At 56.1% G+C, this 70,478-nt stretch overlaps 1 protein-coding gene and 1 long non-coding RNA gene across 2 annotated transcripts; both read left to right on the forward strand.

The window, feature by feature from the left end:
* Positions 1-18,849: 18,849 nt before the first annotated feature.
* LOC148387715 (uncharacterized) lies at positions 18,850-20,891 on the forward strand. Its single transcript, XM_088397049.1, has 4 exons — positions 18,850-18,919; positions 19,177-19,326; positions 19,800-19,957; positions 20,039-20,891. The coding sequence occupies exons 2-4, from the start codon at positions 19,255-19,257 to the stop codon at positions 20,838-20,840; spliced, it is 1,032 nt and encodes a 343-aa protein (XP_088253175.1). The 5' UTR covers positions 18,850-18,919; positions 19,177-19,254; the 3' UTR covers positions 20,841-20,891.
* Positions 20,892-21,436: 545 nt separating this feature from the next.
* On the forward strand, positions 21,437-29,358 carry LOC148387716 (uncharacterized). Its single transcript, XR_015862742.1, has 3 exons — positions 21,437-21,980; positions 22,777-22,898; positions 24,854-29,358. It is a non-coding gene; the product is annotated as an uncharacterized LOC148387716 (long non-coding RNA).
* The last annotated feature ends 41,120 nt before the right edge of the window (positions 29,359-70,478 follow it).

The raw sequence follows: 70,478 nt of genomic DNA on the forward strand, positions 1-70,478 counted from the left end.
GGCTTTAAAGCCTACTTTGGTAGCCTAGCTCCAGTATGAAGCCCCTGAGCCTGGCTTTAAAGCCTACTTTGAAAGCCTAGCTCTACTCCGAAGTCCCTGAGCCTGGCTTTAAAGCCAACTTTGAAAGCCTAGCTCCAGTATGAAGCCCCTGAGCCTGGCTTTAAAGCCTACTTTGAAAGCCTAGCTCCAGTATGAAGCCCCTGAGCCTGGCTTTAAAGCCTACTTTGAAAGCCTAGCTCTACCCCGAAGCCCCTGAGCCTGTCTTTAAAGCCTACTTTTAAAGCCTAGCTCCGGTATGAAGCCCCTTAGCCTGGCTTTAAAGCCTACTTTGAAAGCCTAGCTCTACTCCGAAGCCCCTGAGCCTGGCTTTAAAGCCTACTTTGGAAGCCTAGCTCCAGTATGAAGCCCCTGAGCCTGGCTTTAAAGCCTACTTTGAAAGCCTAGCTCTACCCCGAAGCCCCTGAGCCTGGCTTTAAAGCCTACTTTTAAAGCCTAGCTCCGGTATGAAGCCCCTGAGCCTGGCTTTAAAGCCTACTTTGAAAGCCTAGCTCTACTCCGAAGCCCCTGAGCCTGGCTTTAAAGCCTACTTTGGAAGCCTAGCTCCAGTATGAAGCCCCTGAGCCTGGCTTTAAAGCCTACTTTGAAAGCCTAGCTCTACCCCGAAGCCCCTGAGCCTGGCTTTAAAGCCTACTTTGAAAGCGTAGCTCCACTATGAAACCCTACTCTGAAGCCTCTGAGCCTGGCTTTAAAGCCTTCTTTGGAAGCCTAGCTCCAGTATGATCCCCTGATCCTGGCTTTAAAGCCTACTTTGAAAGCCTAGCTCCAGTATGAAGCCCCTGAGCCTGGCTTTAAAGCCTACTTTGAAAGCCTAGCTCCAGTATGAAGCCCCTGAGCCTGGCTTTAAAGCCTACTTTGAAAGCGTAGCTCTACTCCGAAGCCCCTGAGCCTGGCTTTAAAGCCTACTTTAAAAGCCTAGCTCCAGTATGAAGCCCCTGAGCCTGACTTTAAAGCCTACTTTGAAAGCCTAGCTCCAGTATGAAGCCCCTGAGCCTGGCTTTAAAGCCTACTTTGAAAGCCTAGCTCTACTCCGAAGCCCCTGAGCCTGGCTTTAAAGCCTACTTTGAAAGCCTAGCTCCAGTATGAAGCCCTTGAGCCTGGCTTTAAGGCCTACTTTGAAAGCCTAGCTCTACTCCGAAGCCCCTGAGCCTGGCTTCAAAGCCTACTTTGAAAGCCTACCTACAGTATGAAGCCCCTGAGCCTAGTTTAAAAGCCTACTTTGAAAGCCGAGCTCTACTCCGAAGCCCCTGAGCCTGGCTTTAAAGCCTACTTTGAAAGCCTAGCTCTACCCCGAAGCCCCTGAGCCTGGCTTTAAAGCCTGCTTTGAAAGCCTTGCTCTACTCCGAAGCCCCTGAGCCTGGCTTTAAAGCCTACTTTGAAAGCCTTGCACTACTCCGAAGCCCCTGAGCCTGGGTTTAAAGCCTACTTTGAAAGCCTAGCTCCAGTATGAAGCCCCTGAGCCTGGCTTTAAAGCCTACTTTGAAAGCCTAGCTCCAGTATGAAACCCTACTCTGAAGCCCCTGAGCCTGGCTTTAAAGCCTACTTTGGAAGCCTAGCTCCAGTATGAAGCCCCTGAGCCTGGCTTTAAAGCCTACTTTGAAAGCCTACCTCCAGTATGAAGCCCCTGATCCTGGTTTTAAAGCCTACTTTGAAATCCTAGCTCCAGTATGAAACCCTACTCTGAAGCCCCTGAGCCTGGCTTTAAAGCCTACTTTGGAAGCCTAGCTCCAGTATGAAGCCCCTGAGCCTGGCTTTAAAGCCTACTTTGAAAGCCTAGCTCTACCCCGAAGCCCCTGAGCCTGGCTTTAAAGCCTACTTTGAAAGCCTCGCTCCAGTATGAAGCCCCTGAGCCTGGCTTTAAAGTCTACTTTGAAAGCCTAGCTCCAGTATGAAGCCCCTGAGCCTGGCTTTAAAGCCTACTTTGAAAGCCTAGCTCTACTCCGAAGTCCCTGAGCCTGGCTTTAAAGCCTACTTTGAAAGCCTAGCTCCAGTATGAAGCCCCTGAGCCTGGCTTTAAAGCCTACTTTGAAAGCCTAGCTCCAGTATCAAGCCCCTGAGCCTGGCTTTAAAGCCTACTTTGAAAGCCTAGCTCTACTCCGAAGCCCCTGAGCCTGGCTTTAAAGCCTACTTTGAAAGCCTAGGTCCAGTATGAAGCCCCTGAACCTGGCTTTAAAGCCTACTTTGAAAGCCTAGCTCTACTCCGAAGCCCCTGAGCCTGGCTTTAAAGCCTTCTTTGAAAGCCTAGCTCCAGTATGAAGCCCCTGAGCCTGGCTTTAAAGCCTTCTTTGAAAGCCTAGCTCCAGTATCAAGCCCCTGAGCCTGGCTTTAAAGCCTACTTTGAAAGCCTAGCTCTACTCCGAAGCCCCTGAGCCTGGCTTTAAAGCCTACTTTGAAAGCCTATGTCCAGTATGAAGCCCCTGAACCTGGCTTTAAAGCCTACTTTGAAAGCCTAGCTCTACTCCGAAGCCCCTGAGCCTGGCTTTCAAAGTAGGCTTTAAAGCCAGGCTCAGGGGCTTGATACTGGAGCTAGGCTTTCAAAGTAGGCTTTAAAGCCAGGCTCAGGGGCTTGATACTGGAGCTAGGCTTTCAAAGTAGGCTTTAAAGCCAGGCTCAGGGGCTTCGGAGTAGAGCTAGGCTTTCAAAGTAGGCTTTAAAGCCAGGTTCAGGGGCTTCATACTGGCCTACTTTGAAAGCCTAGCTCCAGTATGAAGCCCCTGAGCCTGGCTTTAAATCCTACTTTAAAGCCTAGCTCCAGTATGAAGCCCCTGAGCATGGTTTTAAAGCCTACTTTGAAAGCCTAGCTCCAGTTTGAAACCCTACTCTGAAGCCCCTGAGCCTGGCTTTAAAGCCTACTTTGGAAGCCTAGCTCCAGTATGAAGCCCCTGAGCCTGGCTTTAAAGCCTACTTTGAAAGCCTAGCTCTACTCCGAAGCCCCTGAACCTGGCTTTAAAGCCTACTTTGAAAGCCTAGCTCCAGTATGAAGCCCCTGAGCCTGGCTTTAAATCCTACTTTGAAAGCCTAGCTCCAGTATGAAGCCCCTGAGCCTGGCTTTAAAGCCTACTTTGAAAGCCTAGCTCCAGTATGAAACCCTTCTCTGAAGCCCCTGAGCCTGGCTTTAAAGCCTACTTTGGAAGCCTAGCTCCAGTATGAAGCCCCTGAGCCTGGCTTTAAAGCCTACTTTGAAAGCCTAGCTCCAGTATGAAGCCCCTGAGCCTGGCTTTAAAGCCTACTTTGAAAGCCTAGCTCTACTCCGAAGCCCCTGAGCCTGGCTTTAAAGCCTACTTTGAAAGCCTAGCTCCAGTATGAAGCCCCTGAGCCTGGCTTTAAAGCCTACTTTGGAAGCCTAGCTCCAGTATGAAGCCCCTGAGCCTGGCTTTAAAGCCTACTTTGAAAGCCTAGCTCTACCCCGAAGCCCCTGAGCCTGGCTTTAAAGCCTACTTTGAAAGCCTAGCTCCAGTATGAAGCCCCTGAGCCTGGCTTTAAAGCCTACTTTGAAAGCCTAGCTCTACTCTGAAGCCCCGGAGCCTGGCTTTAAAGCCTACTTTGAAAGCCTAGCTCCAGTATGAAACCCTACTCTGAAGCCCCTTAGCCTGGCTTTAAAGCCTACTTTGGAAGCCTAGCTCCAGTATGAAGCCCCTGAGCCTGGCTTTAAAGCCTACTTTGAAAGCCTAGCTCCAGTATGAAGCCCCAGAGCCTGGTTTTAAAGCCTACTTTGAAAGCCTAGCTCCAGTATGAAGCCCCTGAGCCTGGCTTTAAAGCCTACTTTGAAAGCCCAGCTCCAGTATGAAGCCCCTGAGCCTGGCTTTAAAGCCTACTTTGAAAGCCTAGCTCCAGTATGAAGCCCCTGAGCCTGGCTTTAAAGCCTACTTTGAAAGCCTAGCTCCAGTATGAAGCCCCTGAGCCTGGCTTTAAAGCCTACTTTGAAAGCCTAGCTCCAGTATGAAGCCCCTGAGCCTGCTCTAAAGCCTACTTTGAAAGCCTAGCTCCAGTATGAAACCCTACTCTGAAACCCCTGAGCCTTGCTTTAAAGCCTACTTCGGACGCCTAGCTCCAGTATGAAGCCCCTGAGCCTGGCTTTAAAGCCTACTTTGAAAGCCTAGCTCTACTCCGAAGCCCCTGAGACTGGCTTTAAAGCCTACTTTGAAAGCCTAGCTCTACTCCGAAGCCCCTTAGCCTGGCTTTAAAGCCTACTTTGAAAGCCTAGCTCCAGTATGAAGCCCCTGAGCCTGGCTTTAAAGCCTACTTTGAAAGCCTAGCTCCAGTATGAAGCCCCTGGGCCTGGCTTTAAAGCCTACTTTGAAAGCCTAGCTCTACTCCGAAATCCCTGAGCCTGGCTTTAAAGCCTACTTTGAAAGCCTAGCTCCAGTATCAAGCCCCTGAGCCTGGCTTTAAAGCCTACTTTGAAAGCCTAGCTCTACTCTGAAGCCCCTGAGCCTGGCTTTAAAGCCTACTTTGAAAGCCTAGCTCCAGTATGAAGCCCCTGAACCTGGCTTTAAAGCCTACTTTGAAAGCCTAGCTCTACTCCGAAGCGCCTGAGCCTGGCTTTAAAGCCTACTTTGAAAGCCTAGCTCCAGTATGAAGCCCCTGAGCCTGGCTTTAAATCCTACTTTAAAGCCTAGCTCCAGTATGAAGCCCCTGAGCCTGGCTTTAAAGCCTACTTTGAAAGCCTAGCTTTACTCCGAAGCCCCTGAGCCTGGCTTTAAAGCCTACTTTGAAAGCCTAGCTCCAGTATGAAGCCCCTGAGCCTGGCTTTAAAGCCTACTTTGAAAGCCTAGCTTTACTCCGAAGCCCCTGAGCCTGGCTTTAAAGCCTACTTTGAAAGCCTAGCTCCAGTATGAAGCCCCTGAGCCTGGCTTTAAAGCCTACTTTGAAAGCCTAGCTCAAGTATGAAGCTCCTGAACCTGGCTTTAAAGCCTACTTTGAAAGCCTAGCTCCAGTATGAAACCCTACTCTGAAGCCCCTGAGCCTGGCTTTAAAGCCTACTTTGGAAGCCTAGCTCCAGTATGAAGCCCCTGAGCCTGGCTTTAAAGCCTACTTTGAAAGCCTATCTCTACTCCGAAGCCCCTGAACCTGGCTTTAAAGCCTACTTTGAAAGCCTAGCTCCAGTATGAAGCCCCTGAGCCTGGTTTTAATCCTACTTTGAAAGCCTAGCTCCAGTATGAAGCCCCTGAGCCTGGCTTTAAAGCCTACTTTGAAAGCCTAGCTCCAGTATGAAACCCTACTCTGAAGCCCCTGAGCCTGGCTTTAAAGCCTACTTTGGAAGCCTAGCTCCAGTATGAAGCCCCTGAGCCTGGCTTTAAAGCCTACTTTGAAAGCCTAGCTCCAGTATGAAGCCCCTGAGCCTGGCTTTAAAGCCTACTTTGAAAGCCTAGCTCCAGTATGAAGCCCCTGAGCCTGGCTTTAAAGCCTACTTTGAAAGCCTAGCTCTACTCCGAAGCCCCTGAGCCTGGCTTTAAAGCCTACTTTGAAAGCCTAGCTCCAGTATGAAGCCCCTGAGCCTGGCTTTAAAGCCTACTTTGAAAGCCTAGCTCCAGTATCAAACCCTACTCTGAAGCCCCTGAGCCTGGCTTTAAAGCCTACTTTGGAAGCTTAGCTCCAGTATGAAGCCCCTGAGCCTGGCTTTAAAGCCTACTTTGAAAGCCTAGCTCTACCCCGAAGCCCCTGAGCCTGGCTTTAAAGCCTACTTTTAAAGCCTAGCTCCAGTATGAAGCCCCTGAGCCTGGCTTTAAAGCCTACTTTGAAAGCCTAGCTCTACTCCGAAGCCCCTGAGCCTGGCTTTAAAGCCAACTTTGAAAGACTAGCTCCAGTATGAAGCCCCTGAGCCTGGCTTTAAAGCCTACTTTGAAAGCCTAGCTCCAGTATGAAGCCCCTGAGCCTGGCTTTAAAGCCTACTTTGAAAGCTTAGCTCCAGTATGAAGCCCCTGAGCCTGGCTTTAAAGCCTACTTTGAAAGCCTAGCTCCAGTATGAAGCCCCTGAGCCTGGCTTTAAAGCCTACTTTGAAAGCCTAGCTCCAGTATGAAGCCCCTGAGCCTGGCTTTAAAGCCTACTTTGAAAGCCTAGCTCCAGTATGAAGCCCCTGAGCCTGGCTTTAAAGCCTACTTTGAAAGCCTAGCTCCAGTATGAAACCCTACTCTGAAGCCCCTGAGCCTGGCTTTAAAGCCTACTTTGGAAGCCTAGCTCCAGTATGAAGCCCCTGAGCCTGGCTTTAAAGCCTACTTTGAAAGCCTAGCTGTACTCCGAAGCCCCTGAACCTGGCTTTAAAGCCTACTTTGAAAGCCTAGCTCCAGTATGAAGCCCCTGAGCCTGGCTTTAAATCCTACTTTGAAAGCCTAGCTCTACTCCGAAGCCCCTGAGCCTGGCTTTAAAGCCTACTTTGAAAGCCTAGCTCCAGTATGAAGCCCCTGAGCCTGGCTTTAAAACCTACTTTGAAAGCCTAGCTCCAGTATGAAGCCCCTGAGCCTGGCTTTAAAGCCTACTTTGAAAGCCTAGCTCTACTCCGAAACCCCTGAGCCTGGCTTTAAAGCCTACTTTGAAAGCCTAGCTCCAGTATGAAGCCCCCGAGCCTGGCTTTAAAGCCTACTTTGAAAGCCTAGCTCCAGTATGAAACCCTACTCTGAAGCCCCTGAGCCTGGCTTTAAAGCCTTCTTTGGAAGCCTAGCTCCAGTATGAAGCCCCTGAGCCTAGCTTTAAAGTCTACTTTGAAAGCCTAGCTCTACTCCGAAGCCCCTGACCCTGGCTTTAAAGCCTACTTTGAAAGCCTAGCTACAGTATGAAGCCCCTGAGCCTGGCTTCAAAGCCTACTTTGAAAGCCTAGCTCTACCCCGAAGCCCCTGAGCCTGGCTTTAAAGCCTACTTTGAAAGCCTAGCTCTACTCCGAAGCCCCTGAGCCTGGCTTTAAAGCCTACTTTGAAAGCCTAGCTCCAGTATGAAGCCCCTGAGCTTGGCTTTAAAGCCTACTTTGAAAGCCTAGCTCCAGTATGAAGCCCCTGAGCCTGGCTTTAAAGCCTACTTTGAAAGCCTAGCTCTACTCCGAAGCCCCTGAGCCTGGCTTTAAAGCCTACTTTGAAAGCCGACCTCCAGTATGAAGCCCCTGAGCCTGGCTTTAAAGCCTACTTTGAAAGCCTAGCTCCAGTATGAAACCCTACTCTGAAGCCCCTGAGCCTGGCTTTAAAGCCTACTTTGGAAGCCTAGCTCCAGTATGAAGCCCCTGAGCCTGGCTTTAAAGCCTACTTTGAAAGCCTAGCTCTACCCCGAAGCCCCTGAGCCTGGCTTTAAAGCCTATTTTGAAAGCCTAGCTCCAGTATGAAGCCCCTGAGCCTGGCTTTAAAGCCTACTTTGAAAGCCTAGCTCTACTCTGAAGCCCCTGAGCCTGGCTTTAAAGCCTACTTTGAAAGCCTAGCTCCAGTATGAAGCCCCTTAGCCTGGCTTTAAAGCCTACTTTGAAAGCCTAGCTCCAGTATGAAGCCCCTGAGCCTGGCTTTAAAGCCTACTTTGAAAGCCTGGCTCTACTCCGAAGCCCCTGAGCCTGGCTTTAAAGCCTACTTTGAAAGCCTAGCTCCAGTATGAAGCCCCTGAGCCTGGCTTTAAAGCCTGCTTTGAAAGCCTAGCTCCAGTATGAAGCCCCTGAGCCTGGCTTTAAAGCCTTCTTTGAAAGCCTAGCTCCAGTATGAAGCCCCTGAGCCTGGCTTTAAAGCCTACTTTGAAAGCCTAGCTCCAGTATGAAGCCCCTGAGCCTGGCTTTAAAGCCTACTTTGAAAGCCTAGCTCTACTCCGAAGCCCCTGAGCCTGGCTTTAAAGCCTACTTTGAAAGCCTAGCTCCAGTATGAAGCCCCTGAGCCTGGCTTTAAAGCCTACTTTTAAAGCCTAGCTCAAGTATGAAGCCCCTGAGCCTGGCTTTAAAGCCTACTTTGAAAGCCTAGCTCTACTCCGAAGCCCCTGAGCCTGGCTTTAAAGCCTACTTTGAAAGCCTAGCTCCAGTATGAAGCCCCTGAGCCTGACTTTAAAGCCTACTTTGAAAGCCTACCTTCAGTATGAAACCCCTGAGCCTGGCTTAAAGCCTACTTTGAAAGCCTAGCTCCAGTATGAAGCCCCTGAGCCTGACTTTAAAGCCTACTTTGAAAGCCTAGCTCCAGTATGAAGCCCCTGAGCCTGGCTTTAAAGCCTACTTTGAAAGCCTAGCTCTACTCCGAAGCCCCTGAGCCTGGCTTTAAAGCCTACTTTGAAAGCCTACCTCCAGTATGAAGCCCCTGAGCCTGGCTTTAAAGCCTACTTTGAAAGCCTAGCTCCAGTATGAAACCCTACTCTGAAGCCCCTGAGCCTGGCTTTAAAGCCTTCTTTGGAAGCCTAGCTCCAGTATGAAGCCCCTGAGCCTGGCTTTAAAGCCTACTTTGAAAGCCTAGCTCTACTCCGAAGCCCCTGAGCCTGGCTTTAAAGCCTACTTTGAAAGCCTAGCTCCAGTATGAAGCCCCTGAGCCTGGCTTCAAAGCCTACTTTGAAAGCCTAGCTCTACTCCGAAGCCCCTGAGCCTGGCTTTAAAGCCTACTTCTAAAGCCTCGCTCCAGTATGAAGCCCCTGAGCCTGGCTTTTAAGCCTTTTTTGAAAGCCTAGCTCCAGTATGAAGCCCCTGAGCCTGGCTTTAAAGCATACTTTGAAAGCCTAGCTCTACTCCGAAGCCCCTGAGCCTGGCTTTAAAGCCTACTTTGAAAGCCTAGCTCTACCCCGAAGCCCCTGAGCCTGGCTTTAAAGCCTACTTTGAAAGCCTTGCTCTACTCCGAAGCCCCTGAGCCTGGCTTTAAAGCCTACTTTGAAAGCCTTGCTCTACTCCGAAGCCCCTGAGCCTGGCTTTAAAGCCTACTTTGAAAGCCTAGCTCTACCCCGAAGCCCCTGAGCCTGGCTTTAAAGCCTACTTTGAAAGCCTAGCTCCAGTATGAAGCCCCTGAGCCTGGCTTTAAAGCCTACTTTGAAAGCCTACCTCCAGTATGAAGCCCCTGATCCTGGTTTTAAAGCCTACTTTGAAAGCCTAGCTCCAGTATGAAGCCCCTGAGCCTGACTTTAAAGCCTACTTTGAAAGCCTAGCTCCAGTATGAAGCCCCTGAGCCTGGCTTTAAAGCCTACTTTGAAAGCCTAGCTCTACTCCGAAGCCCCTGAGCCTGGCTTTAAAGCCTACTTTGAAAGCCTAGCTCCAGTATGAAGCCCCTGAGCCTGGCTTTAAAGCCTACTTTGAAAGCCTAGCTCCAGTATGAAGCCCCTGAGCCTGGCTTTAAAGCCTACTTTGAAAGCCTAGCTCTACTCCGAAGACCCTGAGCCTGGCTTTAAAGCCTACTTTGAAAGCCTAGCTCCAGTATGAAGCCCCTGAGCCTGGCTTTAAAGCCTACTTTGAAAGCCTAGCTCCAGTATGAAGCCCCTGAGCCTGGCTTTAAAGCCTACTTTGAAAGCCTAACTCCAGTATGAAGCCCCTGAGCCTGGCTTTAAAGCCTACTTTGAAAGCCTAGCTCCAGTATGAAGCCCCTGAGCCTGGCTTTAAAGCCTAATTTGAAAGCCTAGCTCAAGTATGAAACCCTACTCTGAAGCCCCTGAGCCTGGCTTTAAAGCCTACTTCGGAAGCCTAGCTCCAGTATGAAGCCCCTGAGCCTGGCTTTAAAGCCTACTTTGAAAGCCTAGCTCTACCCCGAAGCCCCTGAGCCTGGCTTTAAAGCCTACTTTGAAAGCCTAGCTCTACTCCGAAGCCCCTGAGCCTGGCTTTAAAGCCTACTTTGAAAGCCTAGCTCCAGTATGAAGCCCCTGAGCCTGGCTTTAAGGCCTACTTTGAAAGCCTAGCTCCAGTATGAAGCCCCTGAGCCTGGCTTTAAAGCCTACTTTGAAAGCGTAGCTCCAGTATGAAACCCTACTCTGAAGACTCTGAGCCTGGCTTTAAAGCCTACTTTGGAAGCCTAGCTCCAGTATGAAGCCCCTGAGCCTGGCTTTAAAGCCTACTTTGAAAGCCTAGCTCAAGTATGAAGCCCCTGAGCCTGGCTTTAAAGCCTACTTTGAAAGCCTAGCTCCAGTATGAAACCCTACTCTGAAGCCCCTGAGCCTGGCTTTAAAGCCTACTTTGGAAGCCTAGCTCCAGTATGAAGCCCCTGAGCCTGGCTTTAAAGCCTACTTTGAAAGCCTAGCTCTACTCTGAAGCCCCTGAACCTGGCTTTAAAGCCTACTTTGAAAGCCTAGCTCCAGTATGAAGCCCCTGAGCCTGGCTTTAAATCCTACTTTGAAAGCCTAGCTCCAGTATGAAGCCCCTGAGCCTGGCTTTAAAGCCTACTTTGAAAGCCTAGCTCCAGTATGAAACCCTACTCTGAAGCCCCTGAGCCTGGCTTTAAAGCCTACTTTGGAAGCCTAGCTCCAGTATGAAGCCCCTGAGCCTGGCTTTAAAGCCTACTTTGAAAGCCTAGCTCCAGTATGAAGCCCCTGAGCCTGGCTTTAAAGCCTACTTTGAAAGCCTAGCTCCAGTATGAAGCCCCTGAGCCTGGCTTTAAAGCCTACTTTGAAAGCCTAGCTCTACTCCGAAGCCCCTGAGCCTGGCTTTAAAGCCTACTTTGAAAGCCTAGCTCCAGTATGAAGCCCCTGAGCCTGGCTTTAAAGCCTACTTTGAAAGCCTAGCTCCAGTATGAAACCCTACTCTGAAGCCCCTGAGCCTGGCTTTAAAGCCTACTTTGGAAGCTTAGCTCCAGTATGAAGCCCCTGAGCCTGGCTTTAAAGCCTACTTTGAAAGCCTAGCTCTACCCCGAAGCCCCTGAGCCTGGCTTTAAAGCCTACTTTTAAAGCCTAGCTCCAGTATGAAGCCCCTGAGCCTGGCTTTAAAGCCTACTTTGAAAGCCTAGCTCTACTCCGAAGCCCCTGAGCCTGGCTTTAAAGCCAACTTTGAAAGACTAGCTCCAGTATGAAGCCCCTGAGCCTGGCTTTAAAGCCTACTTTGAAAGCCTAGCTCCAGTATGAAGCCCCTGAGCCTGGCTTTAAAGCCTACTTTGAAAGCCTAGCTCTACCCCGAAGCCCCTGAGCCTGGCTTTAAAGCCTACTTTGAAAGCCTCGCTCCAGTATGAAGCCCCTGAGCCTGGCTTTAAAGTCTACTTTGAAAGCCTAGCTCCAGTATGAAGCCCCTGAGCCTGGCTTTAAAGCCTACTTTGAAAGCCTAGCTCTACTCCGAAGTCCCTGAGCCTGGTTTTAAAGCCTACTTTGAAAGCCTAGCTCCAGTATGAAGCCCCTGAGCCTGGCTTTAAAGCCTACTTTGAAAGCCTAGCTCCAGTATCAAGCCCCTGAGCCTGGCTTTAAAGCCTACTTTGAAAGCCTAGCTCTACTCCGAAGCCCCTGAGCCTGGCTTTAAAGCCTACTTTGAAAGCCTAGCTCCAGTATGAAGCCCCTGAGCCTGGCTTTAAAACCTACTTTGAAAGCCTAGCTCCAGTATGAAGCCCCTGAGCCTGGCTTTAAAGCATACTTTGAAAGCCTAGCTCTACTCCGAAACCCCTGAGCCTGGCTTTAAAGCCTACTTTGAAAGCCTAGCTCCAGTATGAAGCCCCCGAGCCTGGCTTTAAAGCCTACTTTGAAAGCCTAGCTCCAGTATGAAACCCTACTCTGAAGCCCCTGAGCCTGGCTTTAAAGCCTTCTTTGGAAGCCTAGCTCCAGTATGAAGCCCCTGAGCCTAGCTTTAAAGTCTACTTTGAAAGCCTAGCTCTACTCCGAAGCCCCTGACCCTGGCTTTAAAGCCTACTTTGAAAGCCTAGCTACAGTATGAAGCCCCTGAGCCTGGCTTCAAAGCCTACTTTGAAAGCCTAGCTCTACCCCGAAGCCCCTGAGCCTGGCTTTAAAGCCTACTTTGAAAGCCTAGCTCTACTCCGAAGCCCCTGAGCCTGGCTTTAAAGCCTACTTTGAAAGCCTAGCTCCAGTATGAAACCCCTGAGCCTGGCTTTAAAGCCTACTTTGAAAGCCTAGCTCCAGTATGAAGCCCCTGAGCCTGGCTTTAAAGCCTACTTTGAAAGCCTAGCTCTACTCCGAAGCCCCTGAGCCTGGCTTTAAAGCCTACTTTGAAAGCCTAGCTCCAGTATGAAGCCCCTGAGCCTGGCTTTAAAGCCTACTTTGAAAGCCTAGCTCCAGTATGAAGCCCCTGAGCCTGGCTTTAAAGCCTACTTTGAAAGCCTAACTCCAGTATGAAGCCCCTGAGCCTGGCTTTAAAGCCTACTTTGAAAGCCTAGCTCCAGTATGAAGCCCCTGAGCCTGGCTTTAAAGCCTACTTTGAAAGCCTAGCTCAAGTATGAAACCCTACTCTGAAGTCCCTGAGCCTGGCTTTAAAGCCTACTTCGGAAGCCTAGCTCCAGTATGAAGCCCCTGAGCCTGGCTTTAAAGCCTACTTTGAAAGCCTAGCTCTACCCCGAAGCCCCTGAGCCTGGCTTTAAAGCCTACTTTGAAAGCCTAGCTCTACTCCGAAGCCCCTGAGCCTGGCTTTAAAGCCTACTTTGAAAGCCTAGCTCCAGTATGAAGCCCCTGAGCCTGGCTTTAAGGCCTACTTTGAAAGCCTAGCTCCAGTATGAAGCCCCTGAGCCTGGCTTTAAAGCCTACTTTGAAAGCGTAGCTCCAGTATGAAACCCTACTCTGAAGCCTCTGAGCCTGGCTTTAAAGCCTACTTTGGAAGCCTAGCTCCAGTATGAAGCCCCTGAGCCTGGCTTTAAAGCCTACTTTGAAAGCCTAGCTCAAGTATGAAGCCCCTGAGCCTGGCTTTAAAGCCTACTTTGAAAGCCTAGCTCCAGTATGAAACCCTACTCTGAAGCCCCTGAGCCTGGCTTTAAAGCCTACTTTGGAAGCCTAGCTCCAGTATGAAGCCCCTGAGCCTGGCTTTAAAGCCTACTTTGAAAGCCTAGCTCTACTCTGAAGCCCCTGAACCTGGCTTTAAAGCCTACTTTGAAAGCCTAGCTCCAGTATGAAGCCCCTGAGCCTGGCTTTAAATCCTACTTTGAAAGCCTAGCTCCAGTATGAAGCCCCTGAGCCTGGCTTTAAAGCCTACTTTGAAAGCCTAGCTCCAGTATGAAACCCTACTCTGAAGCCCCTGAGCCTGGCTTTAAAGCCTACTTTGGAAGCCTAGCTCCAGTATGAAGCCCCTGAGCCTGGCTTTAAAGCCTACTTTGAAAGCCTAGCTCCAGTATGAAGCCCCTGAGCCTGGCTTTAAAGCCTACTTTGAAAGCCTAGCTCCAGTATGAAGCCCCTGAGCCTGGCTTTAAAGCCTACTTTGAAAGCCTAGCTCTACTCCGAAGCCCCTGAGCCTGGCTTTAAAGCCTACTTTGAAAGCCTAGCTCCAGTATGAAGCCCCTGAGGCTGGCTTTAAAGCCTACTTTGAAAGCCTAGCTCCAGTATGAAACCCTACTCTGAAGCCCCTGAGCCTGGCTTTAAAGCCTACTTTGGAAGTTTAGCTCCAGTATGAAGCCCCTGAGCCTGGCTTTAAAGCCTACTTTGAAAGCCTAGCTCTACCCCGAAGCCCCTGAGCCTGGCTTTAAAGCCTACTTTTAAAGCCTAGCTCCAGTATGAAGCCCCTGAGCCTGGCTTTAAAGCCTACTTTGAAAGCCTAGCTCTACTCCAAAGCCCCTGAGCATGGCTTTAAAGCCAACTTTGAAAGACTAGCTCCAGTATGAAGCCCCTGAGCCTGGCTTTAAAGCCTACTTTGAAAGCCTAGCTCCAGTATGAAGCCCCTGAGCCTGGCTTTAAAGCCTACTTTGAAAGCTTAGCTCCAGTATGAAGCCCCTGAGCCTGGCTTTAAAGCCTACTTTGAAAGCCTAGCTCCAGTATGAAGCCCCTGAGCCTGGCTTTAAAGCCTACTTTGAAAGCCTAGCTCCAGTATGAAGCCCCTGAGCCTGGCTTTAAAGCCTACTTTGAAAGCCTAGCTCCAGTATGAAGCCCCTGAGCCTGGCTTTAAAGCCTACTTTGAAAGCCTAGCTCCAGTATGAAACCCTACTCTGAAGCCCCTGAGCCTGGCTTTAAAGCCTACTTTGGAAGCCTAGCTCCAGTATGAAGCCCCTGAGCCTGGCTTTAAAGCCTACTTTGAAAGCCTAGCTCTACTCCGAAGCCCCTGAACCTGGCTTTAAAGCCTACTTTGAAAGCCTAGCTCCAGTATGAAGCCCTTGAGCCTGGCTTTAAATCCTACTTTGAAAGCCTAGCTCTACTCCGAAGCCCCTGAGCCTGGTTTTAAAGCCTACTTTGAAAGCCTAGCTCCAGTATGAAGCCCCTGAGCCTGGCTTTAAAACCTACTTTGAAAGCCTAGCTCCAGTATGAAGCCCCTGAGCCTGGCTTTAAAGCCTACTTTGAAAGCCTAGCTCTACTCCGAAACCCCTGAGCCTGGCTTTAAAGCCTACTTTGAAAGCCTAGCTCCAGTATGAAGCCCCCGAGCCTGGCTTTAAAGCCTACTTTGAAAGCCTAGCTCCAGTATGAAACCCTACTCTGAAGCCCCTGAGCCTGGCTTTAAAGCCTTCTTTGGAAGCCTAGCTCCAGTATGAAGCCCCTGAGCCTAGCTTTAAAGTCTACTTTGAAAGCCTAGCTCTACTCCGAAGCCCCTGACCCTGGCTTTAAAGCCTACTTTGAAAGCCTAGCTACAGTATGAAGCCCCTGAGCCTGGCTTCAAAGCCTACTTTGAAAGCCTAGCTCTACCCCGAAGCCCCTGAGCCTGGCTTTAAAGCCTACTTTGAAAGCCTAGCTCTACTCCGAAGCCCCTGAGCCTGGCTTTAAAGCCTACTTTGAAAGCCTAGCTCCAGTATGAAGCCCCTGAGCCTGGCTTTAAAGCATACTTTGAAAGCCTAGCTCCAGTATGAAGCCCCTGAGCCTGGCTTTAAAGCCTACTTTGAAAGCCTAGCTCTACTCCGAAGCCCCTGAGCCTGGCTTTAAAGCCTACTTTGAAAGCCTAGCTCTACCCCGAAGCCCCTGAGCCTGGCTTTAAAGCCTACTTTGAAAGCCTTGCTCTACTCCGAAGCCCCTGAGCCTGGCTTTAAAGCCTACTTTGAAAGCCTTGCTCTACTCCGAAGCCCCTGAGCCTGGGTTTAAAGCCTACTTTGAAAGCCTAGCTCCAGTATGAAGCCCCTGAGCCTGGCTTTAAAGCCTACTTTGAAAGTCTAGCTCCAGTATGAAGCCCCTGAGCCTGGCTTTAAAGCCTACTTTGAAAGCCTAGCTCCAGTATGAAGCCCCTGAGCCTGGCTTTAAAGCCTACTTTGAAAGCCTAGCTCCAGTATGAAGCCCCTGAGCCTGGCTTTAAAGCCTACTTTGAAAGCCTAGCTCCAGTATGAAACCCTACTCTGAAGCCCCTGAGCCTGGCTTTAAAGCCTACTTTGGAAGCCTAGCTCCAGTATGAAGCCCCTGAGCCTGGCTTTAAAGCCTACTTTGAAAGCCTAGCTCTACCCCGAAGCCCCTGAGCCTGGCTTTAAAGCCTATTTTGAAAGCCTAGCTCCAGTATGAAGCCCCTGAGCCTGGCTTTAAAGCCTACTTTGAAAGCCTAGCTCTACTCTGAAGCCCCTGAGCCTGGCTTTAAAGCCTACTTTGAAAGCCTAGCTCCAGTATGAAGCCCCTTAGACTGGCTTTAAAGCCTACTTTGAAAGCCTAGCTCCAGTATGAAGCCCCTGAGCCTGGCTTTAAAGCCTACTTTGAAAGCCTGGCTCTACTCCGAAGCCCCTGAGCCTGGCTTTAAAGCCTACTTTGAAAGCCTAGCTCCAGTATGAAGCCCCTGAGCCTGGCTTTAAAGCCTGCTTTGAAAGCCTAGCTCCAGTATGAAGCCCCTGAGCCTGGCTTTAAAGCCTTCTTTGAAAGCCTAGCTCCAGTATGAAGCCCCTGAGCCTGGCTTTAAAGCCTACTTTGAAAGCCTAGCTCCAGTATGAAGCCCCTGAGCCTGGCTTTAAAGCCTACTTTGAAAGCCTAGCTCTACTCCGAAGCCCCTGAGCCTGGCTTTAAAGCCTACTTTGAAAGCCTAGCTCCAGTATGAAGCCCCTGAGCCTGGCTTTAAAGCCTACTTTGAAAGCCTAGCTCAAGTATGAAGCCCCTGAGCCTGGCTTTAAAGCCTACTTTGAATGCCTAGCTCTACTCCGAAGCCCCTGAGCCTGGCTTTAAAGCCTACTTTGAAAGCGTAGCTCCAGTATGAAGCCCCTGAGCCTGACTTTAAAGCCTACTTTGAAAGCCTACCTTCAGTATGAAACCCCTGAGCCTGGCTTAAAGCCTACTTTGAAAGCCTAGCTCCAGTATGAAGCCCCTGAGCCTGACTTTAAAGCCTACTTTGAAAGCCTAGCTCCAGTATGAAGCCCCTGAGCCTGGCTTTAAAGCCTACTTTGAAAGCCTAGCTCTACTCCGAAGCCCCTGAGCCTGGCTTTAAAGCCTACTTTGAAAGCCTAGCTCCAGTATGAAGCCCCTGAGCCTGGCTTTAAAGCCTACTTTGAAAGCCTAGCTCCAGTATGAAACCCTACTCTGAAGCCCCTGAGCCTGGCTTTAAAGCTTTCTTTGGAAGCCTAGCTCCAGTATGAAGCCCCTGAGCCTGGCTTTAAAGCCTACTTTGAAAGCCTAGCTCTACCCCGAAGCCCCTGAGCCTGGCTTTAAAGCCTACTTTGAAAGCCTTGCTCTACTCCGAAGCCCCTGAGCCTGGCGTTAAAGCCTACTTTGAAAGCCTTGCTCTACTCCGAAGCCCCTGAGCCTGGCTTTAAAGCCTACTTTGAAAGCCTTGCTCTACTCCGAAGCCCCTGAGCCTGGGTTTAAAGCCTACTTTGAAAGCCTAGCTCCAGTATGAAGCCCCTGAGCCTGGCTTTAAAGCCTACTTTGAAAGCCTAGCTCCAGTATGAAACCCTACTCTGAAGCCCCTGAGCCTGGCTTTAAAGCCTACTTTGGAAGCCTAGCTCCAGTATGAAGCCCCTGAGCCTGGCTTTAAAGCCTGCTTTGAAAGCCTAGCTCCGGTAGGAAGCCCCTGAGCCGGGCTTTAAAGCCTACTTTGAAAGCCTAGCTCCAGTATGAAGCCCCTGAGCCTGGCTTTAAAGCATACTTTGAAAGCCTAGCTCCAGTATGAAACCCTACTCTGAAGCCCCTGAGCCTGGCTTTAAAGCCTTCTTTGGAAGCCTAGCTCCAATATGAAAACCCTGAGCCTGGCTTAAAGCCTACTTTGAAAGCCTAGCTCTACCCCGAAGCCCCTGAGCCTGACTTTAAAGCCTACTTTGAAAGCCTCGCTCCAGTATGAAGCCCCTGAACCTGGCTTTAAAGCCTACTTTGAAAGCCTAGCTCTACTCCGAAGCCCCTGAGCCTGGCTTTAAAGCCTACTTTGAAAGCCTAGCTACAGTCTGAAGCCCCTGAGCCTGGTTTCAAAGCCTACTTTGAAAGCCTAACTCTACCCCGAAGCCCCTGAGCCTGGCTTTAAAGCCTACTTTGAAAGCCTAGCTCTACTCCGAAGCCCCTGAGCCTGGCTTTAAAGCCTACTTTGAAAGCCTAGCTCCAGTATGAAGCCCCTGAGCCTGGCTTTAAGGCCTACTTTGAAAGCCTAGCTCCAGTATGAAGCCCCTGAGCCTGGCTTTAAAGCCTACTTTGAAAGCCTAGCTCTACTCCGAAGCCCCTGAGCCTGGCTTTAAAGCCTACTTTGAAAGCCTAGCTCCAGTATGAAGCCCCTGAGCCTGGCTTTAAAGCCTACTTTGAAAGCCTAGCTCAAGTATGAAGCCCCTGAGCCTGGCTTTAAAGCCTACTTTGAAAGCCTAGCTCTACTCTGAAGCCCCTGAGCCTGGCTTTAAAGCCTACTTTGAAAGCCTAGCTCCAGTATGAAGCCCCTGAGCCTGACTTTAAAGCCTACTTTGAAAGCCTAGCTTCAGTATGAAACCCCTGAGCTTGGCTTAAAGCCTACTTTGAAAGCCTAGCTCCAGTATGAAGCCCCTGAGCCTGACTTTAAAGCCTACTTTGAAAGCCTAGCTACAGTATGAAGCCCCTGAGCCTGGTTTTAAAGCCTACTTTGAAAGCCTAGCTCTACTCCGAAGCCCCTGAGCCTGGCTTTAAAGCCTACTTTGAAAGCCTAGCTCCAGTATGAAGCCCCTGAGCCTGGCTTTAAAGCCTACTTTGAAAGCCTAGCTCTACTCCGAAGCCCCTGAGCCTGGCTTTAAAGCCTACTTTGAAAGCCTAGCTCCAGTATGAAGCCCCTGAGCCTGACTTTAAAGCCTACTTTGAAAGCCTAGCTTCAGTATGAAACCCCTGAGCCTGGCTTAAAGCCTACTTTGAAAGCCTAGCTCCAGTATGAAGCCCCTGAGCCTGACTTTAAAGCCTACTTTAAAAGCCTAGCTCCAGTATGAAGCCCCTGAGCCTGGCTTTAAAGCCTACTTTGAAAGCCTAGCTCTACTCCGAAGCCCCTGAGCCTGGCTTTAAAGCCTACTTTGAAAGCCTAGCTCCAGTATGAAGCCCCTGAGCCTGGCTTTAAAGCCTACTTTGAAAGCCTAGCTCAAGTATGAAGCCCCTGAGCCTGGCCCCTATCCGTGACGTCACGTTTTCCTCTTTTTTTCCTCTCGGGGCCAAGCCAGCTCTACTCAGGGGGAACTGGCCGGTTGCGCTTAAGTGCGCACCAAAGCCTCTTTTCATCTCCTCTCGCTCCCTCCCTCCCTCCCTTTTTGTAAGGGGTTAAACATTTCATAACCCGGATTGCTCCAATGCGGGAGGGCCGTATGAGACATGCGCCAGCCCGTGCGTGCCGCTAGTTACCTGATTCAAACTTAAGTTAGTCTAGGTTGGGGGGGTGCTAGTGGAATTTTTCCCCTTGCCAAAACCAACACAATATGTCTGCCTTTCAGGATTGCTGGGGCACTGGATCGGACGAGGGCCTGCACAGAGAGGGACTGGACAGGACTGCGAGACCAGAGGGTAATAATAAAAAACTTTATTTGTAGAGCACCTTTCATACAAGAAATGCAGCTCAAAGCACTTTACAACAAAGAAAGAAATTATAAGCATTGAATTCTTCATATAGGAACAGACATAAAAAGAAAACAAAAACATTCATGTGTGCATACGCTATTAATAAAGGGAGCTTAAAATAGGAGCAAGTTTTAATAGACAGGTAATGAGTACGTCCACAGAAGTGAACCGCATGCAACAGAGTGCCGTTTTTCTTTTTGCAGTGGCACGAGGCGGAGGATGAGTCCAAACGTCGAATACCGGCCGGGGGGGAGCCAACAATCGGCCGACCTTCGCACGTGATGAGCGGCCGACACGAGACGGACGGGTGCGGATGCGGCGAGGGCAAAGCGCCCAGCCAGTATTTAAGGAGAGTATGACTTGGGATTTTCTTTTGTCCTTTCTTTCTTTCCCCTTCCTCCCTCCAATTTTTCACTGGGTGTGCACACTGGCTATCTGCATGATGCCTCTTTCTTTCTCTCTCAGCGTGGCGTCATTTTGCAATATTGTTGTTTTACTGTTTGTTTCTTCTGCATCTTCCTCCTGTCCTCTTGTTGCACATCTTCCTTGTAACTTTGCAGCATGTGGGTGCTAACGACGCTTTGCTTGAGGCAGTCGTCTCACTGCTGGCCTGCCTGCGTAATCTCTTCTACCTGCTGAAGGTTTTCATTCTTCTTGTTGTTCTCAACTTTGAATATCTTTTATCGGCTGGTGTCATTGGCTATCCCCATTTTTTATGTTTTGACCCCACCACCCTCACAAGTCTAACATGTATTTTTACTTTTACTCCTTTTGCTCAGCCCCTTACTTGTTAGTCCAGTCACCCCCTATTTTTCATCTACATCAGGAACTAAAAGCGAGCCAGCAAATGCAGCAGGCAGCACTCGAGAACCTACGAAGCATCAAAGAGGACAAAAAGCAAGAGCTGATTCGAAAGAAGCAGGAGCACGAGGAGAGGAGGAAACTAGAAGAAGAGAGGAGGCGGCAGGAGGAGGAAGCTCAAAGGTCTTTTACACGTTTTCACAAGTGAAACGCCATCGAACCTGCTTTACGATTTTCACGTTCGTGTTTTCATCTGTTTTGCAGGCTTATCAAGCTAGAAAAGGAGCGTCAGTGGAAGGAGAAGTTGAGGAGGGATGAAGAGGAGCGCCAAAGAAGACTTCAGGAGGAACGTGAGGCCAGACAAAGGGAGGAGGAGGAGGAGAAAGAAAGGCAGGCTCTCATCCAGGCAGCAAAGTTGGAGGCCGAACGAGAGCTCAGGGCAAAGCAGGAGGAAGAGCGCAAGCGCAGAGAAGAAGAGGAGAGGAAGAAAAGGGAGGAGGAGGAACGCCGGAGGCAAATAGAGAGACAGAGACAGGAGGAAGAGAGGAGAAAACTGGAGGAAGAGAGGAGGCAGTTGGAGGCTCAGAGGAAGAAGCTGGAGGAGGATAAAAGGATGGAGGAAAGGAAAAGGAAAGAAGAGGAGGAGCGACTGAAGCGGGAGGAGGAGAGAAGGAGGCTGGAGGAAGAACGCCTAAGGAAGCAAGAGCAGGAGGCAGAGGAGAGGAGACGGCTTGAAGAAGCACGCAGAAAGGAGATGGAGCGGGTGGAGGAGGAAAGGCGGAGACAGAGGGCAGCCCAGGCAGCCGTCCGAGACTCTGAGAGGAGGAGGTTGGAGGAGGAGGAGCGAAGGAGAAAAGAGCAGCAGGAAGAGGAGAGGCGAAAGAGGGAGGAAGAGAAACGGAAGCTTCATTACCAACAGGAAGACGATCGGAGGAGGCGTGAGGAGGAACGAAAAAGAGCAGAGGAGGATAGAAAGAGGAAGGTGCAAGAAGAGGAGAAGAAGAGAAAGGAGCATCAGTCAGCATCAGTTTTTCCATCTAGTATTTTATTTGACCACTTTATTTAATTTCATGTTTGTTTTATTCATATGGTTCATTTAAATCAGTAATTAACTGAATACTAGGTTGGGCCTTTCGTAATGCGCAGGTTAGTGATGTGCATTCCAGTTCTTTTAGGTGAACGCATCTTTAGAATCAGTTCACTCATAAGATTCGTTCAAACGAATCGTTCAACGAATCCCCCCCACACACAAACACACAAAATGATAAGCCCTTTTTTTTTTTTTTTAATAATATCCAGTGGAAATAACCCATACACATTAAACAATACAACTACCCCAAAATTATTATATATGATAATAATTGGCTGGGTTAATTAACACATTTCTTTCTATAATACAACACTTACACACTGATTCGTTGGAATCGATCAGCTGATTGGCTGATTTTCTTCTTCGTTTTGTTTTACGGCTGGGTAGCACCAGCTTCAATGGGCATTACTGACATTTACTGGTTGAAGTTATATATGAAAGGAAAAGAGTCGTTCCTTTTCCTTCCGAATCGTTCACTCACCGGCCAACACTAGCGCAAGTGTAATGACATGCCGGCTGTCTCCATTCTAAATTGCGGTGAAAAGTATGAGGTAAGAACGATGTATTGTAAATTAACTACTACCAACAATCGTAATAATATGGAGAGTTTAATAATAAACAACTTTATTAAATGATGTGATGAACTATTGTACTAATATCGGTAGTATTGTAGTAATTGTTCTCGTTCGCGCGCAGCTTAGCGCTAACACAGCATTCGGAGCACCACGACGGAGTTTTAGCTCGTAGCTTGGCCTACCATACTTCACTTTTTTTTCCCCTCTAAACTGCTCTACAAATGTATGGAAATGATTTGTACTGTTAGAATGATTGATAGACTTGCCCCTAAATATGGACAAACCTAAAGGTATGTCTCGTTAAAAACGTGTTTATCTCGTTAATTTGAAAATATGATGTGCCGTGTTGCTTCGTTTTCAATTGGTTGATGTTAATAAAGTATTTTTGGTGTCTTTGACTGCCCAAAAGTGTTAATAACCAGCTGGAATATTCTAGAATATTAATATTGCCATATTGTGGCCGAGTTTAACTGTGAACTGCGCAGGTGTGTGTAATCAATTGGCGGCTGTCTCCTTTTTAAATTGCGTTGAAACGCATGAGGTAAGAACGATATTAACTACTACCAACAATTGTAATAATATGGAGAGTTGAATAATAAACAACTTTATTAAATGATACGATAAACTATTGTACTAATATTGGTAGTATTGTAGCAATTGTTCTCGTTCGCGCGTCGGCGCGAACACAGCATTCGGGGCAACACGACGGAGTTTTAGCTTGTAGCTTGGCCTACCATACTTCACATTTTTTTCCCTCTAAACTGCTCTACAAATGTATGGAAATGGTGTGTAATAGAATGATTTATAGGGTTGCCCTTAAATATGGGCAAAGCTAAAAGTATGTCTCGTGAAAAATGTGTTTATCTCGTCTATTTGAAAATATTATGTGCCGTGTTGCTTCGTTTTCAATTGATGTTCATACAGTATTCTAGTGTCTTTGACTGCCCAACAGTGTTGATAACCTGCTGGAATATTAATATTGCCATATTGTGGCCGAGTTTGAGGGTTTAAGCGTTTTAGAGAAGTAATGTTAATCTAATTTCATATTACTGTATTGGCCCAAATATAATTTTTTTGTTTCTTTAATTGCATTGCAGAAAATAAAGAACTTTATCACAATATTCTAATTTCCCGTGACAGTCCTGTATATTATGTATACTAATAACTGATTGAAGTTTAGTGGCTCAACTCTTTGTATTATACTGAAGCATGAAATCATTATGTACAACCCTTTCTGTAATTCTTTACATTCTTTTCAATTATGCTATTACTGTAGGTTTTTATGAAGTAAAAAACAAACAAAATAAACTATTTTTGTTTTGTATTGTTTTTTTTAGGGGCCTGCGCGAGTTGCATTTGCCTGCATTTCAATGGTGTAGTGGATGCTCCATGTGTGTTCATTTGGAGTTCCAAAATTACGTCAGCCATTATGATCTGAATACTTGAGAACAGCAAACAAGTAAGTCATTATCACTCATTTACAAAAGTCACACTTTACGACAAGTATTTTAGCATCTCCCAGATGTTTTAGTTTTGTCTGAGCTTAATGTTAACATACAATGCTAACAATTATAGATCAATGTTGCAGTCTTTATAACTCCAATATAACACCAATATTTGATCACAAACTTTGCAGCAACACTTATAGGCAGAAAATATAACAATACTCACGCGCATATATTATGTATACTAAAAATTGATTGATGTTTAGTGGCTCAAATATGCTGGTGACTGCGAACCACCCAATACAGATTTGACACAGTATGTGAAGAAAATGTGATGAATGCTAAGCTTGGTTAGCTTGATGCTAACGCATTATTGAAAGCACCATCGACAGACTAACACAACCAGCATCAGTCTTTTGTTTGCGGCTATGTCATGTGCCTGCATCTGGTTGAAACTGCCCACCCCTGCCCTGCCCTGCGCCTGCGTTGAGATCAGTGTTTCTCAATCATTTTCTGAGATGCCCCCCCCAGGGAGAAGAAAACATTTTACGCCACCCCCAAGCTTGTACCCTTATTAACATTAAACTTGAATGTTTCTTTAATGATTAAAGAAAACAAAAAATAAATAAAAAAGAAAGATCAACTTACAATAAAGAATAACATTGTTTTTTAGTTTGTAACAGAACAGATTCAATGTGCATCACTTTGCCTGAAATTAAGATAAATTATGATTATTTAAATGCTAAACATTCTTGACCAACTGCCATTTTATGCTAAAAAAAATACAATAAAATAATAATTAACATACATAATATTAAATAACAGCAATAAATAATATTCAATTCAAAGTAATTAGCACCATTAACTCTGGAGCACAATATATAAAACATTTTAACCTACAAAACAAAAATAAATAAAACAATTTGTGCTGTTTTTTTTAATGAAAATAAGGCAGCATGACGGAGACCATATATCCACGGCTGCAGGTAGTATCAGCTTTTCTACAAAAGTGTTGATAACCAGCTGGATTATTATTATTGACATATTGTGGCCGAGTTTAAGCGTTTTAGAGAAGTAATGTTAATCTAATTTCACATGTTGTATACTTTTGCTTAATTTTTTAATTATTTTTGTTTGTTTATTTTCACATACAAAAACATTTAAAATGTACATAGATTAAATACATGTGAAAAAGAATGTCTAAAAAACCCTCCAGGGGCTTGCAAAGTAGCAATCTCCAGAAATATGAATACACTTAAGGTAAAATTTCAATGGATAGAGAAATATGCATCCTAATACATGTCATACAGATGAAAAAAGAAACATTAATAACAGGGATAAGGCATACAACAATAGGGAAAAAGCACACCAAAACTATAACTAAAGAGAATAATGAATGGATCCAGCCAGGTTCATTTAGCATACCATATGGAAAGTATTTAGTCTCTAAGATAAGTGATTTCAGAGCCTTCTTAAATTGGTGAGAAAAGTCCCATAAAAATAGTGGAAGCGAATTGTAAATCTTTGACCCTCTGTAGCCTAGTATGTTAAATTGAGTTTGGGCTGTACGGGCTATTGGTGGTCTGAGGTCATTTGAGCTGCATGTGGGGTAATTATGGACCTGAGAATTCTGTCTAAATAAGTTATGAAAAAATAGGGGAAGGGTTCTCCCCAATGAGCCATGAAGCAAGAGACCAATTTGAAGATGATTGACTTGAAAAACAGTGAGGATACTTAGCTGAGTAAAAAGAGGCTGAGATGAACGTTTCGGATGTACACAACATATTACTCTTAGAGCTCGTTTCTGCAGACCATATATAGGCTCAAGTCTGTTACAAGCATGAAATCATTATGTGCAAGCGGTTTTTATTTAATTCTTTACATTCTTTTCAATTATGCTATGACTGTAGGTTTTTATAACGTAAAAAATAAATTAAATGAACTATTTTCCTTTTGTAATTTTTTTTAGGGGGCTGCACGAGTTGCATTTGCCTGCCTTTCAATGGTCTACTGTAAATTCCATATGTTCATTTGGAGTTCCAAAAATTACGTCAGCCATTATGATCTGAATACTTGAGAAGAACAGCAACAAGTAAGTCATTATTTCTCATTTACAAAAGTCACACTGTACGACAAGTATTTTAGCAACTCCCGGATGTTTTAGCTTTGTCTGAGCTTAATGCTAACATACAATGCTAACAATTCTAGATTAATGTTGCAGTCATATAACTCCAATATAACTGATATTTGAACACAAACTTTACAGCAACACTTGTAGGCAGAAAATATAACTAAACTCAGAGGCATATATTATGTATACTAAAAAGTGATTGAAGCTTAGCGGCTCAAATATTTTGGTGATTGCGAACCACCCAATACAGATTTGACACAGTTTGTGAAGAAAATGTGATGAATGCTAAGCTTGGTTAGCTTGATGCTAACGCATTATGGAAAACACCATCGACAGACTAACACAACCATGCTAACAATTCTAGATTAATGTTACAGTCATTATAACTCCAATATATCACTGATATTTGAACACAAACTTGGCAGCAACACTTGTAGGCAGAAAATATAACAATACTCACAGCATACAATATATTATGTATACCAAAAACTGATTCAAGCTTAGTGGCTCAAATATTTTGGTGGCTGCGAACCACCCAATACAGATTTGACACAGTATGTGAAGAAAATGTGATGAATGCTAAGGTTGGTTAGCTTGATGCTTACGCATCAATGGTGGAAAACACCATCGACAGATTAACGCAACTAGCATAAGTCTTTTGTGTGCGGCTATGTCATGTGCCCGCATCTGGTTGAAACTGCCCACCCTTGCCCTACCCTGCCCTACCCTGCCCACCCCTGCCCTGCCCTGCCCTGCCATGCCCTGCGCCTGCGCTTAGTTCAGTGCTGCTCAATCAATTCCCTGATGCCCCCAGGGACAAAAAAACATTTTGAGCCCCCCACGCTTGTACCCTTATTAACATTAAACTTTAATGATTCTTCAATGATTAAAGCAAACAAAATTAAATATAAAGGAAAGATCAACTTACAGTAAAGAATAACTTTATTATAACATTGTTTTTGTGTCTAACAAAACAGATTGAATGTGCATCACTTTGCCTGAAATTAAAAAATAAATTATGAATTTTTAAACTCTAAACATTCTTGACCAACTGCTGAATGCTGAAGAAAATACAATAAAATAATGAGCAAACATAATATAAACATAACATTGCCCTGCCCTGGCCTACCCTGCCCACCCCTGCCCTGCGCCTGTGCTTAGTTCAGTGCTGCTCAATCAATTCCCTGATGCCCCCCAGGGAGAAAAAAACATTTTGAGCCCCCCACGCTTGTACCCTTATTAACATTAAACTTTAATGATTCTTCAATGATTAAAGCAAACAAAATTAAATAAAAAGGAAAGATCAACTTACAGTAAAGAATAACTTTATTATAACATTGTTTTTGTGTCTAACAAAACAGATTGAATGTGCATCACTTTGCCTGAAATTAAAAAATAAATTATGAATTTTTAAACTCTAAACATTCTTGACCAACTGCTGAATGCTGAAGAAAATACAATAAAATAATGAGCAAACATAATATTAAATGAAATAACAGCAATAATTAATATTCAATTCAAAGTAAGGAGCACAATATTTAAAACATTTTATCCTACAAAACAAAAGTAAATAAAATGATTTCCTTATGAATGTAAATGAGGCAGCATGATGGAGACCATATCCACGACTGCAGGTAGGTCTTCTGCAATGGTGTTTTTTTTGTTTGCCTGAAATTAAAAAATAAATTATGAATTTTTAAACTCTAAACATTCTTGACCAACTGCTGAATGCTGAAGAAAATACAATAAAATAATGAGCAAACATAATATTAAATGAAATAACAGCAATAATTAATATTAAATTCAAAGTAAGGGGCACAATATTTAAAACATCATATCCTACAAAACAAAAGTAAATAAAATGATTTCTTTTTTAATGTAAATGAGGCAGCATGACGGAGACCATATCCACGACTGCAGGTAGGTCTTATGCAATGGTGTTTTTTTTGTTGTTGTTGCACTGAGCAATTTGGTACGCTGCCTTGGAATTTCCTGGATGAAGCCAGGACTGCTTCGAATGCGTCAGAACTGCCTTGGATGAGCCTTGAAATTGCCTTGAATGCGCCTCGGATGTGCTTGGACACTGGGATCGCCTTGGTCACGCCTGGACAACGCCGGAGAACCACCTTGTATGCGCCTGGACGACGCCGGGACCCCCTTGGATGCACCTGGATGGAGCTGGGATCGCACTGGATGCGCTTGGACGACACCGAGTCCGGCTTGTATGCGCCTGGACGACGCCGGGATTGCCTTGGATGCGCCTGGACAATGCCAGGACTGCCTTGGATGCGCCTTGAATGCGCCTGGGCGAGGCCGGGACCGCCTTGGATATGCTTTGGATGCGCCAGGACAACGCGGAGACCGCCTTGAATGCGCCTGGACGCCGCTGGGACTGCCTTGGATGTGCCTGGACGACACCGGGAAAGCCTTGGATGCGCCTGGATGACGCCGGGACAGATTTGAATGCGCCTGGTTGACGCCAAGCTCAGCTTGGATGCGCCTGGACGACGGCGGGATCACTTTGGATGCTTCTGGATGACGCCGGGATCACCTTAGATGCGCCTCGACAATGCTTGGACCACATTGGATGTAAAACACCAAGACCACCTTGGATGCGCCTTGGATACCCTTGGACGACACCAGGACCACCTAGGATGCCCCTAGACGACTTGAAATGTGGCTTGAAATGTGCCTCGGATGCACCTTGGATGCACCTAATCGACGCCAGGACAACCTTGGATGTGCCCAGACGATGCCAGGACTGCCCTGGATGTGCCTGGAAGACGCTGGGACCACCTTGTACCCGCCTAGACGATGCCGGGATCACTTTGGATGCACCTGGACCATGCCAAGACTGCCTTGGATGCAGCTGGACGAAGCCGAGACTGTCTTGGATGGAGCTGGACGAAGCCAGGACTGCCTTGCATGCGCCTGGACGACGCTGGGACGGCCTTGGTTGCGCCTGGACGAAACCGGGACCGCCTTGTATGCGCCTGGACAACGCCGGGGCAGCCTTGTGTGGGCCTGGACAAAACCAGGAGCGCGTCTGATGCTCCTGGATGACTCCGGTACAGCCTTAGGTGTGCCTGGACGACGTCAGAACTGCCTGGGATGTACCTGGACGACGCTTGGACCGCCTTGAATGCACCTTGGACATGCCTGGAAGAGGAAGGGACCATCTTGCATGCGCCTGGACGATGCAGGAACCGCCTGGGATGCGCCTTGTATGCGCCTGGATGGAGCCGGGATCACCTTGGATGCGCCTGGATGATGCTTGGACCGCCTTGGATGCGCCTGGATGACACTGGGACCGCCTTGGATGCGTCATGGATGCGCCTGGATTAAAGCGAGATCACCTTGGATGCGTATGGACGACGCCGGGACCGCCTTGGTTGCGTTTGGACGACACCTGGACCGCCTTGCTTGCGCCTGGACGTCGCCGGGACCGCCTTTGGTGCGCCTGGACGATGCCAAGGCGCCTAGATAATTCTGAGACCCCCTTGGATGCGCCTGGACGACACTGGGACCGTCTTGGATGTGCCTGGACGACGCTGGGATTGCCTTGGATGCCCTTTGTGACCTCTGGACTGCCCTTGATGCGCCTGGAACACACCGGGACCGCGTTGGATGCGCCTGGACGACGCCGGGACCGCCTTGGTTGCGCCTGTACGACGCAGGGACGGCCTTGGATGCGTCTGGACGATGCCGGGACGGCCTTGGATGCGCCATGATTGCGCCTTGGATGCGCCTTGGATGCGCCTGGACGACACCAGGACCTCCTTAGGTGTGCCTGGATGATGCCTGGACCACCTTGGATAAGACTTGGATGCGCTTGGGCAACTTCGGGACTGCCTTGGATGCACCTGGACGACGCCGGGACTGTCTTGGATGCGGCTCGGATAAGCCTTGGATGCGCCTGGTCGACGCCGAAACTACCTTGGATACGCCATCTATGTGCCTTGGATTCGCCTGGACGAAGCCGCGACTGCCTTGGATAGGCCTGAAAGACGCCGGTATCACCTTGGATGCGCCTGGACAAAGCCGGGACTGCCTTGGATGCGTCTGGATCACGCCGTTACCTGCTTGTATGCACCTGGACGAAGCCCGGACTGCCTTATATGTGCCTTGGATGCGCCTGGATGATGGAGGGACTGACTTGGCTGCGGCTCGGCTGCGGCTCGGCTGCGGCTCGGCTGCGGCTGGGCTGCGGCTCGGCTGCGGCTGGGCTGCGGCTCGGCTGCGGCTCGGCTGCGGCTCGGCTGCGGCTCGGCTGCGGCTCGGCTGCGGCTGGGCTGGGCTGCGGCTGGGCTGCGGCTCGGCTGCGGCACGGCTGCGGCTTGGCTGCGGCTCGGCTGCGGGTAACGCCTTGGACATGCTTCGGATAAATCTGGAAGACACCGGGACCGCCTTGGATGCGCCTGGACGACGCCGGGACTTCTTTGGATGTGCCTTGGTTGCGCCTAAACGACGCCAGGACCGCCTAGGATTCACCTGAAAAACGCCGGGACTGCCTGAATGCGTCTTGTATGCGCCTGGACAACACCGGGACTGCCTTGGATGCTGCTTGGATTCGCCTCGGATGCACCTGTGATGCGCCTCTGATGCGCCTGTACGACACCAGGACCGCCTTGGATGTGTCTGGACGTTGCTGGGACCGTCTTGGATGTGCTTTTGATGTGCCTGTCAAGGATGCACCTTGGATGCCCCTGGACGACGCCGGGACTTCTTTGGATGTGCCTTGGTTGCGCCTAAACGACGCCAGGACCGCCTAGGATTCACCTGAAAAACGCCGGGACTGCCTTGAATGCGTCTTGTATGCGCCTGGACAACGCCGGGACTGCCTTGGATGCTGCTTGGATGCGCCTCGGATGCGCCTCTGATGCGCCTCTGATGCGCCTGTACGACACCAGGACCGCCTTGGATGTGTCTGGACGTTGCTGGGACCGTCTTGGATGTGCTTTTGATGTGCCTGTCAAGGATGCACCTTGGATGCCCCTGGACGACGCCAGGACTTCTTTGGATGTGCCTTGGTTGCGCCTGGACGACACCAGGACCGCCTAGGATGTGCCTCGGATGCGTCATGGATGCGCCTGGATTATGGCAAGACTGCCTTGGATGCTCCTGGACGACGCAGGGACTGCCTTTGTTGCGCCTAGACGACACCGGGACCACCTCGGATGCACTTTGGATGCGCCTGATCGGCGCTGGGACAGTCTTGGATGTGCCTGGACGATGCTGGGATTGCCTTGGATGCGTCTAGTGACCTCTGGAACGCCTTGGATGTGCCTGGACAACGCCTGGACCGCCTTGTATGCGCCTGGACGATCCTGGGACCGCCTTTGTGGCGCCTGGACGACATTGGGACCACCTTGGATGCGCGTAGACGATGCTGGGACTGCCTTTGATGCGCGTTTGATGCGCCTGTGCGACACCAGGACCGCCTTGAATGTGCCTGAACGACGCCGACATCGTCTTGGATGTGGCTTGGATGCGCCCGGACGACCCCAGGACTCCCTTGGATGAGGCTGGACGACTACGGGACTGTTAAGGATGCACCTTGGATGCCCCTGGACGAAGCCAGGACTCCCTTAGATGTGCCTTGGATGCGCCTGGATGATGCAGGGACTGCCTTGGCTGCGGCTCGGCTCGGCTGCGGCTCGGCTGCGGCTCGGCTGCGGCTCGGCTGCGGCTCGGCTGCGGCTGGGCTGCGGCTGGGCTGCGGCACGGCTGCGGCTTGGCTGCGGCTCGGCTGCGGGTAACGCCTTGGACATGCTTCGGATGAATCTGGAAGACACCGGGACTGCCTTGGATGCGCCTGGACGACGGCGGGACTTCTTTGGATGTGCCTTGGTTGCGCCTAAACGACGCCAGGACCGCCTAGGATTCACCTGAAAAACTCCGGGACTGCCTTGAACGCGTCTTGTATGCGCCTGGACAACGCCGGGACTGCCTTGGATGCTGCTTGGATGCGCCTCGGATGCACCTCTGATGCGCCTGTACGACACCAGGACCGCCTTGGATGTGTCTGGACGTTGCTGGGACCGTCTTGGATGTGCTTTTGATGTGCCTGTCAAGGATGCACCTTGGATGCCCCTGGACGACGCCGGGACTTCTTTGGATGTGCCTTGGTTGCGCCTGGACGACGCCAGGACCGCCTAGGATGTGCCTCGGATGCGTCATGGATGCGCCTGGATTATGGCAAGACTGCCTTGGATGCTCCTGGACGACGCAGGGACTGCCTTTGTTGCGCCTAGACGACACCGGGACCACCTCGGATGCACTTTGGATGCGCCTGATCGGCGCTGGGACAGTCTTGGATGTGCCTGGACGATGCTGGGATTGCCTTGGATGCGTCTAGTGACCTCTGGAACGCCTTGGATGTGCCTGGACAACGCCTGGACCGCCTTGTATGCGCCTGGACGATCCTGGGACCACCTTTGTGGCGCCTGGACGACATTGGGACCACCTTGGATGCGCGTAGACGATGCTGGGACTGCCTTTGATGCGCGTTTGATGCGCCAGTGCGACACCAGGACCGCCTTGAATGTGCCTGAACGACGCCGACATCGTCTTGGATGTGGCTTGGATGCGCCCGGACGACCCCAGGACTCCCTTGGATGAGGCTGGACGACTACGGGACTGTTAAGGATGCACCTTGGATGCCCCTGGACGAAGCCGGGACTCCCTTAGATGTGCCTTGGATGCGCCTGGATGATGCATGGACTGCCTTGGCTGCGGCTCGGCTGCGGCTCGGCTGCGGCTCGGCTGCGGCTCGGCTGCGCCTGGACGACGCCGGGACTTCTTTGGATGTGTCTTGGTTGCGCCTAAACGACGCCAGGACCGCCTAGGATTCACCTGAAAAACGCCGGGACTGCCTTGAATGCGTCTTGTATGCGCCTGGACAACGCCGGGACTGCCTTGGATGCTGCTTGGATGCGCCTCGGATGCACCTCTGATGCGCCTCTGATGCGCCTGTACGACACCAGGACCGCCTTGGATGTGTCTGGACGTTGCTGGGACCGTCTTGGATGTGCTTTTGATGTGCCTGTCAAGGATGCACCTTGGATGCCCCTGGACGACGCCGGGACTTCTTTGGATGTGCCTTGGTTGCGCCTGGACGACGCCAGGACCGCCTAGGATGTGCCTCGGATGCGTCATGGATGCGCCTGGATTATGGCAAGACTGCCTTGGATGCTCCTGGACGACGCAGGGACTGCCTTTGTTGCGCCTAGACGACACCGGGACCACCTCGGATGCACTTTGGATGCGCCTGATCGGCGCTGGGACAGTCTTGGATGTGCCTGGACGATGCTGGGATTGCCTTGGATGCGTCTAGTGACCTCTGGAACGCCTTGGATGTGCCTGGACAACGCCTGGACCGCCTTGTATGCGCCTGGACGATCCTGGGACCACCTTTGTGGCGCCTGGACGACATTGGGACCACCTTGGATGCGCGTAGACGATGCTGGGACTGCCTTTGATGCGCGTTTGATGCGCCAGTGCGACACCAGGACCGCCTTGAATGTGCCTGAACGACGCCGACATCGTCTTGGATGTGGCTTGGATGCTTCCGGACGACCCCAGGACTCCCTTGGATGAGGCTGGACGACTACGGGACTGTTAAGGATGCACCTTGGATGCCCCTGGACGAAGCCGGGACTCCCTTAGATGTGCCTTGGATGCGCCTGGATGATGCATGGACTGCCTTGGCTGCGGCTCGGCTGCGGCTCGGCTGCGGCTCGGCTGCGGCTCGGCTGCGGCTCGGCTGCGCCTGGACGACGCCGGGACTTCTTTGGATGTGTCTTGGTTGCGCCTAAACGACGCCAGGACCGCCTAGGATTCACCTGAAAAACGCCGGGACTGCCTTGAATGCGTCTTGTATGCGCCTGGACAACGCCGGGACTGCCTTGGATGCTGCTTGGATGCGCCTCGGATGCACCTCTGATGCGCCTCTGATGCGCCTGTACGACACCAGGACCGCCTTGGATGTGTCTGGACGTTGCTGGGACCGTCTTGGATGTGCTTTTGATGTGCCTGTCAAGGATGCACCTTGGATGCCCCTGGACGACGCCGGGACTTCTTTGGATGTGCCTTGGTTGCGCCTGGACGACGCCAGGACCGCCTAGGATGTGCCTTGGATGCGCCTTGGATGCGCCTGGACGACACCAGGACCTCCTTAGGTGTGCCTGGATGATGCCTGGACCACCTTGGATAAGACTTGGATGCGCTTGGGCAACTTCGGGACTGCCTTGGATGCACCTGGACGACGCCGGGACTGTCTTGGATGCAGCTCGGATAAGCCTTGGATGCGCCTGGTCGACGCCGAAACTACCTTGGATACGCCATCTATGTGCCTTGGATTCGCCTGGACGAAGCCGCGACTGCCTTGGATAGGCCTGAAAGACGCCGGTATCACCTTGGATGCGCCTGGACAAAGCCGGGACTGCCTTGGATGCGTCTGGATCACGCCGTTACCTGCTTGTATGCACCTGGACGAAGCCCGGACTGCCTTATATGTGCCTTGGATGCGCCTGGATGATGGAGGGACTGACTTGGCTGCGGCTCGGCTGCGGCTCGGCTGCGGCTCGGCTGCGGCTCGGCTGCGGCTGGGCTGCGGCTTTGCTGCGGCTGGGCTGCGGCTCGGCTGCGGCTCGGCTTCGGGTTACGCCTTGGACATGTTTCGGATGAACCTGGAAGACACCGGGACTGCCTTGGATGCGCCTGGACGACGCCAGGACTTCTTTGGATGTGCCTTGGTTGCGCCTAAACGACGCCAGGACCGCCTAGGATTCACCTGAAAAACGCCGGGACTGCCTTGAATGCGTCTTGTATGCGCCTGGACAACGCCAGGACTGCCTTGGATGCTGCTTGGATGCGCCTCGGATGCGCCTCTGATGCGCCTGTACGACACCAGGACCGCCTTGGATGTGTCTGGACGTTGCTGGGACCGTCTTGGATGTGCTTTTGATGTGCCTGTCAAGGATGCACCTTGGATGCCCCTGGAGGACGCCGGGACTTCTTTGGATGTGCCTTGGTTGCGCCTGGACGACGCCAGGACCGCCTAGGATGTGCCTCGGATGCGTCATGGATGCGCCTGGATTATGGCAAGACTGCCTTGGATGCTCCTGGACGACGCAGGGACTGCCTTTGTTGCGCCTAGACGACGCCGGGACTTCTTTGGATGTGCCTTGGTTGCGCCTAAACGACGCCATGACCGCCTAGGATTCACCTGAAAAACACCGGGACTGCCTTGAATGCGTCTTGTATGCGCCTGGACAACGCCGGGACTGCCTTGGATGCTGCTTGGATGCGCCTCGGATGAACCTCTGATGCGCCTCTGATGCGCCTCTGATGCGCCTGTACGACACCAGGACCGCCTTGGATGTGTCTGGACGTTGCTGGGATCGTCTTGGATGTGCTTTTGATGTGCCTGTCAAGGATGCACCTTGGATGCCCCTGGACGACGCCGGGACTTCTTTGGATGTGCCTTGGTTGCGCCTGGACGACGCCAGGACCGCCTAGGATGTGCCTCGGATGCGTCATGGATGCGCCTGGATTATGGCAAGACTGCCTTGGATGCTCCTGGACGACGCAGGGACTGCCTTTGTTGCGCCTAGACGACACCGGGACCACCTCGGATGCACTTTGGATGCGCCTGATTGGCGCTGGGACAGTCTTGGATGTGCCTGGACGATGCTGGGATTGCCTTGGATGCGTCTAGTGACCTCTGGAACGCCTTGGATGTGCCTGGACAACGCCTGGACCGCCTTGTATGCGCCTGGACGATCCTGGGACCGCCTTTGTGGCGCCTGGACGACATTGGGACCACCTTGGATGCGCGTAGACGATGCTGGGACTGCCTTTGATGCGCGTTTGATGCGCCTGCGCGACACCAGGACCGCCTTGAATGTGCCTGAACGACGCCGACATCGTCTTGGATGTGGCTTGGATGCGCCCGGACGACCCCAGGACTCCCTTGGATGAGGCTGGACGACTACGGGACTGTTAAGGATGCACCTTGGATGCCCCTGGACGAAGCCGGGACTCCCTTAGATGTGCCTTGGATGCGCCTGGATGATGCAGGGACTGCCTTGGCTGCGGCTTGGCTGCGGCTTGGCTGCGGCTCGGCTGCGGCTCGGCTGCGGCTGGGCTGCGGCTGGGCTGCGGCTGGGCTGCGGCTGGGCTGCGGCTGGGCTGCGGCTTGGCTGCGGCTTGGCTGCGGCTCGGCTGCGGCTCGGCTGCGGGTAACGCCTTGGACATGCTTCGGATGAATCTGGAAGACACCGGGACTGCCTTGGATGCGCCTGGACGACGCCGGGACTTCTTTGGATGTGCCTTGGTTGCGCCTAAACGACGCCAGGACCGCCTAGGATTCACCTGAAAAACGCCGGGACTGCCTTGAATGCGTCTTGTATGCGCCTGGACAACGCCGGGACTGCCTTGGATGCTGCTTGGATGCGCCTCGGATGCACCTCTGATGCGCCTCTGATGCGCCTGTACGACACCAGGACCGCCTTGGATGTGTCTGGACGTTGCTGGGACCGTCTTGGATGTGCTTTTGATGTGCCTGTCAAGGATGCACCTTGGATGCCCCTGGACGACGCCGGGACTTCTTTGGATGTGCCTTGGTTGCGCCTGGACGACGCCAGGACCGCCTAGGATGTGCCTCGGATGCGTCATGGATGCGCCTGGATTATGGCAAGACTGCCTTGGATGCTCCTGGACGACGCAGGGACTGCCTTTGTTGCGCCTAGACGACGCCGGGACTTCTTTGGATGTGCCTTGGTTGCGCCTAAACGACGCCAGGACCGCCTAGGATTCACCTGAAAAACGCTGGGACTGCCTTGAATGCGTCTTGTATGCGCCTGGACAACGCAGGGACTGCCTTGGCTGCGGCTCGGCTGCGGCTCGGCTGCGGCTCGGCTGCGGCTCGGCTGCGGCTCGGCTGCGGCTCGGCTGCGGCTCGGCTGCGGCTGGGCTGCGGCTGGGCTGCGGCTGGGCTGCGGCTCGGCTGCGTCTTGGCTGCGGCTCGGCTGCGGGTAACGCCTTGGACATGCTTCGGATTAAACTGGAAGACACCGGGACCGCCTTGGATGCGCCTGGACGACGCCGGGACTTCTTTGGATGTGCCTTGGTTGCGCCTAAACGACGCCAGGACCACCTAGGATTCACCTGAAAAACGCCGGGACTGCCTTGAATGCGTCTTGTATGCGCCTGGACAACACCGGGACTGCCTTGGATGCTGCTTGGATGCGCCTCGGATGCACCTCTGATGCGCCTCTGATGCGCCTGTACGACACCAGGACCGCCTTGGATGTGTCTGGACGTTGCTGGGACCGTCTTGGATGTGCTTTTGATGTGCCTGTCAAGAATGCACCTTGGATGCCCCTGGACGACGCCGGGACTTCTTTGGATGTGCCTTGGTTGCGCCTAAACGACGCCAGGACCGCCTAGGATTCACCTGAAAAACGCCGGGACTGCCTTGAATGCGTCTTGTATGCGCCTGGACAACGCCGGGACTGACTGCCTTGGATGCTGCTTGGATGCGCCTCGGATGCGCCGCTGATGCGCCTCTGATGCGCCTCTGATGCGCCTGTACGACACCAGGACCGCCTTGGATGTGTCTGGACGTTGCTGGGACCGTCTTGGATGTGCTTTTGATGTGCCTGTCAAGGATGCACCTTGGATGCCCCTGGACGACGCCGGGACTTCTTTGGATGTGCCTTGGTTGCGCCTGGACGACGCCAGGACCGCCTAGGATGTGCCTCGGATGCGTCATGGATGCGCCTGGATTATGGCAAGACTGCCTTGGATGCTCCTGGACGACGCAGGGACTGCCTTTGTTGCGCCTAGACGACACCGGGACCACCTCGGATGCACTTTGGATGCGCCTGATCGGCGCTGGGACAGTCTTGGATGTGCCTGGACGATGCTGGGATTGCCTCGGATGCGTCTAGTGACCTCTGGAACGCCTTGGATGTGCCTGGACAACGCCTGGACCGCCTTGTATGCGCCTGGACGATCCTGGGACCGCCTTTGTGGCGCCTGGACGACATTGGGACCACCTTGGATGCGCGTAGACGATGCTGGGACTGCCTTTGATGCGCGTTTGATGCGCCTGCGCGACACCAGGACCGCCTTGAATGTGCCTGAACGACGCCGACATCGTCTTGGATGTGGCTTGGATGCGCCCGGACGACCCCAGGACTCCCTTGGATGAGGCTGGACGACTACGGGACTGTTAAGGATGCACCTTGGATGCCCCTGGACGAAGCCGGGACTCCCTTAGATGTGCCTTGGATGCGCCTGGATGATGCAGGGACTGCCTTGGCTGCGGCTCGGCTGCGGCTCGGCTGCGGCTCGGCTGCGGCTGGGCTGCGGCTGGGCTGCGGCTGGGCTGCGGCTGGGCTGCGGCTCGGCTGCGGCTTGGCTGCGGCTCGGCTGCGGGTAACGCCTTGGACATGCTTCGGATTAAACTGGAAGACACCGGGACCGCCTTGGATGCGCCTGGACGACGCCGGGACTTCTTTGGATGTGCCTTGGTTGCGCCTAAACGACGCCAGGACCACCTAGGATTCACCTCAAAAACGCCGGGACTGCCTTGAATGCGTCTTGTATGCGCCTGGACAACACCGGGACTGCCTTGGATGCTGCTTGGATGCGCCTCGGATGCACCTCTGATGCGCCTCTGATGCGCCTGTACGACACCAGGACCGCCTTGGATGTGTCTGGACGTTGCTGGGACCGTCTTGGATGTGCTTTTGATGTGCCTGTCAAGATTGCACCTTGGATGCCCCTGGACGACGCCGGGACTTCTTTGGATGTGCCTTGGTTGCGCCTAAACGACGCCAGGACCGCCTAGGATTCACTTGAAAAACGCCGGGACTGCCTTGAATGCGTCTTGTATGCGCCTGGACAACGCCGGGACTGACTGCCTTGGATGCTGCTTGGATGCGCCTCGGATGCGCCGCTGATGCGCCTCTGATGCGCCTCTGATGCGCCTGTACGACACCAGGACCGCCTTGGATGTGTCTGGACGTTGCTGGGACCGTCTTGGATGTGCTTTTGATGTGCCTGTCAAGGATGCACCTTGGATGCCCCTGGACGACGCCGGGACTTCTTTGGATGTGCCTTGGTTGCGCCTGGACGACGCCAGGACCGCCTAGGATGTGCCTCGGATGCGTCATGGATGCGCCTGGATTATGGCAAGACTGCCTTGGATGCTCCTGGACGACGCAGGGACTGCCTTTGTTGCGCCTAGACGACACCGGGACCACCTCGGATGCACTTTGGATGCGCCTGATCGGCGCTGGGACAGTCTTGGATGTGCCTGGACGATGCTGGGATTGCCTTGGATGCGTCTAGTGACCTCTGGAACGCCTTGGATGTGCCTGGACAACGCCTGGACCGCCTTGTATGCGCCTGGACGATCCTGGGACCGCCTTTGTGGCGCCTGGACGACATTGGGACCACCTTGGATGCGCGTAGACGATGCTGGGACTGCCTTTGATGCGCGTTTGATGCGCCTGCGCGACACCAGGACCGCCTTGAATGTGCCTGAACGACGCCGACATCGTCTTGGATGTGGCTTGGATGCGCCCGGACGACCCCAGGACTCCCTTGGATGAGGCTGGACGACTACGGGACTGTTAAGGATGCACCTTGGATGCCCCTGGACGAAGCCGGGACTCCCTTAGATGTGCCTTGGATGCGCCTGGATGATGCAGGGACTGCCTTGGCTGCGGCTCGGCTGCGGCTCGGCTGCGGCTCGGCTGCGGCTGGGCTGCGGCTGGGCTGCGGCTGGGCTGCGGCTGGGCTGCGGCTCGGCTGCGGCTTGGCTGCGGCTCGGCTGCGGGTAATGCCTTGGACATGCTTCGGATGAATCTGGAAGACACCGGGACTGCCTTGGATGCGCCTGGACGATGCCGGGACTTCTTTGGATGTGCCTTGGTTGCGCCTAAACGACGCCAGGACCGCTTAGGATTCACCTGAAAAACGCCGGGACTGCCTTGAATGCGTCTTGTATGCGCCTGGACAACGCCGGGACTGCCTTGGATGCTGCTTGGATGCGCCTCGGATGCACCTCTGATGCGCCTCTGATGCGCCTGTACGACACCAGGACCGCCTTGGATGTGTCTGGACGTTGCTGGGACCGTCTTGGATGTGCTTTTGATGTGCCTGTCAAGAATGCACCTTGGATGCCCCTGGACGACGCCGGGACTTCTTTGGATGTGCCTTGGTTGCTTCTGGACGACGCCAGGACCGCCTAGGATGTGCCTCGGATGCGTCATGGATGCGCCTGGATTATGGCAAGACTGCCTTTGATGCTCCTGGACGACGCATGGACTGCCTTTGTTGCGCCTAGACGACGCCGGGACTTCTTTGGATGTGCCTTGGTTGCGCCTAAACGACGCCATGACCGCCTAGGATTCACCTGAAAAACGCCGGGACTGCCTTGAATGCGTCCTGTATGCGCCTGAACAACGCCGGGACTGCCTTGGATGCTGCTTGGATGCGCCTCGGATGCGCCTCTGATGCGCCCCTGATGCGCCTGTACGACACCAGGACCGCCTTGGATGTGTCTGTACGTTGCTGGGACCGTCTTGGATGTGCTTTTGATGTGCCTGTCAAGGATGCACCTTGGATGCCCCTGGACGACGCCGGGACTTCTTTGGATGTGCCTTGGTTGCGCCTGGACGACGCCAGGACCGCCTAGGATGTGCCTCGGATGCGTCATGGATGCGCCTGGATTATGGCAAGACTGCCTTGGATGCTCCTGGACGACGCAGGGACTGCCTTTGTTGCGCCTAGACGACACCGGGACCACCTCGGATGCACTTTGGATGCGCCTGATCGGCGCTGGGACAGTCTTGGATGTGCCTGGACGATGCTGGGATTGCCTTGGATGCGTCTAGTGACCTCTGGAACGCCTTGGATGTGCCTGGACAACGCCTGGACCGCCTTGTATGCGCCTGGACGATCCTGGGACCGCCTTTGTGGCGCCTGGACGACATTGGGACCACCTTGGATGCGCGTAGACGATGCTGGGACTGCCTTTGATGTGCGTTTGATGCGCCTGTGCGACACCAGGACCGCCTTGAATGTGCCTGAACGACGCCGACATCGTCTTGGATGTGGCTTGGATGCGCCCGGACGACCCCAGGACTCCCTTGGATGAGGCTGGACGACTACGGGACTGTTAAGGATGCACCTTGGATGCCCCTGGACGAAGCCGGGACTCCCTTAGATGTGCCTTGGATGCGCCTGGATGATGCAGGGACTGCCTTAGATGAGCATTGGATGCGCCTGGATGATGCAGGGACTGCCTTGGCTGCGGCTCGGCTGCGGCTCGGCTGCGGCTCGGCTGCGGCTCGGCTGCGGCTGGGCTGCGGCTCGGCTGCGGCTGGGCTGCGGCTTTGCTGCGGCTCGGCTGCGGCTCGGCTGCGGGTTACGCCTTGGACATGTTTCGGATGAACCTGGAAGACACCGGGACTGCCTTGGATGCGCCTGGACGACGCCGGGTCTTCTTTGGATGTGCCTTGGTTGCGCCTAAACGACGCCAGGACCGCCTAGGATTCACCTGAAAAACGCCGGGACTGCCTTGAATGCGTCTTGTATGCGCCTGGACAACGCCGGGACTGCCTTGGATGCTGCTTGGATGCGCCTCGGATGCGCCTCTGATGCGCCTCTGATGCGCCTGTACGACACCAGGACCACCTAGGACGTGTCTGGACGTTGCTGGGACCGTCTTGGATGTGCTTTTGATGTGCCTGTCAAGGATGCACCTTGGATGCCCCTGGACGACGCCAGGACTTCTTTGGATGTGCCTTGGTTGCGCCTGGACGACGCCAGGACCGCCTAGGATGTGCCTCGGATGCGTCATGGATGCGCCTGGATTATGGCAAGACTGCCTTGGATGCTCCTGGACGACGCAGGGACTGCCTTTGTTGCGCCTAGACGACACCGGGACCACCTCGGATGCACTTTGGATGCGCCTGATCGGCGCTGGGACAGTCTTGGATGTGCCTGGACGATGCTGGGATTGCCTTGGATGCGTCTAGTGACCTCTGGAACGCCTTGGATGTGCCTGGACAACGCCTGGACCGCCTTGTATGCGCCTGGACGATCCTGGGACCGCCTTTGTGGCGCCTGGACGACATTGGGACCACCTTGGATGCGCGTAGACGATGCTGGGACTGCCTTTGATGTGCGTTAGATGCGCCTGTGCGACACCAGGACCGCCTTGAATGTGCCTGAATGACGCCGACATCGTCTTGGATGTGGCTTGGATGCGCCCGGACGACCCCCGGACTCCCTTGGATGAGGCTGGACGACTACGGGACTGTTAAGGATGCAACTTGGATGCCCCTGGACGAAGCCGGGACTCCCTTAGATGTGCCTTGGATGCGCCTGGATCATGCAGGACTGCCTTGGCTGCGGCTCGGCTGCGGCTCGGCTGCGGCTCGGCTGCGGCTCGGCTGCGGCTCGGCTGCGGCTGGGCTGCGGCTGGGCTGCGGCTGGGCTGCGGCTCGGCTGCGGCTTGGCTGCAGCTCGGCTGCGGGTAACGCCTTGGACATGCTTTGGATGAATCTGGAAGACACCGGGACTGCCTTGGATGCGCCTGGACGACGCCGGGACTTCTTTGGATGTGCCTTGGTTGCGCCTAAACGACGCCAGGACCGCCTAGGATTCACCTGAAAAACGCCGGGACTGCCTTGAATGCGTCTTGTATGCGCCTGGACAACGCCGGGACTGCCTTGGATGCTGCTTGGATGCGCCTCGGATGCACCTCTGATGCGCCTCTGATGCGCCTGTACGACACCAGGACCGCCTTGGATGTGTCTGGACGTTGCTGGGACCGTCTTGGATGTGCTTTTGATGTGCCTGTCAAGGATGCACCTTGGATGCCCCTGGACGACGCCGGGACTTCTTTGGATGTGCCTTGGTTGCGCCTGGACGACGCCAGGACCGCCTAGGATGTGCCTCGGATGCGTCATGGATGCGCCTGGATTATGGCAAGACTGCCTTGGATGCTCCTGGACGACGCAGGGACTGCCTTTGTTGCGCCTAGACGACGCCGGGACTTCTTTGGATGTGCCTTGGTTGCGCCTAAACGACGCCATGACCGCCTAGGATTCACCTGAAAAACGCCGGGACTGCCTTGAATGCGTCCTGTATGCACCTGGACAACGCCGGGACTGCCTTGGATGCTGCTTGGATGCGCCTCGGATGCGCCTCTGATGCGCCTCTGATGCGCCTGTACGACACCAGGACCGCCTTGGATGTGTCTGGACGTTGCTGGGACCGTCTTGGATGTGCTTTTGATGTGCCTGTCAAGGATGCACCTTGGATGCCCCTGGACGACACCGGGACTTCTTTGGATGTGCCTTGGTTGCGCCTGGACGACGCCAGGACCGCCTAGGATGTGCCTCGGATGCGTCATGGATGCGCCTGGATTATGGCAAGACTGCCTTGGATGCTCCTGGACGACGCAGGGACTGCCTTTGTTGCGCCTAGACGACACCGGGACCACCTCGGATGCACTTTGGATGCGCCTGATCGGCTCTGGGACAGTCTTGGATGTGCCTGGACGATGCTGGGATTGCCTTGGATGCGTCTAGTGACCTCTGGAACGCCTTGGATGTGCCTGGACAACGCCTGGACCGCCTTGTATGCGCCTGGACGATCCTGGGACCGCCTTTGTGGCGCCTGGACGACATTGGGACCACCTTGGATGTGCGTAGACGATGCTAGGACTGCCTTTGATGCGCGTTTGATGCGCCTGCGCGACACCAGGACCGCCTTGAATGTGCCTGAACGACGCCGACATCGTCTTGGATGTGGCTTGGATGCGCCCGGACGACCCCAGGACTCCCTTGGATGAGGCTGGACGACTACGTGACTGTTAAGGATGCACCTTGGATGCCCCTGGACGAAGCCGGGACTCCCTTAGATGTGCCTTGGATGCGCCTGGATGATGCATGGACTGCCTTGGCTGCGGCTCGGCTGCGGCTCGGCTGCGGCTCGGCTGCGGCTGGGCTGCGGCTGGGCTGCGGCTGGGCTGAGGCTGGGCTGCGGCTCGGCTGCGGCTTGGCTGCGGCTCGGCTGCGGGTAACGCCTTGGACATGCTTCGGATGAATCTGGAAGACACTGGGACTGCCTTGGATGCGCCTGGACGACGCCGGGACTTCTTTGGATGTGCCTTGGTTGCGCCTAAACGACGCCAGGACCGCCTAGGATTCACCTGAAAAACGCCGGGACTGCCTTGAATGCGTCTTGTATGCGCCTGGACAACGCCGGGACTGCCTTGGATGCTGCTTGGATGCGCCTCGGATGCACCTCTGATGCGCCTCTGATGCGCCTGTACGACACCAGGACCGCCTTGGATGTGTCTGGACGTTGCTGGGACTGTCTTGGATGTGCTTTTGATGTGCCTGTCAAGGATGCACCTTGGATGCCCCTGGACGACGCCGGGACTTTTTTGGATGTGCCTTGGTTGCGCCTGGACGACGCCAGGACCGCCTAGGATGTGCCTCGGATGCGTCATGGATGCGCCTGGATTATGGCAAGACTGCCTTTGATGCTCCTGGACGACGCAGGGACTGCCTTTGTTGCGCCTAGACGACGCCGGGACTTCTTTGGATGTGCCTTGGTTGCGCCTAAACGACGCCATGACCGCCTAGGATTCACCTGAAAAACGCCGGGACTGCCTTGAATGCGTCTTGTATGCGCCTGGACAACGCCGGGACTGCCTTGGATGCTGCTTGGATGCGCCTCGGATGCGCCTCTGATGCGCCTCTGATGCGCCTGTACGACACCAGGACCGCCTTGGATGTGTCTGGACGTTGCTGGGACCGTCTTGGATGTGCTTTTGATGTGCCTGTCAAGGATGCACCTTGGATGCCCCTGGACGACGCAGGGACTTCTTTGGATGTGCCTTGGTTGCGCCTGGACGACGCCAGGAACGCCTAGGATGTGCCTCGGATGCGTCATGGATGCGCCTGGATTATGGCAAGACTGCCTTGGATGCTCCTGGACGACGCAGGTACTGCCTTTGTTGCGCCTAGACGACACCGGGACCACCTCGGATGGACTTTGGATGCGCCTGATCGGCGCTGGGACAGTCTTGGATGTGCCTGGACGATGCTGGGATTGCCTGGGATGCGTCTAGTGACCTCTGGAACGCCTTGGATGTGCCTGGACAACGCCTGGACCGCCTTGTATGCGCCTGGACGATCCTGGGACCGCCTTTGTGGTGCCTGGACGACATTGGGACCACCTTGGATGCGCCTAGACGATGCTGGGACTGCCTTTGATGCGCGTTTGATGCGCCTGTGCGACACCAGGACCGCCTTGAATGTGCCTGAACGACGCCGACATCGTCTTGGATGTGGCTTGGATGCGCCCTGACGACCCCAGGACTCCCTTGGATGAGGCTGGACGACTACGGGACTGTTAAGGATGCACCTTGGATGCCCCTGGACAAAGCCGGGACTCCCTTAGATGTGCCTTGGATGCGCCTGGATGATGCAGGGACTGCCTTGGCTGCGGCTCGGCTGCGGCTCGGCTGCGGCTCGGCTGCGGCTCGGCTGCGGCTCGGCTGCGGCTCGGCTGCGGCTCGGCTGCGGCTGGGCTGCGGCTGGGCTGCGGCTGGGCTGCGGCTGGGCTGCGGCTGGGCTGCGGCTGGGCTGCGGCTCGGCTGCGGCTCGGCTGCGGCTCGGCTGCGGGTAACGCCTTGGACATGCTTCGGATGAATCTGGAAGACACCGGGACCGCCTTGGATGCGCCTGGACGACGCCGGGACTTCTTTGGATGTGCCTTGGTTGCGCCTAAACGACGCCAGGACCGCCTAGGATTCACCTGAAAAACGCCGGGACTGCCTTGAATGCGTCTTGTATGCGCCTGGACAACACCGGGACTGCCTTGGATGCTGCTTGGATGCGCCTCGGATGCACCTCTGATGCGCCTCTGATGCGCCTGTACGACACCAGGACCGCCTTGGATGTGTCTGGACGTTGCTGGGACCGTCTTGGATGTGCTTTTGATGTGCCTGTCAAGGATGCACCTTGGATGCCCCTGGACGACGCCGGGACTTCTTTGGATGTGCCTTGGTTGCGCCTGGACGACGCCAGGACCGCCTAGGATGTGCCTTGGATGCGTCATGGATGCGCCTGGATTATGGCAAGACTGCCTTGGATGCTCCTGGACGACGCAGGGACTGCCTTTGTTGCGCCTAGACGACGCCGGGACTTCTTTGGATGTGCCTTGGTTGCGCCTAAACGACGCCATGACCGCCTAGGATTCACCTGAAAAACGCCGGGACTGCCTTGAATGCGTCTTGTATGCGCCTGAAAAACGCCGGGACTGCCTTGGATGCTGCTTGGATGCGCCTCGGATGCGCCTCTGATGCGCCTCTGATGCGCCTGTACGACACCAGGACCGCCTTGGATGTGTCTGGACGTTGCTGGGACCGTCTTGGATGTGCTTTTGATGTGCCTGTCAAGGATGCACCTTGGATGCCCCTGGACGACGCCGGGACTTCTTTGGATGTGCCTTGGTTGCGCCTGGACGACGCCAGGACCGCCTAGGATGTGCCTCTGATGCGTCATGGATGCGCCTGGATTATGGCAAGACTGCCTTGGATGCTCCTGGACGACGCAGGGACTGCCTTTGTTGCGCCTAGACGACGCCGGGACTCCCTTAGATGTGCCTTGGATGCGCCTGGATGATGCAGGGACTGCCTTGGCTGCGGCTCGGCTGCGGCTCGGCTGCGGCTCGGCTGCGGCTCGGCTGCGGCTCGGCTGCGGCTGGGCTGCGGCTCGGCTGCGGCTGGGCTGCGGCTGGGCTGCGGCTGGGCTGCGGCTGGGCTGCGGCTGGGCTGCGGCTGGGCTGCGGGTAACGCCTTGGACATGCTTCGGATGAATCTGGAAGACACCGGGACTGCCTTGGATGCGCCTGGACGACGCCGGGACTTCTTTGGATGTTCCTTGGTTGCGCCTAAACGACGCCAGGACCGCCTAGGATTCACCTGAAAAACGCCGGGACTGCCTTGAATGCGTCTTGTATGCGCCTGGACAACGCCGGGACTGCCTTGGATGCTGCTTGGATGCGCCTCGGATGCGCCTCTGATGCGCCTCTGATGCGCCTGTATGACACCAGGACCGCCTTGGATGTGTCTGGACGTTGCTGGGACCGTCTTGGATGTGCTTTTGATGTGCCTGTCAAGGATGCACCTTGGATGCCCCTGGACGACGCCAGGACTTCTTTGGATGTGCCTTGGTTGCGCCTGGACGACACCAGGACCGCCTAGGATGTGCCTCGGATGCGTCATGGATGCGCCTGGATTATGGCAAGACTGCCTTGGATGCTCCTGGACGACGCAGGGACTGCCTTTGTTGCGCCTAGACGACACCGGGACCACCTCGGATGCACTTTGGATGCGCCTGATCGGCGCTGGGACAGTCTTGGATGTGCCTGGACGATGCTGGGATTGCCTTGGATGCGTCTAGTGACCTCTGGAACGCCTTGGATGTGCCTGGACAACGCCTGGACCGCCTTGTATGCGCCTGGACGATCCTGGGACCGCCTTTGTGGCGCATGGACGACATTGGGACCACCTTGGATGCGCGTAGACGATGCTGGGACTGCCTTTGATGCGCGTTTGATGCGCCTGTGCGACACCAGGACCGCCTTGAATGTGCCTGAACGACGCCGACATCGTATTGGATGTGGCTTGGATGCGCCCGGACGACCCCAGGACTCCCTTGGATGAGGCTGGACGACTACGGGACTGTTAAGGATGCACCTTGGATGCCCCTGGACGAAGCCGGGACTCCCTTAGATGGGCCTTGGATGCGCCTGGATGATGCAGGGACTGCCTTGGCTGCGGCTCGGCTGCGGCTCGGCTGCGGCTCGGCTGCGGCTCGGCTGCGGCTCGGCTGCGGCTCGGCTGCGGCTCGGCTGCGGCTGGGCTGCGGCTGGGCTGCGGCTGGGCTGCGGCTGGGCTGCGGCTCGGCTGCGGCTCGGCTGCGGCTCGGCTGCGGGTAACGCCTTGGACATGCTTCGGATAAATCTGGAAGACACCGGGACCGCCTTGGATGCGCCTGGACGACGCCGGGACTTCTTTGGATGTGCCTTGGTTGCGCCTAAACGACGCCAGGACCGCCTAGGATTCACCTGAAAAACGCCGGGACTGCCTTGAATGCGTCTTGTATGCGCCTGGACAACACCGGGACTGCCTTGGATGCTGCTTGGATTCGCCTCGGATGCACCTCTGATGCGCCTCTGATGCGCCTGTACGACACCAGGACCGCCTTGGATGTGTCTGGACGTTGCTGGGACCGTCTTGGATGTGCTTTTGATGTGCCTGTCAAGGATGCACCTTGGATGCCCCTGGACGACGCCGGGACTTCTTTGGATGTGCCTTGGTTGCGCCTAAACGACGCCAGGACCGCCTAGGATTCACCTGAAAAACGCCGGGACTGCCTTGAATGCGTCTTGTATGCGCCTGGACAATGCCGGGACTGCCTTGGATGCTGCTTGGATGCGCCTCGGATGCGCCTCTGATGCGCCTCTGATGCGCCTCTGATGCGCCTGTACGACACCAGGACCGCCTTGGATGTGTCTGGACGTTGCTGGGACCGTCTTGGATGTGCTTTTGATGTGCCTGTCAAGGATGCACCTTGGATGCCCCTGGACGACGCCGGGACTTCTTTGGATGTGCCTTGGTTGCGCCTGGACGACGCCAGGACCGCCTAGGATGTGCCTCGGATGCGTCATGGATGCGCCTGGATTATGGCAAGACTGCCTTGGATGCTCCTGGACGACACAGGGACTGCCTTTGTTGCGCCTAGACGACACCGGGACCACCTCGGATGCACTTTGGATGCGCCTGATCGGCGCTGGGACAGTCTTGGATGTGCCTGGACGATGCTGGGATTGCCTTGGATGCGTCTAGTGACCTCTGGAACGCCTTGGATGTGCCTGGACAACGCCTGGACCGCCTAGTATGCGCCTGGACGATCCTGGGACCGCCTTTGTGGCGCCTGGACGACATTGGGACCACCTTGGATGCGCGTAGACGATGCTGGGACTGCCTTTGATGCGCGTTTGATGCGCCTGTGCGACACCAGGACCGCCTTGAATGTGCCTGAACGACGCCGACATCGTCTTGGATGTGGCTTGGATGCGCCCGGACGACGCCTGGACCGCCTTGGAATATGAGCCTGGACGACGCCGGGATCTCCTTGGATGAGGTTGGATGACTCAGGGACTGCCTTGAATGAGCCTGGATGACGCCGCGACCGCCTTGGATAGGCCTGAAAGACGCCGGTATCACCTTGGATGCGCCTGGACAAAGCCGGGACTGCCTTGGATGCGTCTGGATAACGCCGTGACCTACTTGTATGCACCTGGACGAAGCCGGGACTCCCTTAGATGTGCCTTGGATGCGCCTGGATGATGCAGGGACTGCCTTAGATGAGCATTGGATGCGCCTGGATGATGCTGGGACTGCCTTGGCTGCGGCTCGGCTGCGGCTCGGCTGCGGCTCGGCTGCGGCTCGGCTGCGGCTCGGCTGCGGCTCGGCTGCGGCTCGGCTGCGGCTGGGCTGCGGCTGGGCTGCGGCTCGGCTGCGGCTGGGCTGCGGCTTTGCTGCGGCTGGGCTGCGGCTCGGCTGCGGCTCGGCTGCGGGTTACGCCTTGGACATGTTTCGGATGAACCTGGAAGACACCGGGACTGCCTTGGATGCGCCTGGACGACGCCGGGACTTCTTTGGATGTGCCTTGGTTGCGCCTAAAGGGACGCCATGACCGCCTAGGATTCACCTGAAAAACGCCGGGACTGCCTTGAATGCGTCTTGTATGCGCCTGGACAACGCCGGGACTGCCTTGGATGCTGCTTGGATGCGCCTCGGATGCACCTCTGATGCGCCTCTGATGCGCCTGTACGACACCAGGACCGCCTTGGATGTGTCTGGACGTTGCTGGGACCGTCTTGGATGTGCTTTTGATGTGCCTGTCAAGGATGCACCTTGGATGCCCCTGGACGACGCCGGGACTTCTTTGGATGTGCCTTGGTTGCGCCTGGACGACGCCAGGACCGCCTAGGATGTGCCTCGGATGCGTCATGGATGCGCCTGGATTATGGCAAGACTGCCTTGGATGCTCCTGGACGACGCAGGTACTGCCTTTGTTGCGCCTAGACGACACCGGGACCACCTCGGATGGACTTTGGATGCGCCTGATCGGCGCTGGGACAGTCTTGGATGTGCCTGGACGATGCTGGGATTGCCTTGGATGCGTCTAGTGACCTCTGGAACGCCTTGGATGTGCCTGGACAACGCCTGGACCGCCTTGTATGCGCCTGGACGATCCTGGGACCGCCTTTGTGGCGCCTGGACGACATTGGGACCACCTTGGATGCGCGTAGACGATGCTGGGACTGCCTTTGATGCGCGTTTGATGCGCCTGTGCGACACCAGGACCGCCTTGAATGTGCCTGAACGACGCCGACATCGTCTTGGATGTGGCTTGGATGCGCCCTGACGACCCCAGGACTCCCTTGGATGAGGCTGGACGACTACGGGACTGTTAAGGATGCACCTTGGATGCCCCTGGACGAAGCCGGGACTCCCTTAGATGTGCCTTGGATGCGCCTGGATGATGCAGGGACTGCCTTGGCTGCGACTCGGCTGCGGCTCGGCTGCGGCTCGGCTGCGGCTCTGCTGCGGCTCGGCTGCGGCTCGGCTGCGGCTGGGCTGCGGCTGGGCTGCGGCTGGGCTGCGGCTGGGCTGCGGCTGGGCTGCGGCTGGGCTGCGGCTGGGCTGCGGCTCGGCTGCGGCTTGGCTGCGGGTCGGCTGCGGGTAACGCCTTGGACATGCTTCGGATGAATCTGGAAGACACCGGGACTGCCTTGGATGCGCCTGGACGACGCCGGGACTTCTTTGGATGTGCCTTGGTTGCGCCTAGACGACGCCAGGACCGCCTAGGATTCACCTGAAAAACGCCGGGACTGCCTTGAATGCGTCTTGTATGCGCCTGGACAACGCCGGGACTGCCTTGGATGCTGCTTGGATGCGCCTCGGATGCACCTCTGATGCGCCTCTGATGCGCCTGTACGACACCAGTACCGCCTTGGATGTGTCTGGACGTTGCTGGGACCGTCTTGGATGTGCTTTTGATGTGCCTGTCAAGGATGCACCTTGGATGCCCCTGGACGACGCCGGGACTTCTTTGGATGTGCCTTGGTTGCGCCTGGACGACGCCAGGACCGCCTAGGATGTGCCTCGGATGCGTCATGGATGCGCCTGGATTATGGCAAGACTGCCTTTGATGCTCCTGGACGACGCAGGGACTGCCTTTGTTGCGCCTAGACGACGCCGGGACTTCTTTGGATGTGCCTTGGTTGCGCCTAAACGACGCCATGACCGCCTAGGATTCACCTGAAAAACGCCGGGACTGCCTTGAATGCGTCTTGTATGCGCCTGGACAACGCCGGGACTGCCTTGGATGCTGCTTGGATGCGCCTCGGATGCGCCTCTGATGCGCCTCTGATGCGCCTGTACGACACCAGGACCGCCTTGGATGTGTCTGGACGTTGCTGGGACCGTCTTGGATGTGCTTTTGATGTGCCTGTCAAGGATGCACCTTGGATGCCCCTGGACGACGCCGGGACTTCTTTGGATGTGCCTTGGTTGCGCCTGGACGACGCCAGGACCGCCTAGGATGTGCCTCGGATGCGTCATGGATGCGCCTGGATTATGGCAAGACTGCCTTGGATGTTCCTGGACGACGCAGGGACTGCCTTTGTTGCGCCTAGACGACACCGGGACCACCTCGGATGCACTTTGGATGCGCCTGATCGGCGCTGGGACAGTCTTGGATGTGCCTGGACGATGCTGGGATTGCCTTGGATGCGTCTAGTGACCTCTGGAACGCCTTGGATGTGCCTGGACAACGCCTGGACCGCCTTGTATGCGCCTGGACGATCCTGGGACCGCCTTAGTGGCGCCTGGACGACATTGGGACCACCTTGGATGTGCGTAGACGATGCTGGGACTGCCTTTGATGCGCGTTTGATGCGCCTGCGCGACACCAGGACCGCCTTGAATGTGCCTGAACGACGCCGACATCGTCTTGGATGTGGCTTGGATGCGCCCGGACGACCCCAGGACTCCCTTGGATGAGGCTGGACGACTACGGGACTGTTAAGGATGCACCTTGGATGCCCCTGGACGAAGCCGGGACTCCCTTAGATGTGCCTTGGATGCGCCTGGATGATGCAGGGACTGCCTTAGATGAGCATTGGATGCGCCTGGATGATGCAGGGACTGCCTTGGCTGCGGCTCGGCTGCGGCTCGGCTGCGGCTCGGCTGCGGCTCGGCTGCGGCTGGGCTGCGGCTCGGCTGCGGCTGGGCTGCGGCTTTGCTGCGGCTGGGCTGCGGCTCGGCTGCGGCTCGGCTGCGGGTTACGCCTTGGACATGTTTCGGATGAACCTGGAAGACACCGGGACTGCCTTGGATGCGCCTGGACGACGCCGGGACTTCTTTGGATGTGCCTTGGTTGCGCCTAAACGACGCCAGGACCGCCTAGGATTCACCTGAAAAACGCCGGGACTGCCTTGAATGCGTCTTGTATGCGCCTGGACAACGCCGGGACTGCCTTGGATGCTGCTTGGATGCGCCTCGGATGCGCCTCTGATGCGCCTCTGATGCGCCTGTACGACACCAGGACCACCTAGGATGTGTCTGGACGTTGCTGGGACCGTCTTGGATGTGCTTTTGATGTGCCTGTCAAGGATGCACCTTGGATGCCCCTGGACGACGCCAGGACTTCTTTGGATGTGCCTTGGTTGCGCCTGGACGACGCCAGGACCGCCTAGGATGTGCCTCGGATGCGTCATGGATGCGCCTGGATTATGGCAAGACTGCCTTGGATGCTCCTGGACGACGCAGGGACTGCCTTTGTTGCGCCTAGACGACACCGGGACCACCTCGGATGCACTTTGGATGCGCCTGATCGGCGCTGGGACAGTCTTGGATGTGCCTGGACGATGCTGGGATTGCCTTGGATGCGTCTAGTGACCTCTGGAACGCCTTGGATGTGCCTGGACAACGCCTGGACCGCCTTGTATGCGCCTGGACGATCCTGGGACTGCCTTTGTGGCGCCTGGACGACATTGGGACCACCTTGGATGCGCGTAGACGATGCTGGGACTGCCTTTGATGTGCGTTAGATGCGCCTGTGCGACACCAGGACCGCCTTGAATGTGCCTGAACGACGCCGACATCGTCTTGGATGTGGCTTGGATGCGCCCGGACGACCCCCGGACTCCCTTGGATGAGGCTGGACGACTACGGGACTCTTAAGGGTGCAACTTGGATGCCCCTGGACGAAGCCGGGACTCCCTTAGATGTGCCTTGGATGCGCCTGGATGATGCAGGACTGCCTTGGCTGCGGCTCGGCTGCGGCTCGGCTGCGGCTCGGCTGCGGCTCGGCTGCGGCTCGGCTGCGGCTGGGCTGCGGCTGGGCTGCGGCTGGGCTGCGGCTCGGCTGCGGCTTGGCTGCAGCTCGGCTGCGGGTAACGCCTTGGACATGCTTTGGATGAATCTGGAAGACACCGGGACTGCCTTGGATGCGCCTGGACGACGCCGGGACTTCTTTGGATGTGCCTTGGTTGCGCCTAAACGACGCCAGGACCGCCTAGGATTCACCTGAAAAACGCCGGGACTGCCTTGAATGCGTCTTGTATGCGCCTGGACAACGCCGGGACTGCCTTGGATGCTGCTTGGATGCGCCTCGGATGCACCTCTGATGCGCCTCTGATGCGCCTGTACGACACCAGGACCGCCTTGGATGTGTCTGGACGTTGCTGGGACCGTCTTGGATGTGCTTTTGATGTGCCTGTCAAGGATGCACCTTGGATGCCCCTGGACGACGCCGGGACTTCTTTGGATGTGCCTTGGTTGCGCCTGGACGACGCCAGGACCGCCTAGGATGTGCCTCGGATGCGTCATGGATGCGCCTGGATTATGGCAAGACTGCCTTGGATGCTCCTGGACGACGCAGGGACTGCCTTTGTTGCGCCTAGACGACGCCGGGACTTCTTTGGATGTGCCTTGGTTGCGCCTAAACGACGCCATGACCGCCTAGGATTCACCTGAAAAACGCCGGGACTGCCTTGAATGCGTCCTGTATGCGCCTGGACAACGCCGGGACTGCCTTGGATGCTGCTTGGATGCGCCTCGGATGCGCCTCTGATGCGCCTCTGATGCGCCTGTACGACACCAGGACCGCCTTGGATGTGTCTGGACGTTGCTGGGACCGTCTTGGATGTGCTTTTGATGTGCCTGTCAAGGATGCACCTTGGATGCCCCTGGACGACACCGGGACTTCTTTGGATGTGCCTTGGTTGCGCCTGGACGACGCCAGGACCGCCTAGGATGTGCCTCGGATGCGTCATGGATGCGCCTGGATTATGGCAAGACTGCCTTGGATGCTCCTGGACGACGCAGGGACTGCCTTTGTTGCGCCTAGACGACACCGGGACCACCTCGGATGCACTTTGGATGCGCCTGATCGGCTCTGGGACAGTCTTGGATGTGCCTGGACGATGCTGGGATTGCCTTGGATGCGTCTAGTGACCTCTGGAACGCCTTGGATGTGCCTGGACAACGCCTGGACCGCCTTGTATGCGCCTGGACGATCCTGGGACCGCCTTTGTGGCGCCTGGACGACATTGGGACCACCTTGGGTGTGCGTAGACGATGCTAGGACTGCCTTTGATGCGCGTTTGATGCGCCTGCGCGACACCAGGACCGCCTTGAATGTGCCTGAACGACGCCGACATCGTCTTGGATGTGGCTTGGATGCGCCCGGACGACCCCAGGACTCCCTTGGATGAGGCTGGACGACTACGTGACTGTTAAGGATGCACCTTGGATGCCCCTGGACGAAGCCGGGACTCCCTTAGATGTGCCTTGGATGCGCCTGGATGATGCATGGACTGCCTTGGCTGCGGCTCGGCTGCGGCTCGGCTGCGGCTCGGCTGCGGCTCGGCTGCGGCTGGGCTGCGGCTGGGCTGCGGCTGGGCTGAGGCTGGGCTGCGGCTCGGCTGCGGCTTGGCTGCGGCTCGGCTGCGGGTAACGCCTTGGACATGCTTCGGATGAATCTGGAAGACACTGGGACTGCCTTGGATGCGCCTGTACGACGCCGGGACTTCTTTGGATGTGCCTTGGTTGCGCCTAAACGACGCCAGGACCGCCTAGGATTCACCTGAAAAACGCCGGGACTGCCTTGAATGCGTCTTGTATGCGCCTGGACAACGCCGGGACTGCCTTGGATGCTGCTTGGATGCGCCTCGGATGCACCTCTGATGCGCCTCTGATGCGCCTGTACGACACCAGGACCGCCTTGGATGTGTCTGGACGTTGCTGGGACTGTCTTGGATGTGCTTTTGATGTGCCTGTCAAGGATGCACCTTGGATGCCCCTGGACGACGCCGGGACTTTTTTGGATGTGCCTTGGTTGCGCCTGGACAACGCCAGGACCGCCTAGGATGTGCCTCGGATGCGTCATGGATGCGCCTGGATTATGGCAAGACTGCCTTTGATGCTCCTGGACGACGCAGGGACTGCCTTTGTTGCGCCTAGACGACGCCGGGACTTCTTTGGATGTGCCTTGGTTGCGCCTAAACGACGCCATGACCGCCTAGGATTCACCTGAAAAACGCCGGGACTGCCTTGAATGCGTCTTGTATGCGCCTGGACAACGCCGGGACTGCCTTGGATGCTGCTTGGATGCGCCTCGGATGCGCCTCTGATGCGCCTCTGATGCGCCTGTACGACACCAGGACCGCCTTGGATGTGTCTGGACGTTGCTGGGACCGTCTTGGATGTGCTTTTGATGTGCCTGTCAAGGATGCACCTTGGATGCCCCTGGACGACGCAGGGACTTCTTTGGATGTGCCTTGGTTGCGCCTGGACGACGCCAGGAACGCCTAAGATGTGCCTCGGATGCGTCATGGATGCGCCTGGATTATGGCAAGACTGCCTTGGATGCTCCTGGACGACGCAGGTACTGCCTTTGTTGCGCCTAGACGACACCGGGACCACCTCGGATGGACTTTGGATGCGCCTGATCGGCGCTGGGACAGTCTTGGATGTGCCTGGACGATGCTGGGATTGCCTGGGATGCGTCTAGTGACCTCTGGAACGCCTTGGATGTGCCTGGACAACGCCTGGACCGCCTTGTATGCGCCTGGACGATCCTGGGACCGCCTTTGTGGCGCCTGGACGACATTGGGACCACCTTGGATGCGCCTAGACGATGCTGGGACTGCCTTTGATGCGCGTTTGATGCGCCTGTGCGACACCAGGACCGCCTTGAATGTGCCTGAACGACGCCGACATCGTCTTGGATGTGGCTTGGATGCGCCCTGACGACCCCAGGACTCCCTTGGATGAGGCTGGACGACTACGGGACTGTTAAGGATGCACCTTGGATGCCCCTGGACAAAGCCGGGACTCCCTTAGATGTGCCTTGGATGCGCCTGGATGATGCAGGGACTGCCTTGGCTGCGGCTCGGCTGCGGCTCGGCTGCGGCTCGGCTGCGGCTCGGCTGCGGCTCGGCTGCGGCTCGGCTGCGGCTCGGCTGCGGCTCGGCTGCGGCTGGGCTGCGGCTGGGCTGCGGCTGGGCTGCGGCTGGGCTGCGGCTGGGCTGCGGCTGGGCTGCGGGTAACGCCTTGGACATGCTTCGGATGAATCTGGAAGACACCGGGACCGCCTTGGATGCGCCTGGACGACGCCGGGACTTCTTTGGATGTGCCTTGGTTGCGCCTAAACGACGCCAGGACCGCCTAGGATTCACCTGAAAAACGCCGGGACTGCCTTGAATGCGTCTTGTATGCGCCTGGACAACACCGGGACTGCCTTGGATGCTGCTTGGATGCGCCTCGGATGCACCTCTGATGCGCCTCTGATGCGCCTGTACGACACCAGGACCGCCTTGGATGTGTCTGGACGTTGCTGGGACCGTCTTGGATGTGCTTTTGATGTGCCTGTCAAGGATGCACCTTGGATGCCCCTGGACGACGCCGGGACTTCTTTGGATGTGCCTTGGTTGCGCCTGGACGACGCCAGGACCGCCTAGGATGTGCCTCGGATGCGTCATGGATGCGCCTGGATTATGGCAAGACTGCCTTGGATGCTCCTGGACGACGCAGGGACTGCCTTTGTTGCGCCTAGACGACGCCGGGACTTCTTTGGATGTGCCTTGGTTGCGCCTAAACGACGCCATGACCGCCTAGGATTCACTTGAAAAACGCCGGGACTGCCTTGAATGCGTCTTGTATGCGCCTGAAAAACGCCGGGACTGCCTTGGATGCTGCTTGGATGCGCCTCGGATGCGCCTCTGATGCGCCTCTGATGCGCCTGTACGACACCAGGACCGCCTTGGATGTGTCTGGACGTTGCTGGGACCGTCTTGGATGTGCTTTTGATGTGCCTGTCAAGGATGCACCTTGGATGCCCCTGGACGACGCCGGGACTTCTTTGGATGTGCCTTGGTTGCGCCTGGACGACGCCAGGACCGCCTAGGATGTGCCTCTGATGCGTCATGGATGCGCCTGGATTATGGCAAGACTGCCTTGGATGCTCCTGGACGACGCAGGGACTGCCTTTGTTGCGCCTAGACGACGCCGGGACTCCCTTAGATGTGCCTTGGATGCGCCTGGATGATGCAGGGACTGCCTTGGCTGCGGCTCGGCTGCGGCTCGGCTGCGGCTCGGCTGCGGCTCGGCTGCGGCTCGGCTGCGGCTGGGCTGCGGCTGGGCTGCGGCTGGGCTGCGGCTGGGCTGCGGCTGGGCTGCGGCTGGGCTGCGGCTGGGCTGCGGCTGGGCTGCGGCTGGGCTGCGGGTAACGCCTTGGACATGCTTCGGATGAATCTGGAAGACACCGGGACTGCCTTGGATGCGCCTGGACGACGCCGGGACTTCTTTGGATGTTCCTTGGTTGCGCCTAAACGACGCCAGGACCGCCTAGGATTCACCTGAAAAACGCCGGGACTGCCTTGAATGCGTCTTGTATGCGCCTGGACAACGCCGGGACTGCCTTGGATGCTGCTTGGATGCGCCTCGGATGCGCCTCTGATGCGCCTCTGATGCGCCTGTATGACACCAGGACCGCCTTGGATGTGTCTGGACGTTGCTGGGACCGTCTTGGATGTGCTTTTGATGTGCCTGTCAAGGATGCACCTTGGATGCCCCTGGACGACGCCAGGACTTCTTTGGATGTGCCTTGGTTGCGCCTGGACGACACCAGGACCGCCTAGGATGTGCCTCGGATGCGTCATGGATGCGCCTGGATTATGGCAAGACTGCCTTGGATGCTCCTGGACGACGCAGGGACTGCCTTTGTTGCGCCTAGACGACACCGGGACCACCTCGGATGCACTTTGGATGCGCCTGATCGGCGCTGGGACAGTCTTGGATGTGCCTGGACGATGCTGGGATTGCCTTGGATGCGTCTAGTGACCTCTGGAACGCCTTGGATGTGCCTGGACAACGCCTGGACCGCCTTGTATGCGCCTGGACGATCCTGGGACCGCCTTTGTGGCGCATGGACGACATTGGGACCACCTTGGATGCGCGTAGACGATGCTGGGACTGCCTTTGATGCGCGTTTGATGCGCCTGTGCGACACCAGGACCGCCTTGAATGTGCCTGAACGACGCCGACATCGTATTGGATGTGGCTTGGATGCGCCCGGACGACCCCAGGACTCCCTTGGATGAGGCTGGACGACTACGGGACTGTTAAGGATGCACCTTGGATGCCCCTGGACGAAGCCGGGACTCCCTTAGATGGGCCTTGGATGCGCCTGGATGATGCAGGGACTGCCTTGGCTGCGGCTCGGCTGCGGCTCGGCTGCGGCTCGGCTGCGGCTCGGCTGCGGCTCGGCTGCGGCTCGGCTGCGGCTGGGCTGCGGCTGGGCTGCGGCTGGGCTGCGGCTGGGCTGCGGCTGGGCTGCGGCTGGGCTGCGGCTGGGCTGCGGCTGGGCTGCGGGTAACGCCTTGGACATGCTTCGGATGAATCTGGAAGACACCGGGACTGCCTTGGATGCGCCTGGACGACGCCGGGACTTCTTTGGATGTGCCTTGGTTGCGCCTAAACGACGCCAGGACCGCCTAGGATTCACCTGAAAAACGCCGGGACTGCCTTGAATGCGTCTTGTATGCGCCTGGACAACGCCGGGACTGCCTTGGATGCTGCTTGGATGCGCCTCGGATGCGCCTCTGATGCGCCTCTGATGCGCCTGTATGACACCAGGACCGCCTTGGATGTGTCTGGACGTTGCTGGGACCGTCTTGGATGTGCTTTTGATGTGCCTGTCAAGGATGCACCTTGGATGCCCCTGGACGACGCCGGGACTTCTTTGGATGTGCCTTGGTTGCGCCTGGACGACGCCAGGACCGCCTAGGATGTGCCTCGGATGCGTCATGGATGCGCCTGGATTATGGCAAGACTGCCTTGGATGCTCCTGGACGACGCAGGGACTGCCTTTGTTGCGCCTAGACGACACCGGGACCACCTCGGATGCACTTTGGATGCGCCTGATCGGCGCTGGGACAGTCTTGGATGTGCCTGGACGATGCTGGGATTGCCTTGGATGCGTCTAGTGACCTCTGGAACGCCTTGGATGTGCCTGGACAACGCCTGGACCGCCTAGTATGCGCCTGGACGATCCTGGGACCGCCTTTGTGGCGCCTGGACGACATTGGGACCACCTTGGATGCGCGTAGACGATGCTGGGACTGCCTTTGATGCGCGTTTGATGCGCCTGTGCGACACCAGGACCGCCTTGAATGTGCCTGAACGACGCCGACATCGTCTTGGATGTGGCTTGGATGCGCCCGGACGACGCCTGGACCGCCTTGGAATGAGCCTGGACGACGCCGGGATCTCCTTGGATGAGGTTGGATGACTCAGGGACTGCCTTGAATGAGCCTGGATGACGCCGCGACCGCCTTGGATAGGCCTGAAAGACGCCGGTATCACCTTGGATGCGCCTGGACAAAGCCGGGACTGCCTTGGATGCGTCTGGATAACGCCGTGACCTACTTGTATGCACCTGGACGAAGCCGGGACTCCCTTAGATGTGCCTTGGATGCGCCTGGATGATGCAGGGACTGCCTTAGATGAGCATTGGATGCGCCTGGATGATGCTGGGACTGCCTTGGCTGCGGCTCGGCTGCGGCTCGGCTGCGGCTCGGCTGCGGCTCGGCTGCGGCTCGGCTGCGGCTCGGCTGCGGCTGGGCTGCGGCTCGGCTGCGGCTGGGCTGCGGCTTTGCTGCGGCTGGGCTGCGGCTCGGCTGCGGCTCGGCTGCGGGTTACGCCTTGGACATGTTTCGGATGAACCTGGAAGACACCGGGACTGCCTTGGATGCGCCTGGACGACGCCGGGACTTCTTTGGATGTGCCTTGGTTGCGCCTAAAGGGACGCCATGACCGCCTAGGATTCACCTGAAAAACGCCGGGACTGCCTTGAATGCGTCTTGTATGCGCCTGGACAACGCCGGGACTGCCTTGGATGCTGCTTGGATGCGCCTCGGATGCACCTCTGATGCGCCTCTGATGCGCCTGTACGACACCAGGACCGCCTTGGATGTGTCTGGACGTTGCTGGGACCGTCTTGGATGTGCTTTTGATGTGCCTGTCAAGGATGCACCTTGGATGCCCCTGGACGACGCCGGGACTTCTTTGGATGTGCCTTGGTTGCGCCTGGACGACGCCAGGACCGCCTAGGATGTGCCTCGGATGCGTCATGGATGCGCCTGGATTATGGCAAGACTGCCTTGGATGCTCCTGGACGACGCAGGTACTGCCTTTGTTGCGCCTAGACGACACCGGGACCACCTCGGATGGACTTTGGATGCGCCTGATCGGCCCTGGGACAGTCTTGGATGTGCCTGGACGATGCTGGGATTGCCTTGGATGCGTCTAGTGACCTCTGGAACGCCTTGGATGTGCCTGGACAACGCCTGGACCGCCTTGTATGCGCCTGGACGATCCTGGGACCGCCTTTGTGGCGCCTGGACGACATTGGGACCACCTTGGATGCGCGTAGACGATGCTGGGACTGCCTTTGATGCGCGTTTGATGCGCCTGTGCGACACCAGGACCGCCTTGAATGTGCCTGAACGACGCCGACATCGTCTTGGATGTGGCTTGGATGCGCCCGGACGACCCCAGGACTCCCTTGGATGAGGCTGGACGACTACGGGACTGTTAAGGATGCACCTTGGATGCCCCTGGACGAAGCCGGGACTCCCTTAGATGTGCCTTGGATGCGCCTGGATGATGCAGGGACTGCCTTGGCTGCGACTCGGCTGCGGCTCGGCTGCGGCTCGGCTGCGGCTCGGCTGCGGCTCGGCTGCGGCTCGGCTGCGGCTGGGCTGCGGCTGGGCTGCGGCTGGGCTGCGGCTGGGCTGTGGCTGGGCTGCGGCTGGGCTGCGGCTGGGCTGCGGCTCGGCTGCGGCTTGGCTGCGGGTCGGCTGCGGGTAACGCCTTGGACATGCTTCGGATGAATCTGGAAGACACCGGGACTGCCTTGGATGCGCCTGGACGACGCCGGGACTTCTTTGGATGTGCCTTGGTTGCGCCTAGACGACGCCAGGACCGCCTAGGATTCACCTGAAAAACGCCGGGACTGCCTTGAATGCGTCTTGTATGCGCCTGGACAACGCCGGGACTGCCTTGGATGCTGCTTGGATGCGCCTCGGATGCACCTCTGATGCGCCTCTGATGCGCCTGTACGACACCAGTACCGCCTTGGATGTGTCTGGACGTTGCTGGGACCGTCTTGGATGTGCTTTTGATGTGCCTGTCAAGGATGCACCTTGGATGCCCTTGGACGACGCCGGGACTTCTTTGGATGTGCCTTGGTTGCGCCTGGACGACGCCAGGACCGCCTAGAATGTGCCTCGGATGCGTCATGGATGCGCCTGGATTATGGCAAGACTGCCTTGGATGCTCCTGGACGACGCAGGGACTGCCTTTGTTGCGCCTAGACGACGCCGGGACTACCTTAGATGTGCCTTGGATGCGCCTGGATGATGCAGGGACTGCCTTGGCTGCGGCTCGGCTGCGGCTCGGCTGCGGCTCGGCTGCGGCTCGGCTGCGGCTCGGCTGCGGCTCGGCTGCGGCTCGGCTGCGGCTCGGCTGCGGCTGGGCTGCGGCTCGGCTGCGGCTGGGCTGCGGCTGGGCTGCGGCTGGGCTGCGGCTGGGCTGCGGCTGGGCTGCGGCTGGGCTGCGGCTGGGCTGCGGGTAACGCCTTGGACATGCTTCGGATGAATCTGGAAGACACCGGGACTGCCTTGGATGCGCCTGGACGACGCCGGGACTTCTTTGGATGTGCCTTGGTTGCGCCTAAACGACGCCAGGACCGCCTAGGATTCACCTGAAAAACGCCGGGACTGCCTTGAATGCGTCTTGTATGCGCCTGGACAACGCCGGGACTGCCTTGGATGCTGCTTGGATGCGCCTCGGATGCGCCTCTGATGCGCCTCTGATGCGCCTGTATGACACCAGGACCGCCTTGGATGTGTCTGGACGTTGCTGGGACCGTCTTGGATGTGCTTTTGATGTGCCTGTCAAGGATGCACCTTGGATGCCCCTGGACGACGCCAGGACTTCTTTGGATGTGCCTTGGTTGCGCCTGGACGACACCAGGACCGCCTAGGATGTGCCTCTGATGCGTCATGGATGCGCCTGGATTATGGCAAGACTGCCTTGGATGCTCCTGGACGACGCAGGGACTGCCTTTGTTGCGCCTAGACGACACCGGGACCACCTCGGATGCACTTTGGATGCGCCTGATCGGCGCTGGGACAGTCTTGGATGTGCCTGGACGATGCTGGGATTGCCTTGGATGCGTCTAGTGACCTCTGGAACGCCTTGGATGTGCCTGGACAACGCCTGGACCGCCTTGTATGCGCCTGGACGATCCTGGGACCGCCTTTGTGGCGCCTGGACGACATTGGGACCACCTTGGATGCGCGTAGACGATGCTGGGACTGCCTTTGATGCGCGTTTGATGCGCCTGTGCGACACCAGGACCGCCTTGAATGTGCATGAACGACGCCGACATCGTATTGGATGTGGCTTGGATGCGCCCGGACGACCCCAGGACTCCCTTGGATGAGGCTGGACGACTACGGGACTGTTAAGGATGCACCTTGGATGCCCCTGGACGAAGCCGGGACTCCCTTAGATGTGCCTTGGATGCGCCTGGATGATGCAGGGACTGCCTTAGATGAGCATTGGATGCGCCTGGATGATGCAGGGACTGCCTTGGCTGCGGCTCGGCTGCGGCTCGGCTGCGGCTCGGCTGCGGCTCGGCTGCGGCTGGGCTGCGGCTCGGCTGCGGCTGGGCTGCGGCTTTGCTGCGGCTGGGCTGCGGCTCGGCTGCGGCTCGGCTGCGGGTTACGCCTTGGACATGTTTCGGATGAACCTGGAAGACACCGGGACTGCCTTGGATGCGCCTGGACGACGCCGGGACTTCTTTGGATGTGCCTTGGTTGCGCCTAAACGACGCCAGGACCGCCTAGGATTCACCTGAAAAACGCCGGGACTGCCTTGAATGCGTCTTGTATGCGCCTGGACAACGCCGGGACTGCCTTGGATGCTGCTTGGATGCGCCTCGGATGCGCCTCTGATGCGCCTCTGATGCGCCTGTACGACACCAGGACCACCTAGGATGTGTCTGGACGTTGCTGGGACCGTCTTGGATGTGCTTTTGATGTGCCTGTCAAGGATGCACCTTGGATGCCCCTGGACGACGCCAGGACTTCTTTGGATGTGCCTTGGTTGCGCCTGGACGACGCCAGGACCGCCTAGGATGTGCCTCGGATGCGTCATGGATGCGCCTGGATTATGGCAAGACTGCCTTGGATGCTCCTGGACGACGCAGGGACTGCCTTTGTTGCGCCTAGACGACACCGGGACCACCTCGGATGCACTTTGGATGCGCCTGATCGGCGCTGGGACAGTCTTGGATGTGCCTGGACGATGCTGGGATTGCCTTGGATGCGTCTAGTGACCTCTGGAACGCCTTGGATGTGCCTGGACAACGCCTGGACCGCCTTGTATGCGCCTGGACGATCCTGGGACTGCCTTTGTGGCGCCTGGACGACATTGGGACCACCTTGGATGCGCGTAGACGATGCTGGGACTGCCTTTGATGTGCGTTAGATGCGCCTGTGCGACACCAGGACCGCCTTGAATGTGCCTGAACGACGCCGACATCGTCTTGGATGTGGCTTGGATGCGCCCGGACGACCCCCGGACTCCCTTGGATGAGGCTGGACGACTACGGGACTCTTAAGGGTGCAACTTGGATGCCCCTGGACGAAGCCGGGACTCCCTTAGATGTGCCTTGGATGCGCCTGGATGATGCAGGACTGCCTTGGCTGCGGCTCGGCTGCGGCTCGGCTGCGGCTCGGCTGCGGCTCGGCTGCGGCTCGGCTGCGGCTGGGCTGCGGCTGGGCTGCGGCTGGGCTGCGGCTCGGCTGCGGCTTGGCTGCAGCTCGGCTGCGGGTAACGCCTTGGACATGCTTTGGATGAATCTGGAAGACACCGGGACTGCCTTGGATGCGCCTGGACGACGCCGGGACTTCTTTGGATGTGCCTTGGTTGCGCCTAAACGACGCCAGGACCGCCTAGGATTCACCTGAAAAACGCCGGGACTGCCTTGAATGCGTCTTGTATGCGCCTGGACAACGCCGGGACTGCCTTGGATGCTGCTTGGATGCGCCTCGGATGCACCTCTGATGCGCCTCTGATGCGCCTGTACGACACCAGGACCGCCTTGGATGTGTCTGGACGTTGCTGGGACCGTCTTGGATGTGCTTTTGATGTGCCTGTCAAGGATGCACCTTGGATGCCCCTGGACGACGCCGGGACTTCTTTGGATGTGCCTTGGTTGCGCCTGGACGACGCCAGGACCGCCTAGGATGTGCCTCGGATGCGTCATGGATGCGCCTGGATTATGGCAAGACTGCCTTGGATGCTCCTGGACGACGCAGGGACTGCCTTTGTTGCGCCTAGACGACGCCGGGACTTCTTTGGATGTGCCTTGGTTGCGCCTAAACGACGCCATGACCGCCTAGGATTCACCTGAAAAACGCCGGGACTGCCTTGAATGCGTCCTGTATGCGCCTGGACAACGCCGGGACTGCCTTGGATGCTGCTTGGATGCGCCTCGGATGCGCCTCTGATGCGCCTCTGATGCGCCTGTACGACACCAGGACCGCCTTGGATGTGTCTGGACGTTGCTGGGACCGTCTTGGATGTGCTTTTGATGTGCCTGTCAAGGATGCACCTTGGATGCCCCTGGACGACACCGGGACTTCTTTGGATGTGCCTTGGTTGCGCCTGGACGACGCCAGGACCGCCTAGGATGTGCCTCGGATGCGTCATGGATGCGCCTGGATTATGGCAAGACTGCCTTGGATGCTCCTGGACGACGCAGGGACTGCCTTTGTTGCGCCTAGACGACACCGGGACCACCTCGGATGCACTTTGGATGCGCCTGATCGGCTCTGGGACAGTCTTGGATGTGCCTGGACGATGCTGGGATTGCCTTGGATGCGTCTAGTGACCTCTGGAACGCCTTGGATGTGCCTGGACAACGCCTGGACCGCCTTGTATGCGCCTGGACGATCCTGGGACCGCCTTTGTGGCGCCTGGACGACATTGGGACCACCTTGGATGTGCGTAGACGATGCTAGGACTGCCTTTGATGCGCGTTTGATGCGCCTGCGCGACACCAGGACCGCCTTGAATGTGCCTGAACGACGCCGACATCGTCTTGGATGTGGCTTGGATGCGCCCGGACGACCCCAGGACTCCCTTGGATGAGGCTGGACGACTACGTGACTGTTAAGGATGCACCTTGGATGCCCCTGGACGAAGCCGGGACTCCCTTAGATGTGCCTTGGATGCGCCTGGATGATGCATGGACTGCTTTGGCTGCGGCTCGGCTGCGGCTCGGCTGCGGCTCGGCTGCGGCTCGGCTGCGGCTGGGCTGCGGCTGGGCTGCGGCTGGGCTGAGGCTGGGCTGCGGCTCGGCTGCGGCTTGGCTGCGGCTCGGCTGCGGGTAACGCCTTGGACATGCTTCGGATGAATCTGGAAGACACTGGGACTGCCTTGGATGCGCCTGTACGACGCCGGGACTTCTTTGGATGTGCCTTGGTTGCGCCTAAACGACGCCAGGACCGCCTAGGATTCACCTGAAAAACGCCGGGACTGCCTTGAATGCGTCTTGTATGCGCCTGGACAACGCCGGGACTGCCTTGGATGCTGCTTGGATGCGCCTCGGATGCACCTCTGATGCGCCTCTGATGCGCCTGTACGACACCAGGACCGCCTTGGATGTGTCTGGACGTTGCTGGGACTGTCTTGGATGTGCTTTTGATGTGCCTGTCAAGGATGCACCTTGGATGCCCCTGGACGACGCCGGGACTTTTTTGGATGTGCCTTGGTTGCGCCTGGACAACGCCAGGATGTGCCTCGGATGCGTCATGGATGCGCCTGGATTATGGCAAGACTGCCTTTGATGCTCCTGGACGACGCAGGGACTGCCTTTGTTGCGCCTAGACGACGCCGGGACTTCTTTGGATGTGCCTTGGTTGCGCCTAAACGACGCCATGACCGCCTAGGATTCACCTGAAAAACGCCGGGACTGCCTTGAATGCGTCTTGTATGCGCCTGGACAACGCCGGGACTGCCTTGGATGCTGCTTGGATGCGCCTCGGATGCGCCTCTGATGCGCCTCTGATGCGCCTGTACGACACCAGGACCGCCTTGGATGTGTCTGGACGTTGCTGGGACCGTCTTGGATGTGCTTTTGATGTGCCTGTCAAGGATGCACCTTGGATGCCCCTGGACGACGCAGGGACTTCTTTGGATGTGCCTTGGTTGCGCCTGGACGACGCCAGGAACGCCTAGGATGTGCCTCGGATGCGTCATGGATGCGCCTGGATTATGGCAAGACTGCCTTGGATGCTCCTGGACGACGCAGGTACTGCCTTTGTTGCGCCTAGACGACACCGGGACCACCTCGGATGGACTTTGGATGCGCCTGATCGGCGCTGGGACAGTCTTGGATGTGCCTGGACGATGCTGGGATTGCCTGGGATGCGTCTAGTGACCTCTGGAACGCCTTGGATGTGCCTGGACAACGCCTGGACCGCCTTGTATGCGCCTGGACGATCCTGGGACCGCCTTTGTGGCGCCTGGACGACATTGGGACCACCTTGGATGCGCCTAGACGATGCTGGGACTGCCTTTGATGCGCGTTTGATGCGCCTGTGCGACACCAGGACCGCCTTGAATGTGCCTGAACGACGCCGACATCGTCTTGGATGTGGCTTGGATGCGCCCTGACGACCCCAGGACTCCCTTGGATGAGGCTGGACGACTACGGGACTGTTAAGGATGCACCTTGGATGCCCCTGGACAAAGCCGGGACTCCCTTAGATGTGCCTTGGATGCGCCTGGATGATGCAGGGACTGCCTTGGCTGCGGCTCGGCTGCGGCTCGGCTGCGGCTCGGCTGCGGCTCGGCTGCGGCTCGGCTGCGGCTCGGCTGCGGCTCGGCTGCGGCTCGGCTGCGGCTGGGCTGCGGCTGGGCTGCGGCTGGGCTGCGGCTGGGCTGCGGCTGGGCTGCGGCTCGGCTGCGGGTAACGCCTTGGACATGCTTCGGATGAATCTGGAAGACATCGGGACCGCCTTGGATGCGCCTGGACGACGCCGGGACTTCTTTGGATGTGCCTTGGTTGCGCCTAAACGACGCCAGGACCGCCTAGGATTCACCTGAAAAACGCCGGGACTGCCTTGAATGCGTCTTGTATGCGCCTGGACAACACCGGGACTGCCTTGGATGCTGCTTGGATGCGCCTCGGATGCACCTCTGATGCGCCTCTGATGCGCCTGTACGACACCAGGACCGCCTTGGATGTGTCTGGACGTTGCTGGGACCGTCTTGGATGTGCTTTTGATGTGCCTGTCAAGGATGCACCTTGGATGCCCCTGGACGACGCCGGGACTTCTTTGGATGTGCCTTGGTTGCGCCTGGACGACGCCAGGACCGCCTAGGATGTGCCTCGGATGCGTCATGGATGCGCCTGGATTATGGCAAGACTGCCTTGGATGCTCCTGGACGACGCAGGGACTGCCTTTGTTGCGCCTAGACGACGCCGGGACTTCTTTGGATGTGCCTTGGTTGCGCCTAAACGACGCCATGACCGCCTAGGATTCACCTGAAAAACGCCGGGACTGCCTTGAATGCGTCTTGTATGCGCCTGAAAAACGCCGGGACTGCCTTGGATGCTGCTTGGATGCGCCTCGGATGCGCCTCTGATGCGCCTCTGATGCGCCTGTACGACACCAGGACCGCCTTGGATGTGTCTGGACGTTGCTGGGACCGTCTTGGATGTGCTTTTGATGTGCCTGTCAAGGATGCACCTTGGATGCCCCTGGACGACGCCGGGACTTCTTTGGATGTGCCTTGGTTGCGCCTGGACGACGCCAGGACCGCCTAGGATGTGCCTCTGATGCGTCATGGATGCGCCTGGATTATGGCAAGACTGCCTTGGATGCTCCTGGACGACGCAGGGACTGCCTTTGTTGCGCCTAGACGACGCCGGGACTCCCTTAGATGTGCCTTGGATGCGCCTGGATGATGCAGGGACTGCCTTGGCTGCGGCTCGGCTGCGGCTCGGCTGCGGCTCGGCTGCGGCTCGGCTGCGGCTCGGCTGCGGCTGGGCTGCGGCTCGGCTGCGGCTGGGCTGCGGCTGGGCTGCGGCTGGGCTGCGGCTGGGCTGCGGCTGGGCTGCGGCTGGGCTGCGGGTAACGCCTTGGACATGCTTCGGATGAATCTGGAAGACACCGGGACTGCCTTGGATGCGCCTGGACGACGCCGGGACTTCTTTGGATGTTCCTTGGTTGCGCCTAAACGACGCCAGGACCGCCTAGGATTCACCTGAAAAACGCCGGGACTGCCTTGAATGCGTCTTGTATGCGCCTGGACAACGCCGGGACTGCCTTGGATGCTGCTTGGATGCGCCTCGGATGCGCCTCTGATGCGCCTCTGATGCGCCTGTATGACACCAGGACCGCCTTGGATGTGTCTGGACGTTGCTGGGACCGTCTTGGATGTGCTTTTGATGTGCCTGTCAAGGATGCACCTTGGATGCCCCTGGACGACGCCAGGACTTCTTTGGATGTGCCTTGGTTGCGCCTGGACGACACCAGGACCGCCTAGGATGTGCCTCGGATGCGTCATGGATGCGCCTGGATTATGGCAAGACTGCCTTGGATGCTCCTGGACGACGCAGGGACTGCCTTTGTTGCGCCTAGACGACACCGGGACCACCTCGGATGCACTTTGGATGCGCCTGATCGGCGCTGGGACAGTCTTGGATGTGCCTGGACGATGCTGGGATTGCCTTGGATGCGTCTAGTGACCTCTGGAACGCCTTGGATGTGCCTGGACAACGCCTGGACCGCCTTGTATGCGCCTGGACGATCCTGGGACCGCCTTTGTGGCGCATGGACGACATTGGGACCACCTTGGATGCGCGTAGACGATGCTGGGACTGCCTTTGATGCGCGTTTGATGCGCCTGTGCGACACCAGGACCGCCTTGAATGTGCCTGAACGACGCCGACATCGTATTGGATGTGGCTTGGATGCGCCCGGACGACCCCAGGACTCCCTTGGATGAGGCTGGACGACTACGGGACTGTTAAGGATGCACCTTGGATGCCCCTGGACGAAGCCGGGACTCCCTTAGATGGGCCTTGGATGCGCCTGGATGATGCAGGGACTGCCTTGGCTGCGGCTCGGCTGCGGCTCGGCTGCGGCTCGGCTGCGGCTCGGCTGCGGCTCGGCTGCGGCTCGGCTGCGGCTCGGCTGCGGCTGGGCTGCGGCTGGGCTGCGGCTGGGCTGCGGCTGGGCTGCGGCTGGGCTGCGGCTGGGCTGCGGGTAACGCCTTGGACATGCTTCGGATGAATCTGGAAGACACCGGGACTGCCTTGGATGCGCCTGGACGACGCCGGGACTTCTTTGGATGTGCCTTGGTTGCGCCTAAACGACGCCAGGACCGCCTAGGATTCACCTGAAAAACGCCGGGACTGCCTTGAATGCGTCTTGTATGCGCCTGGACAACGCCGGGACTGCCTTGGATGCTGCTTGGATGCGCCTCGGATGCGCCTCTGATGCGCCTCTGATGCGCCTGTATGACACCAGGACCGCCTTGGATGTGTCTGGACGTTGCTGGGACCGTCTTGGATGTGCTTTTGATGTGCCTGTCAAGGATGCACCTTGGATGCCCCTGGACGACGCCGGGACTTCTTTGGATGTGCCTTGGTTGCGCCTGGACGACGCCAGGACCGCCTAGGATGTGCCTCGGATGCGTCATGGATGCGCCTGGATTATGGCAAGACTGCCTTGGATGCTCCTGGACGACGCAGGGACTGCCTTTGTTGCGCCTAGACGACACCGGGACCACCTCGGATGCACTTTGGATGCGCCTGATCGGCGCTGGGACAGTCTTGGATGTGCCTGGACGATGCTGGGATTGCCTTGGATGCGTCTAGTGACCTCTGGAACGCCTTGGATGTGCCTGGACAACGCCTGGACCGCCTAGTATGCGCCTGGACGATCCTGGGACCGCCTTTGTGGCGCCTGGACGACATTGGGACCACCTTGGATGCGCGTAGACGATGCTGGGACTGCCTTTGATGCGCGTTTGATGCGCCTGTGCGACACCAGGACCGCCTTGAATGTGCCTGAACGACGCCGACATCGTCTTGGATGTGGCTTGGATGCGCCCGGACGACGCCTGGACCGCCTTGGAATGAGCCTGGACGACGCCGGGATCTCCTTGGATGAGGTTGGATGACTCAGGGACTGCCTTGAATGAGCCTGGATGACGCCGCGACCGCCTTGGATAGGCCTGAAAGACGCCGGTATCACCTTGGATGCGCCTGGACAAAGCCGGGACTGCCTTGGATGCGTCTGGATAACGCCGTGACCTACTTGTATGCACCTGGACGAAGCCGGGACTCCCTTAGATGTGCCTTGGATGCGCCTGGATGATGCAGGGACTGCCTTAGATGAGCATTGGATGCGCCTGGATGATGCTGGGACTGCCTTGGCTGCGGCTCGGCTGCGGCTCGGCTGCGGCTCGGCTGCGGCTCGGCTGCGGCTCGGCTGCGGCTCGGCTGCGGCTCGGCTGCGGCTGGGCTGCGGCTCGGCTGCGGCTGGGCTGCGGCTTTGCTGCGGCTGGGCTGCGGCTCGGCTGCGGCTCGGCTGCGGGTTACGCCTTGGACATGTTTCGGATGAACCTGGAAGACACCGGGACTGCCTTGGATGCGCCTGGACGACGCCGGGACTTCTTTGG

The sequence above is a fragment of the Syngnathus floridae genome, chromosome 14 (genome assembly GCF_059516105.1).
Source record: "Syngnathus floridae isolate MCC-2025c chromosome 14, RoL_Sflo_1.0, whole genome shotgun sequence".
In the NCBI taxonomy this organism is placed as follows: domain Eukaryota; kingdom Metazoa; phylum Chordata; class Actinopteri; order Syngnathiformes; family Syngnathidae; genus Syngnathus; species Syngnathus floridae.

Bases quoted from the DNA above. Each gene is read 5' to 3' on its own strand.
- LOC148387715 (XM_088397049.1), top strand. From the start codon at position 19,255: ATGAGCGGCCGACACGAGACGGACGGGTGCGGATGCGGCGAGGGCAAA. The intron at 19,327-19,799 runs GTATGACTTGGG...CATCTACATCAG, and splicing joins CCAGCCAGTATTTAAGGAGA to GAACTAAAAGCGAGCCAGCA. The intron at 19,958-20,038 runs GTCTTTTACACG...TCTGTTTTGCAG, and splicing joins CAGGAGGAGGAAGCTCAAAG to GCTTATCAAGCTAGAAAAGG.